The sequence below is a fragment of the Anas platyrhynchos genome, chromosome 8 (genome assembly GCF_047663525.1).
Source record: "Anas platyrhynchos isolate ZD024472 breed Pekin duck chromosome 8, IASCAAS_PekinDuck_T2T, whole genome shotgun sequence".
NCBI classification, from domain to species: domain Eukaryota; kingdom Metazoa; phylum Chordata; class Aves; order Anseriformes; family Anatidae; genus Anas; species Anas platyrhynchos.
The window spans coordinates 1,341,918-1,414,006 of NC_092594.1; the positions used below are offsets into that span (position 1 = coordinate 1,341,918).

Sequence of the window (72,089 nt, forward strand, 5' to 3'; positions counted from 1 at the left end):
TAAAGCAGTTTTACGGCTTCCAATACTGAGGTAGCTTAGACATCTTTGCATGCCACTTCACTGTGCTGCATTGATCATGTTTTGTTGACATATATATGTATCATAGCATAAATCAAATTATCCAAACGCCCACTTGGGTTTTGGATAATGATGACACTGTTTTTCAAGTCAGCCACCCTAGCATTTATGTGTGTCCATTATTTTTTTTTTTTTAATTTTCTGATTCACCTTGTTTATACATCCCAGGACTACATATACATTTGCTGTAATATGAAAAATTAATTTTATTTATTTATTACAAATAGGTTTGTTTTGGTTTGGTTTTCTTTTGTTCCCCCCTTCCCTGCCCAAGTTTCACATGTATATATATATTGTTTTATATTGATTTATATCTCATCATTCCAGATAACCCACTAATAGTTTTCATATATCTTCCCTGTGTTTTAGGGTCTGCCTGGCCCACCAGGTGAAAAAGGTGAAAATGGTGATGTGGGCCCAATGGTAAGACTTTGTCCCCATCGGTCACTCTGGGGGCAATGAGTATCATCTTTATATTATTGTATTTTCTCTGTAGCTCACAATTTGATAATTTACTCCTGAATTTGTTGCCTGAGCATGAAACATTTGTGCATTTTGAACTGCCTCTGGGATTTATTTTGCTTTCCTGCATCCATCTTAACTCTAAGATAAAGATTTATATAACTTCAGAAAATACTCTGAAAAGTAGGTAGCAAAGCAACCAAGTTTGCCTGACAGGATAGTGGCAAGCAGGGTCAGGAAAGAAAGAGAAAAGACACCACTGCACTGAAGAATTTGGAACTGCTTTTCTGAAATAGGAACTTCAGGGCATTGTACCATAGCATCAGGGATCAATGGCACATTTTCCATTGGACTGTAATTGTATGACAAAAGATGGTAAACATTATTTGGTTTTGTTTCTCTGGGTCATCTTGAGACTACATTCTTCAACTGTTTATGCTGTTGTCACAATGCCTTCTGTGCTGGTCTTGACAGAATTGCAAGCTATCTACATTTTGTGTGTGCCTCCAACACCTTATGCCAAGGCTGCCTGCTTTTTTACTGCCCATCTGTAGTCACCATGGTACACTACGGCCATATGGGTGCTACCAGACAGATAAGCTACTCTGAGGTCTTTGTGCAGTGGAAGGGATATGTAGGTAATGCACAGGGAAACAAGTCCTCATGATTCACAATCATTATATCATTTTCAGCTCATGTACTATGTATCTTGGATATTTTTGTGAACTCATGCAGTGGGCTGCAATCTAGCCCTGCTGTTGTTGTAGCACTGTGAAGATTAAAAGTCTCTTACAGATTGAAGATATGATTTATAGTTGGCCAAAGAAGCCCCACTGGACTTTTATTCTATGATTTTAAATATACCAAATTGTCTCTTTGATACAGGGTCCACCTGGTCCTCCAGGTCCAAGAGGTCCCCAAGGTCCTAATGGAGCTGATGTAAGAATTAATCTATTTTTCTCTTTAAATTCCTTTTGAAATTCAGTAATAAGCAATATATTTGGGGTAACTGTACTTGAAATAACATCTTGTATCATTGCAGGGTCCCCAAGGCCCACCAGGCTCAATTGGCTCTGTTGGAGGTGTTGGTGAAAAGGTGAGAATGTTGATTATGTCATACCTAGAAGGAGAAAACGTTGGAATAGGAATATATATTTTGATTCTTCTTTGGTGCTATACAGATATGTTACAGTTCCAAAATATCTTTCATTAATAATTATTAATAGTAATCAACCAATACTTCTAATGGCTGATTTACTATTGTTGTTTGTTTTGTTGTTTGTTTTTTTTTTCTTTCACATTTTACATCACAAAATTATTTAAGTATTAGGCAAGAGCTTTGGGGGAGAAGATGTAGTTTTTGGAATGATTAGTAAGTATAAGGCTATGGTGATTTCCTTGGTTACACAGTTTAAAGTAACATAATTGGCTTCAACAGTATTATTTTATACTGCTGTGGCTTAGAATATCATGTAGCCTTCTACCTGGAAGGTTAAGAATATAAGATACTGTGGTAAACATATCTGTGAGGTGAAGCAAAAGTCACATCAATATGTGTTTGTTCCCCATAGAAATAGATATAGTTCCAATAAAGTTAAAGGTTTGAAGATGATTTAAGCTAGTTGAAAATCTGGAAACAGATTTAGAATCCCAACAATCATCCCACTAAATTTAATTCAACATGACATTCAGATTTGTGTATCCCTAGTTGTCATTTTTATTTCCTCTTGCTTATTTCCTGTGTTGTCTGCATTCATACAGAGAAGCTTCCACATATATTATTTTGGAGGTTTTATTTCTTCTAATTACTTCCTTCCTCCTTCTCGAGTTGTAGCATATGACTGTTTGTTTTCCTAGTTAAGACTCCTTTCCTCTTAATTTCAGTTCCATTTAATGAGTTCTGCAAGCTGAGAAATAATGGAGAGTTGTTTTTGTCAGGAGGAGTTTTGTTTTTATCACATTGTGTTACTGCAATAGGAGGACTGTTCACGCTTTTAAACAAAACCAAAGCCTTTTCCCTTTTCCTCCTCTTCCCACATACTTTTTTCCCCCAATGTATTATTATTATTGTTGTTGTTATTATTTATTATGTCGGCATACTTTGGCCTGTGCCCCCCCTCAGGAGATATATCATACTGTAGATAATATAATGCAGTGCTGATTGGAAAAATATTTTGGCATCCTTCCTGTCATTGTTGAGGAGTAGCAGAAGATCTTTTATCATTAATACAAAGACCCCTTCTGTCAAATTATAAACACTTTTTGACACATTTAGTGCCATGTATTTTTAGCTAGCTTGTTTGTTCACCTGCTGTACACACGAAGGTTTAAATGTTCAAAGAAATCTGAAGCACAAACATGCATGTAGCCTTGCATTATTAATGCCTGTATCCTCCATGGAGCAGTCTAGAAGTTTTGAGACTTACACTCAACCAGAACCACCTAAAACCAGCTTCCGCCCAGCCATTATTCTCTTTGTTCTGCTTATAATTAAGAAAAAGGGGAAAAACAGAATGTACCAGCACACGCTGATCTCTAATTTGATATCAAAAGCCTAACATAAAGATATTCTAAATATCCAGTAAATTGCTCAAAACTTTGCAAAGCTGGGCCTTGGATGTTTACGTCAGTTGAAAGCAAAACTACTGTTCAGAAAATAATAAGGAAATGAAGATTATGAATTTTCTTACAAAGAATACTCAGTGCTTATTGACCTGAAGTATCCATCCACCAGACATATTTTAAAATATGCTTTATCACATAAACAATTTTAAGTACTAAGAGGGATCATTCATTAAGATCACTGTAAAATTAAGTGTGTCTAATTAAACATACCACAGTTTCTAAAGGCAACTTTACCCTTTAGAAGTGTCCTTTCTAAAGGGTATGTTAATATTGCCCCTAAAATTCTGATAATCTGTTAATTACCTTATTCTGGAATTCACCTGGGTAGTCATATCTTATTTCATTTATCTAACTTAATATTTACATTTGGCCAAGTTTTGGTCCTAGTGAGGTCATCACGTTGACGTTAGCTTCTATAAGAAAAAAAAAATGGTATCTACAGTATGAGGTTTGTTTAAATTTCATGTTTTATGATTTATACTTTTCCATTGCATAGAAATGAGAAAGATGCACACTGCATTAATTGAACTGTCACAGGGGCATGCAGGTCATACAGGATATGAAGGATACACAAGTTTAATGAGAAAATGAGGGGAAAAATCCCCTATTAACAACCACAAATTGAAAAAAATCCTCTGGAATAAAAATCTATTTGTTACCGCAGCACTCCATGACAATTGGAAAGCAAGTTCTGTTATCCTTTCACAGATTTGTGTATCTGTGACACTATTAGCTAAACATTCTACTAACAGAGTAGTTTATATAAAGGTTTATTTATCAGTCCACTGAGCTAGAAAATAATCAGTCATAACTAAATTTGAAAATGAACCATGACAAAGAATCTTTTACATGTATAATATTTTGTATTGGCTCAAAAAAAAAAAAAAAAAATTTTATGGCCTGTGGTAAAAGTTTTACTAACGATTATGCTATTACTTTATCCTAATAGATTTTCTTTATGTAATTATTTATTTTAACAGTAGCTTCAGCAATAATGTCTCTACTCAATTGAAATTAATCTCCAAATAGTATTTTCTTATTTGTAGGGACTTACTTCCAGGCAAAAATATATCTTAAAGGGAAAATATACATATATACATAGTCAATATACTTCTTTGGCTTTTTTGTGACTAGAAAAGAAGAAGACAAACAGGAAATTTGTAATGTATGGGATAATAAAAGGGAAGAACTTCCAAAGCCCACAGGGAAAGTTTGTCTTCCTGTCTCACTAAAAGCTTAGTTTGACAGATTCTTTCAAAAATTTCAGATTCCAGTTCTGCAAAAACACATGTAACAACTGCCTTTAGGTAGTCTCAATAAAAGACAGTTCCTATAAGCTGTTAACATGAATAAGCATGCAACAGTATGTAGTAACAGAATAAATTCATAGAAATATTCTACCTGATGACTCATTAATTTATCTTTACACATGTACAGGGTGAACCTGGAGAAGCTGGTAACCCTGGACCTCCTGGAGAATCTGGAACATCCGTGAGTACTTTGATTTTGTCTTACTAACCTGTATCATGGTTAACAAAGGTATCTGGTAGTGCTTGCTTTAGAAAGCATTTAATCAGATTAATTGTGTATGTTGTCTTTAAATTTTCAGTGAAGAACTTGAAATGCAGTTTGTATCCTTATAATTATAGCCACATCTTGTACTAACTGTTGCCGACGGAAGGAAGACCCAGCACATCAATATGAGTGAACAGTGAACTTCAACTTTAATGGATAGCTCAGTCGTCTTTTATCTAGTTTGAACATAATCAACTCATACATATTGCAGAAACTAAGCTCAGGATTGGTTAACACTTCCCGGGCTTTTCAGTCTGGTCCTCCTTCTTTTGGCTACCTGTCCCGCCTTAGGGACTTTCCCGATGGCCCAAGGGCATCGTGTCCTTGAGCCTGATTGGCTCTCAGCCAGCTGCATACGTGCCAAGGCTCATGTGAGTTGAGTTCGGTGCTTCACCAGCCCATTGTCTCCCAACTGCTCAACATTCACATGTCCTTCCTCACTTAACGATTCCTCCACAATTCCCCCGTTTTTATTTTGCAGCAACTATAATCAATATAACTGTAAGTAGAAAACGAAGTTCCTCTTTGACGAAGAAAAAACCATCCACCCATGTTCCCAAAAACAGATTTAAACCAACCTTCAAACCAACTATCTTGTACTACAATTTTTTGCGTATGATCCCTTAACCATTTCAAACATAATCAACTCATCAACAAAAGGATCAGACGCAGAAGCGAGGAATAGGCAAAATGAACTTTGTCTGGTTTAATTTGCCCAAGTGACCCACATATTGGTTTGAGGATCGATTTTGCTTAGGATGGCACTATTACGTCCAACCGTCATTGTCAAAGATAACGCAACCAGAATCCCTTGTGCCGTTAGATCAGCCATGGTTGCTGTTATTCGTACTTGATGACTTTTCTTCAATGGCTGGTTTAACACACCGACTAGGCACCCAGGTTGGCCCTGTAGGGGAAGAGATACACACATAACCTCGCCCCATATAAATCACATCAGCAGGCCCCAGCCATTGTCCCGTTTTCGTATCTCGGTACAGTACTCTCATAATACATTTATTATCATTTTCAGACTTAATGTAGTGACGTGTCACGGGTGGTTCCTCATCATCTCCAAATACACACAAATGATTGAGAACAAATAAGGTTTTATCCACCCTCTCTCTAATATCTGTAATGTCTTTAAACTTTTCCAAATACTGCTTAACTGTTCCATTAGCTCTTTCTACTATAGCTTGACCAGTTGGTGAATGTGGAATACCAGTTATATGCTTAATGTCCCACAGTTCCATAAATCGCTTAAGTGGCCCACTAACATAGGCTGGACCATTATCTGTCTTTATGGTTTGTGGTACTCCCATTACTGCAAAACAACTGGCAAGATGACGTCGTACATCCCGAACTTTTTCCCCAGGCTGCGGTGTAGCCCAAATCATGTGACTAGAAGTGTCTATCGTTACATGCAGATATCTCAATCTGCCAAATGCTGTGACATGAGTGACGTCCATTTGCCACACTTCGTTGGTTTTAATCCCTCTCGGGTTTGTTCTGATTCCGATTCCCACACCCGAATTGTAGTGACTACACGTTGGGCAAGCTTTTACTGTCGCCTGCGCATCAGCTCTAGACAGTTTGTAAGCCCGCGCAAGTCCTTTAGCGTTCTGGTGAAAAATAGCATGAGCCTCCCGAGCTCTGCAAAAGGGTGACAGTGGTGCTTCAGTGGCTGTTGCGGCGACTAGTCGGTCCGCTCGAGCGTTGCCTTCTCCCAGGCCTTCTTCCCACTGATGACTCCTTATGTGTATTACTGCATACAGTTCACTTCTTTGAGCTATGGCGATCTGTAGACTGATTATTAATTCTGACAGCCGTTCATTTTTTAAGTCTCTCAAGGCTGAGTCTTCTATACGATTTGCTATGCCTACTACATATAAGGAATCGGATACCACATTTAACGGAACATCTCTCCATTTTATAAATGCCCATACTACTACAAGAAGTTCTAGTGCCTGTAATGAGTCTTTATCTTGGGCTTGTAAAATTTGATGTTTCCAACCATGCTCATCCTTCCAAGTCACTGCAGCAGTTCCAGAACGTTTTCCTGCGTCAGTGAAAACTGTCACTGCATTCTTAAGTGGGATAGACGATCGTTTTGGCTTAGTTATCCATCTCTGGTTTTCCATCCATGTCAGAGCAGTTGATTGTAACGTTTTTGCTACTATAGTAGCGCCATCCTGTAGTAGTGCAGCTTGTAACTCTTCAGAGTTTTGTATATACCATTCCAAATCGCCTGGCTTCATGGGTAACCAGATAATATTTGGAGGAACCCCATCCACTTGCAATATTCGATTCCTCCCCTTCTTTACTAATTCTGCTAATGTTGCAATTTTTTCTTGAATTGTTCATCGAGGTTGTAACGGAGGAGCTATCCATTCTAATACCACAGTTTCTCCTCCCTTCTCCCCCGTTTTTATTTTTTGCTGTGTTATGGCACCCATCAGGCATTTTGAGCCACATAGAATGGTAAGATCGAGTGGCTTGTCAGATACACGTCGATGCGTGACACTCGTTGTGATCAAAGATGCAATTTGTTGTAGTATTTCTTGTTGTTTTTCTGATAGTGTCACTTTTGAAGCAGGATCAGTTCCTTTTAATAACGGCCGAAGGGGATTTAACAGTTCATTCGGAATCCCGACTACTGGCCTGATCCATTGTAAATCTCCCAGCAGTTTTTGAGCATCATTAAGAGTTTTGATATTTGATTGGATTGTAAGTTTTTGAGGCTGAATGGTGGAATCTGTAATTTTCCAAACCAAAAACTTCCAGGGACTTGTCTCCTGAACCTTTTCCGGTGCAAGTATGAGTCCCATTTGTTTTAAGGTCAGTGTTAAGTCATTTTTCTGTTGTAGACTTGATTCGAATGTAGGCCAATGTGGTGGCCAACTTTGCGCACTGATTATTGTCACATCTGCGCCAGTGTCCAACAATGCCTCAGTTTGCAGTTTCTCATCCTTTAAACATACTGTGATTTTTTGTCGTGGTCTCTGCTGCATGCCAAGCGTTAATAACGCTATTTTTCCTGTGGAGCCAAATGCTCCAAGTCCTCGGTCCTTATTGACCATCGGTGGTAGAGATGCCGCAAGGTGTGGCAACGGAATTAATTGAGCTATCTTTGTATTCCGTGGCACATGCATTGGAGGAAACATTGCAGAAACTATAATCTGTATTTCCCCACAATAGTCTTTATCTATAAGTCCAACCAATATTTGTAATCCATTCAAGGTAGCAGACGATCTTCCGATCAATAAAGCTCCTACAGGATCACCATTGACAGTAACTGGTCCCATAACTCCTGTTCCTACCCTGGTGGGTTTAGAGTCCAATAGCGTTACATCTACTGCTGTTGCCAAATCCAAGCCGAGACTCCCTCTGGTGACTGGTCGGAGGTAAACGGTGTTGTTCCGGCCGCTGTGGTAAAGGCCGCTTTTTGTGTCATCGCGGGGCGGTCCTTCCTGCTGCTCTGGCTGTTTCCCGACGCACCATACCGACAGATGACACCACACTGATCTCGTTTTGCACTCTCATTTCCTATGTCCGGTGATCCCACAGCGAAAACAACGCGGTTGCAGTGAAGACCCTCGGCCAGTAGGACGGCCTCCGGGCGTTTGCAAAGGAGCAAGGGCAGCGAATACTTGATTCTGCGATTGCTGTGCAGTCTGTCTGAATACCTGTGCCTGTTCTTTCATGCTATTCCCTAGTTGTTTTATTACATCTACCAACATAGCCTGCGGACCCACGGGTACCTGAGCCATCCTTTCTAAACCCTCCTCAATTGTCCAAGTTCCCGGTAACGTAGCTAATATACTACGAGTTGAAGGGTTGCAGTTTTGAATTGCACACTGCTTTAGAATAGTGCCCTTTAGATAATCAGGTACCCCAGCCGCTTGTATTGCGTTTGCTACTCGATCAATAAACAACCCAAATGGTTCCTCCCTTCCTTGCTTGATGCCCATATAGGATGGTATCCCCCCTGGCTCTCTAATTTGGTCCAAGGCTCTTCGAGCCAATCTCATTGATTCTTTGGCTTTGTCTGGACCCAGCAACGCTTGTGTCTCTAATCTATAATATGGTCCGAGTCCCATCAATTCCTCCAACGTGACACCATACAACGGATCTCCAGGTGCCCTTATCACAGCTACTGCCTCTTGACAAGCACTTTGCCAATGCACATTAAAAAGAAGCTGTTGATGTTGTGTTAGGATCAGCTTCATTATACCACGTATGTCCCCAGGGAGCAATATATTAGTTCCCCAAATATAATCTAACATTTGCCGAGTAGGTTCCCCCTTTAAACCAGAATCATTTACTGTAGATCGTAATTGAGTTAATAGTTTCCAGTATAAATTTGTCGTATTAATGGTCACATTCCCCTGTGCATCTGGTGGCGAGTATACTACCGGAAAAGCTTGTGTTAACTGTGCTGCCGTTTCATCATTTCCTCCACGCACTGCCTCATTTGCTATTTGCCTCCATCGCTCCTTTTCAAGGCCAATAGGGCCTGGGTCAAAAGGCACGTTCAGGTCAACAGGGGGCGTAACAGCAAAGGCCTTCGATGGCTGCAGACCTTCTCTTCCCTGCTCCCCCGTTGTGAAGGGATTTATATTTGATAGAAATGAGTTAGCACTGGTCCTTTCACTTGCTCCTTCCTCACTTTCTATTGGAGCGGTTGGAGCTGCTGGTAATGAAAGCTCCTCCTCTGTATCAGAGGACATTGTCACAGGCACCTCCAATTTTCCCGAGGCCCCCTGTGCAATAGTAGAAGTTCTAACGGAAGGTGGCAACGGGCAATCTGTTCCTTCCATATTTATTTGCTGTGGATTAACATTATTAACCCTTCTTGGTGGTCCTGACCACTCTGTTGCAGCAGCGGCAACTCTTTGTTCATCTTTATGTGTGGCTAATGCATTAGCCACTATTCTCCATGGCCTCATCAAATCTCCCAGTAAACTTAACATCGTTCCTAACATCATCAAACAATTTATTTCCAAATTTACGCCACTCTGTTTGTTCAAAAAACTGTATCAGGACTTGTAAAACAACCTTTAGCTATCCCATATACTAATAACCCTGGCAAATCTTTTTCTACAATCTGTATCTAAAATGCTCCGCTTTTCTAAAAAGCATTTGAGCAAATAATACGCCGCTTATCTTTTCATACCTTTATATACGTCGATTGCAGCCTTTGCAAAGACCTCGGCGGCGCTTTTCCGGTGGGACCCTAAATAGGCTCATCCCGGGTGCGGGGACTCCCTTCCACCTTCCGACCTGCAGATCTCGGCGACGCGCAACCGGCGGGATCCACTCCCGGGTGCGGGGGACTCCACGTCCTTTTCACCTTCCCGGCGCGGGTGCGGGGATTCTTGTGCTTTTCACCTCCTGGGCTGCGTTGCAGGACCGGCTTCTCCTTTATTCCGTCCAACCGTGGCCCTGGATCACTGCCAGCAGTGTCCAAATCCCGTTCAGAATTGTCCCTGTTCGGGCGCCAATTTGTTGCCGACGGAAGGAAGACCCAGCACATCAATATGAGTGAACAGTGAACTTCAACTCTAATGGATAGCTCAGTCGTCTTTTATCTAGTTTGAACATAATCAACTCATACATATTGCAGAAACTAAGCTCAGGATTGGTTAACACTTCCCGGGCTTTTCAGTCTGGTCCTCCTTCTTTTGGCTACCTGTCCCGCCTTAGGGACTTTCCCGATGGCCCAAGGGCATCGTGTCCTTGAGCCTGATTGGCTCTCAGCCAGCTGCATACGTGCCAAGGCTCATGTGAGTTGAGTTCGGTGCTTCACTAGCCCATTGTCTCCAAACTGCTCAACATCCACATGTCCTGCCTCCAAACTGCTCAACATCCACATGTCCTGCCTCACTTAACGATTCCTCCACAACTAACAATTAGACAATAAAGCTGTGAAGATTTCGTAAAAGAGTACCTATTTGTTCTTCCCAAAGTATTAACTTTTATATACGTATTTATCTCTCTGGAAACAGTTCACTGATGCAGAATAGGTTCAGACTCGCATCTGGGTGCAGATGTTGGCAGTCAGACCTGAGATACACAGGTTTTCCAATCTGAGGCTGAGGGCCTGATTTCCCATTCACATGCAAACCATTTATTGAATAACATTGTCCAGATCTGAAAAACAGTTTTGCCACTAATGTGTTTTTAGGCATTCAATTCCTAGACAATATTTTTTGTGTTCACATGATTTCTACAGGGTCCAAAAGGTGAAAGGGGAGAAAAAGGTGAGGCTGGTCCACCCGGAGCAGCCGGACCACCAGGTGCTAAAGGACCTCCAGGTGATGATGGCCCTAAGGGTAACCCAGTAAGTAAGCTTAATAATTTTAACAGAAAGCATTGTGAAGCACTGCTGAAGTTCTGCTAAATACAGAGCTACAAATTAAATTCTACATTTGAATTAACTTCATTATATTCTTCACAAAACATTTCTATTGACTGCTGTCTGCTTCTCAATGGATGACATATTCCTGTGTGTTTTTTTTTTCCTGACTTATTTAGGGTCCGGTTGGTTTTCCTGGAGATCCTGGTCCCCCTGGGGAACCTGGTCCAGCTGTAAGTATATTTTAAGAACAGTTTTAGGTCCTGGTCTTAGTTTTCACTGAATTCTAGTTACTCTCACCTCTTCTCTGTTTGAGAATGAGGTCTTTCTTGTCAGAGCAGTTGTTCTGGCTGTTCATATATTTCTTAAATCTAACAAAAGGTTTGGAAATCTTTAAAAAGTTTTGAAAATGACTGTCCTTAGAAAAATTCCTTATAGAAAAACTGTATTCTTATCTTGATATATGAAAGTAAATTACTTATTTTGTCTGAATTTTGTCTTTTGTTTATTTTCACATGATTTCTGTAGGGTCAAGATGGTGTTGGTGGAGAGAAGGGTGAAGATGGTGATCCTGGTCAACCTGTGAGTTGTTTCATTCATTTTGTTTTGGCTGCATGTTCTCTCCTACGCTAAGAAAGTACTTTTTGCTGAATCAGTGGTTTCTATAAATTCATGCTCTTAAAAAATATTTTCTAAATGGATTCCTTTTTTTGTATCGTACTGAAAAAATATCTCATTCTTTCCTTGTAGAGATAGAAGTATCTATATAATACACACAATCAAAAGCAAGAGGTCAATTTCTTTTAGAAGTAGAAACAAACGATGTGTTAAGAATTTGTGCTGGAGCTGCTGAGAAGCACTAAAAATAGAGCAACTCTGAGCATAAGAAAGTAATGCTGCAGCAAAATAGTCTTCATTAGCCCACTTGTTGAAATGAAGCAAAATCTAGGAATTTCTGCTGTATTTCATGTTAAAGCTATCTGAGTAATACCCATATTAATCATAAAAGCTCTTACCTTTCTGGAGATTTCTATGTTAAAGCATTATGAATTTCATTTTCTGTTGCAAAAAGCTAGGGCTTCCATTTTGGAAAGTCTCTTAACAGCTCTGGAATTTCTAGTTATCAGGGAAATACAGTACAATACAGTACAGCTTGAAAGAAAAATGTTAGTACATTGGACATATGGTTGCAACTAAGTTATAAACTGGGGTTTAACCTGCAAACTTCAGGATGAGCATCTGTATGTCTTACTCAAGAATAAGTACTTTTAGAGTGTTGTGTTCATGAAGAAAAAAAAACTGTTCAGCAACCCCAAAATATTTAAAAGATTATTACAGGTTAACCTAAATGAAGTAGGCAAATGGCTTATCAGTGCACAAAAGATTTTCAATAGAAGACCACATAGGGGCATTTATTTTACAGATGTTAGTGAAAACTGTAGCAAAAGTAGCAACTTGAGCACCTGAAAACACAAGAAACACTTCTTAATAGAGGTAGGCAGTAGTCTAAGATCATATGCTACTTCTGTGCAGCCACATTCTGGGCTGAAATGATTTGTTTTAAGCAGGAAAAGAAAAGAGTGGTTGCATTTTGTACACTAACAAAACCTTTTAAAATCTCCAAAAACTACCCTAAGAAAGTATTTGCTGATTAAGCAAGTATCATTTCTGTATGTATATTTATGGACTACATAAACTTCAACAGACTTTCTGTCTATTGAAGGGGATCAACATATTGCAGACGTATGTTGAATTTAAGAAGGACTATAACTTTTATCTTTCGTTACCACTAAGCCTACCACTTTCCACTGCAGGGTCCACCAGGTCCTTCAGGTGAAGCCGGCCCACCTGGTCCACCTGGAAAGAGGGTAAGTCATTTCTCATTGTCTCCTGTACATTTCCCTTTCTGAGACATGTTCTAGAGTACTTCAGCTACTTGTTTACTTGTAATATTAAGTAAATTTAAGGTGGTCTAGAAGCATTGTCAGAAGTAAATTTTGTTACATTTAGAGCTGCATTTAGATCATGACAAATCACGAGAGGTATATATCCATCAGCACAAATGCCCTTATTTGCCAACATCAAGCAGAACAAAAACACATGGGGAAGTGTCTATACTTGTCTATAATAACATGTTTTTTTTCACCCAAGTGAATTCAGTGTCTGCAAGGGTAAGAAACTAGCATTTTTCCTGGTTTGCTAATAGGAGTGTGACAATGAGAGTAATATTAGACATCATCTTTAGACATATGACTGCTGGCAGAGAACAGAAAGAAAGTGCCTGTTTTGGTGTCTTTCACTTATGAAATAAAATAATTTGAACACAACTTCTGCACAAATCTATGTCATCCCCTCCACATGCAGAATTAACAAGCAGACATTTCTATAGCTTATGAAGCTATTTCATTATTTCTAAAATCTTTGAAGCTTCACAGGCTTTACAAATACAGTTAATCAAAACCACTAAATAATGTTATACTTACAGAACTGTAGTAGATGTATCAACCTTTAGATCTCTCTCAGGCAGCAATTAGATGCAGTTTTTACACTTTAAAAAAAGATAGGGGGAGCATCATTAAATGTAAGCTGAGAGCTATTTAACAAAATGTGTTAAATTGCTCTATTTAATGGGCTTGAGTGAACTGACATGCCTAATTAGTTTTATCTATTTTACACAATAATCTATTTGCTCCACAAGCTTGCAAAACATTTAAAATATTATAAATTATTTTGGTAGCATTAACAACCTTATCACTAGAACTGCTAATATTCAGTTGAGCCATAATTCAATTAGTATGTTTGTTCTACATCAGATTAGAACTTCCTACTTTATTATATGGAAGGCAGTAGTTCATTCCTAGTAGATAGGATATATTGCTATTTCTAGCTAGGTAAAAAACACTTCAGAAATGCAAATGCATCTGTCACCTGGGCTTTGACACAATTCCAATTTATGAATACTGTGAAGAAAAAAAAGAAAAATGTACGGTAAGATACCTGCTATAGTGGTAGGTGTTCCTGCCCATGGCAGGGGGGTTGGAATTATATGATCTTTGAGGTCTCTTCCAACCCAAACTGTTCTATGATTCCATCTAAATATTGCCAAGTAATCTCACTCCTGTATTCTGAAGAAAATTCTGAAGTTTTTAGAATCACATTCTACATTACTTGACTACCCGAACATTTCAAGCTTGTAGAGAGTCTGTATGGTATTGATGTCATATTAGAGATAAACAGTGAATAACTGAAGGCTTCATACTTTGCTAGCAGAATGAACAGTAAAAAATGTTCTTCATTATTTTTCATCAGTAGTGTAATAAATGGCTAAGTCCCAAATAGGATTGCAATCAAAGTTTACAATTTATTAAATGAATAGAGGTAAGCAAACAGCGCTGGGTGCACCGGGAGTCTCTGCTCCACCAAGACACACACAAGTTACATCAGGCAGCTGGTTTTTATGCTCCTAGGCTACTACATATTCATTATTACTTCTAGAAAAGGCAGGGTTATTATAATTAGTTCCCAGAATCCAAACCCTCCTACTGGTGCATGCGTATCAGTCTCTGGTGGTCCCTCTGGGGGTCTCTTGTGCTGAAGGCTCGTAGTCTTCCTCCCAGGCTTTTTTTCTTGTCCTTCTCCTTTGTCCATCTTGGCCAGATGTCAGAAACTTGTGCAGCGTCCCCTGCAAGCTTTGTCTTTTAGTCATCCTTCAGGTTTCCCCTTCACCTTAATCTCTTGGCCAGATATCATGTTCCATGCAATAGTCATAATAGTTAGCAGTTATTCTGAAACCCCTTTGTTCTCTTATTGACACAAATTGCTGGACTATTCCTTTGCAAGATACAAGAACTGTATACATTAACCACTCTGTTTTGCTTAGACTTGTGGTTATACAAGGGTATGTAAGACAGAAGGTCACATCCAGCATACCTTGTGGCCCTAGCATTGTTCCATATTGACACGAATCAGATGAACTCATTTCACAACAGCATGGTAGAATCAGTTTCAAAAAAAACCTCAGGCAGTGTCCTTTCATCCAGATTTGAAGGACACACCATTTTAATGAAGGTGCTATGACCAAATCAGATAAATACATGTTCAGAAGGTTTTATACATCTAACTAGTTATGGTGCAAGTAACTATAGCAATTGTGCATGCAAATCTACCATGGATTTGTGCACATACTGTTTAGAAAATTAGATCATAAATCCATCAAGGGAAACACTCAACCAAATCGATTTTATCATTAACAACCAAAAGGCCATATTCTCCAGTTCAACAGAAGAGAGGATCAATGCAACAAAATAGTGACAGATTTTAAAATACATTTTAATTTGATCAGACTTTCAGGAACTACTTTAGTATTGACTAAACTCTGATTTTGAATTCAGCGATAAAACTCCCATTAACTGTAATGATAGGAGAATTCCGAAATAGTAATTCTTTTAAGGAGCATCTTGTCAATGAAACAAAAGGCTTTACTCAATATTTTGAATGCACAAGAAAAAAAATATAGCTACATATATACACACCTCGCTTTAACTGGATAGTCAAGACAGGTTTTCTTCTATGTAGGTTCTATCTTGGTTTATAACTTCTAAGAAGAGATAGTTCTAACAATGAAAGTTCAGGAGTAAATGTTGGAAGTATTTGGAGAAAATGTATATTCTTTGGTTTAAAAATGTTGTCTTGTATATATATATATATAACCTCAAAGGATATAGATCTAAAATAAAAGGGATGTACTCAGAAACATTTACTGATCTTTATTAGTTAAAAATAGTCAGCTACTGGAATACCGATTGCAGAATGTGAATGAAAGTAGTGTTGAAGTAAAAGCATGCCATAATTATTATTGAAGTCAGACACACCATCAAATCTCTTAAGTTCTCCACTGATGGAAGTCAGCCTAGATTCTCTAGAAAACTCGAGGCATTTGCATATATGCATATTACCTTCCAAGCTGAACAGACAAGTAGTCTATTATAGGTTTGGTACTAGGAACCCCTTTTCCAACTGTTTTCCGATTATGTGTGTTAAGCATTTGTAGTATTGCTGTCTGAATTTCTCTGTCTGCCAAAAAAAGAAGACTGAAACTTGCCCCACAGAAGGATGGGGTAATTCTGAAAGTGTTGTTAAGTGCTCTGAAGGCAAAAACTGCATTAAAGTTAACTGTGTTCCTGGAGCAATCTGAATCAGCCAAGGAATTCACAAATTGCAGTAAGAGTTCTCTGCTGTATTCTTGTTGCTGATAACAGCATCAGCATTGGCCAACAGCACAATGTATGAAGACTGAATTTCTGGAGAGGTAGAATGTTTTTCAGTTTCTGCTTTCAATGTGGGAGATAAGTGAGTTCTCATCTCTGAAAAGTGGAACATCTGAAAAGGCTTCCGTAGGTCTATATTTCCTGATCCAATGTCTGCTTGTCTAGAAATGTAGACACAAAACCTAAATCACTCTACAGTTAACATGATGCTGTTATTTTTTTTTCTGGAACTTAATTCTTTGCACCTACTCTTCGCACTTTTTTTGTTTTGCTGTAGAGTACTGGGTAACATAGTATGGGTAGCATAGTTTGAATGCTTTGATTTCTATCTGACAAATGACAAAAACAGCATGAGGAAAAGGCACCATAAAACAATATTCATTTTCTTATCCATTCTTACAACAAATAACATACCCAGTTGATAAAAGTCGACACAGGAAGGCTTTGCTTACGTTTCTCTCAGCCTTTCGGTGTGCTAGGCCATTCAGCTGTGTAATTAGCTGCTTGGCCATTTTATTAGACTCAATTATATGTCTAGATCACATACACCTAAGGTTCATATATTACTCTAAGAAGTTAGAATTTAAAGAATTTCAAGTCTTAGATACATCGTTATTCTAATGTGGAGCATGCACTGCCTGCTTTCAATAAAGGAACAGATGTCAATACTGCACCATAACCAACTCCTAAAATTGGAGAACTAGAAACTTATTTGGTTAGTTCCCTTTATGTACTATGTTGAAGAATTTAGAAAAAATAATAAGCATTTCTATGAAGTTCTGCATATATTTGTTCTATAATATCATACTCTCTCAGCAGAATGCACACACCACTTAAAAATTAAGCCATTTTGTGATTGAAAATACATGAAATACCTAAAAATATGGCAGACTAGGTTGCTATCTTAGCAGACTGATGAAATGTGATCATGTTTTTCTGTGTTGGAAATCATGGTTTCGGTTAGAGGACAGATAGCTATAAAAAAAAAAAAAAAAAAAGTTGAAATTATTTTAATGAAAATCATAGATATGGAAGAACAGACAGAAATGTCCAGTAGGTTCAAGTAACAAAAATTGTGAACAGGTTTGTTTTTATATAAATTCTTTTGTCTTCTCAGTTCTGTATAAGGCAATACATCCAAACTAAAGTGTAACAATCACTATGGTAGCTGGGTGGTGAGGTTGGGGAGCCATGCATTGATGTAAATTATTGCTATCGAGATCTTTTGTCACCTTAAATTTACCAGACACTCCAACAACTCAAGTGTAGGAAGGTAAATTAAATAACAATTAGCAGTGTTTCAATGTAGAAGCACCATCTGTGCCATGCCAGCAATCACAGCCTGTTAGAAAGTGCAGTTCATTTAGCTGCTTTGCGCTTGGTGCAGCACTGGCACTGTTTGATAATGAATGTATCCTCTTTGTTTAGCAATCATGATTCATTGTATTCGCAATTTAGTGATCACAGTGTTTTGAACTCTGTTAATTCAAGCTGCAGCTGCGTTTCTAGATTATGTAGAGACGTTTCTTAAGTACAAACTATCACACTTTTTTTTAGTTTCTTAGGCAAGATAGGTTATAACTGATACGTGAACTTGAGTTAAAGGAATTTCCTAGAAGTAAAGACAATGGTCATGTAAATTAATTCATGTAAGAAAGATACACTCTACTTCTAAAATATTCCTGTGTGTTTTTTTTTTATAACCTGATAATCGTTTTTCAAATTATCACGGCAAATTGTGATCCACCCAACCTATCACAACCTACACATCAGAGACTTATTATTGTAACAATGTTGATGCAAATTTTTCTTCTGGAATAACGTATGTAAAAAGAAGAAATATGTGTAGAAAGAAAAACTGGTGGAGTTGTTCAAGGTATGTGGAAATAATAGTGGGCAGTGATTTATAACAGGTTATAAAAGCTTTGGTCTAAATTGAGCCAAAAATAAATAAATAAATAAATAAATAAAGCTATTAGATCAAACTGAGATCCAAAGCCTTGAGTTCACTTTTTTTTTTTTTTTTTGTCTATTATGAAATTAAAAGGACTAAGTAAATGGAAATAGCTGGCTTTCCTTTTTTTCTGTTGCTTAGCTTAGAACATTTTTTTAATATTTCTACATTACAAACTGTTGAATTAATGAATAGATTATTCTTAGAGGGTTAGTTTATAAATTCAGAAAATCACTTTGTGTTTGATTATGGTCCCTTTTCTATCCCTTTGCTTTAAGCTGTTCATTGGATGGCAAGAAATAACTATTTGTAGTAAAAACATTTCCCAGGCTAAAAATTAACCTTGTAGGAAAATATTTGGTCCATAACCTTGAGTGCATCTTTCTAAACTAAGTATATGTAAGAGAGCCATTTTAAGAACAGTACATTAGATTCTAGATACTGCCTCTTTTCGTAATTGAGGCTATGAGTATTAATCCCCCAACCTGAAAATTAAACTGTGATGTTCTGGCAGAAAAAAAAAATGCTTTTTTATTTTTCATTGAAACCTTAAGAAAATTAAAGATGGGTGACATCAGCAATAGGTAGACACAGTGCTGCTGGACTACTGTCCAGCAACTCCTGTCTTATGGCCTTCACCTGAAACTTACATGTAACCCATTATTACATCCTCCTTCAGTACCAAGTTCTACTTTCTTAGTAAAATAGAGCTTTTGTAGAGCAATAGCAGGAAACCTACTACCAGGAACTGCTTGTTTGCTGTGTATTTTATTCATTCCTTACAACCACTAGTCATGTGATTTATTTTTTTCTCTTTCACATTTACTGGATAATATTGAGGCATGTATCAACTTTTGGCTCTCCAAACACATTTAAAAGGCGTATAACTGACTTTGAGAATAAAGAAGTATGTGCCATTCTGGGCATTGTATAATGCAAGATTTTTGAAATCAGTGGATAGATTACAGTGAATAGATATAATACAATGCAAAGCAAATTTGAAACTGTAATTGTATATGTATAAGAAGCATTGTTCTTATACTTTTACTTTTATAACCTGTTTTGATTTTTTTCCGAGATATTTCTTTGTTTTTAACCTTACCTGTCAGAGATATTAGGTGATACATATTCTTTTAGAAAGAAATATAATTTTGTGGGTATTTTTTAGCATTTATTACTCATTAATACAGTGGAAATGGCCCTTTTTCACTGTAGAAATATCTTAGAAAACAGATTATGAGCTCAGTCTTTATCTTTCACAGGGACCTCCTGGAGCAACTGGCGCTGAAGGCAGACAAGGTGAAAAAGGTGCAAAGGTAACACATACATTTTATTTTTTTAGTAGGAGCATGAAAATATAAATTATATATAAATGAAAAGTAAGTTGCTTATCATTCACTGAGTGTGAAACTTATTGAAGTAATAATATGTAAACTGTAAAATCCAAATTAGGATCCAGAATTAGTAGCAGTACATAACAGAGCCCATGGTGGACTCTGACCAGTACAGGCCCAACTTAGCTCACCCCTGTGGAAAAGAAGGATAAGCATGCTTTGCTGAAACCCCCCTGCTTATATGAGGCTATCATAATTTCATTCAGAAAAATGTTTTGGAACACTGTTTTGGAATATCTTTTGAAAAATGGATTGAGGAAACTTTGTTCTCACTTTGCAGCTACTGTGCCAATCTTAGTCCAATTTTCCTTTCTGACCTCTTGCTTATGTTCTTTCTAGGGTGAACCTGGTGCAGAAGGGGCTCCTGGAAAAACGGGTCCAGTTGGTCCTCAGGGACCTGCAGGAAAACCTGGCCCGGAAGGTCTTCGAGGTATTCCTGGCCCTGTGGTGAGTAAACTGAACATATAATAATATTTTAAATGTTGTATTTCTCGTATATTCTCCAGTAACACAAATATTATGTTCTCTCTAGGGAGAGCAAGGTCTACCTGGAGCACCAGGTCAGGATGGCCCTCCTGGGCCTCTGGTGAGTACCTTTCCATTCAGTATCAGAACAGAAAAGGAAACTTTTAAAGGACATCATTAAGATGTCTGTGTATATTACAGAAAAAATAATTTATAAGTCAGTTCTTAGCACAAAGTTTCTATTCTTCTGTCGTGTTAGAAACTGATGCATATGACTTCCTTCATTCTAGTGCTCTACTTCAGTAGGTAGCTATATTGATTTATACCAGCTAAAGAGTGAAATAAGGCAGTATAAAACCAAATTCCTGAAATCCCCGCAGTAGAATTCAGAATAAAACCAGTGAAGCTTACTATCAAAAAAATCTACTTTAGTGTCCACATCAGCAAAGCTTAATATATTAAATCATTTTGTTTCCTTAACAGTGATAAATTCTATACATCCATTGATTTTAACGACTGCCAGTGTATGAAAGCATTATTCCTAGGGAAAAGATTAGATCATATCTATTCTTTAGAGAAAGAAAAAGATTAATTCTGAAGTAAGGCCAAAAAGATACTTCTACCTAAGAAGAAAACATGCTAGTTTTATAAAAATGAACAGCAGCATCCAGTCTGTTTTTCATTGTGGCAGACCCAGGAAATAAAATTCATGAGCAAAGCATTTAAAAGAGTCTGAATGAACCAAGCTCCCGGTTTCTAGAGCATTGGCTAGAGCTGGATACCCCATTTCTCTTGGATTCAACCCCCTTTGCTTACAGCAATGCCAGTAGAATGACATACACTTTGTTGGCCATTCTCGTTTTCTTTATGCTCTCAAGCATTTATATTAATGCTCTTTACATTAACATTGTTTTATAATGTAGCAGAAGGTACTGAGTGGTGCAGCTGTGAGACTCATAAAATATCGTTGCTGATACATAAGCAGTATAGATCAAATAGGAAGATATCAGACAAAATAGTTATCTGCATTGGCTGTTCCTATGAGCAAAATAATGCAACTCCAATTTTAACCATGCTGTTAGATAAAATCAAAGTCACCTTTCATGAGGAATTTTTCTGTTATTTCAGCTAGAATTGAGTTTATATGATTTCTGGTTAATAAATTTGATAGCAACCTGTTAGTCCTAAAAAGCATATTGAGATGTTTTTAGAGAACTGTTTATACTGTAAGGCAAGTTATTGGTAGCTTTGTAAATTACTTCTACGCACTGACCTAATTGCTGTAAAACTTGGACAAAATACCTTCTTGTTAGGTTGCCTTGAACATTGTATGGCAAACTAGCCAAGTATATTTTGCTATGTGTTATTAATATGATTAAAGCAAGGAAAGCTTTTAGATGACATAACATACTATAAAATTATATCATTATTTCTATTTTCACTTGCTATTTTAGTACATTTTTCTACAAAACTAAAAAAAAAAAAAAAAGCACTGTGAGCACAAATTACAAAATATTGATGATATTCAAAAAATATTTTGAATTACAAAATATTGATATCATTATGTGTAGAAATTCAGATCCAAACTATATGGCCAGCATTTTATTTCTTCACAGGTCAAACAAAGGTGATCCAATTTAGTGAAAAGTTCTTATCTCTCTTTCTCTCCAAATTCACTGAAGTAGAATTTACCTATATTATCACAGTTGAATGACACACAGGGAATAAGTAACTTCAAAACAAAACATAAACTGTTAAAGTTAGGTGGAAAAAAAATAAAGTTACGCTCTGAAGACATCTTACAGTCTGCGAGCAGTGCTATCACATTAAATTTTACTAAATTTTAGTAAAATATACTCTTTGTTATTTTGAAGATTAACTATGCTAACATGGATAATAAGATTACCTTAGGATACTAGGTGTTAAGGGCCTATCCTCTATTTCAGATATGATATGATTCTTAAAGGCAAAAGGAAAGGTTGTGTGTATGAAATGTGAAGGAAATCCCATGTTTCTTTTCCTGTATGGCCTTAAGAGGATACAGGTCTTTGGGTAGCAGTAACACTGAAAGTTTTTGCTCTTATGCCATATACACAAACTGAAAATCTTTCCAGAGAGCATTCCCCAGTAAGAAGTTAGAGTCCAATAAAACATTATTCGGCAGTAAGAAACATCCATTTCTCACGTCAGTCACCAAAAGCCTCCAAATACATCATCAAAATCAAAATCTCCCTTTTAACATTCAATTCAAATATGAAGCTGAGCGTATTATCTATCCCAAATGCACTGGCTTCTTGTCAGCTCAGCAAGAACTTTTTTAGATGTACTGCTGTGTTGCCGACGGAAGGAAGACCCAGCACATCAATATGAGTGAACAGTGAACTTCAACTTTAATGGATAGCTCAGTCGTCTTTTATCTAGTTCGAACATAATCAACTCATACATATTGCAGAAACTAAGCTCAGGACTGGCTGACACTTCCCGGGCTTTTCAGTCTGGTCCTCCTTCTTTTGGCTACCTGTCCCACCTTAGGGACTTTCCCCGATGGCCCAAGGGCATCGTGCCCTTGAGCCTGATTGGCTCTCAGCCAGCTGAATACGTGCCAAGGCTCATGTGAGTTGAGTACGGTGCTTCACCAGCCCATTGTCTCCCAACTGCTCAACATTCACATGTCCTGCCTCACTTAACGATTCCTCCACAATTCCCCCGTTTTTATTTTTCAGCAACTATAATCAATATAACTATAAGTAGAAAACGAAGTTCCTCTTTGACGAAGAAAAAACCATCCAACCATGTTCCCAAAAACAGATTTAAACCAAGCTTCAAACCAACTATCTTGTACTACAATTTTTTGCGTATGATCCCTTAACCATTTCAAACATAATCAACTCATCAACAAAAGGATCAGACGCAGCCAGCCGTCATTGTCAAAGATAATGCAACCAAAATCCCTTGTGCCGTTAGATCAGCCATGGTTGCTGTTATTCGTACTTGATGACTTTTCTTCAATGGCTGGTTTAACACACCGACTAGGCACCCAGGTTGGCCCTGTAGGGGAAGAGATACACACATAACCTCGCCCCATATAAATCACATCAGCAGGCCCCAGCCATTGTCCCGTTTTCGTATCTCGGTACAGTACTCTCATAATACATTTATTATCATTTTCAGACTTAATGTAATGACGTGTCGCGGGTGGTTCATCATCATCACCAAATACACACAAATGATTGAGAACAAATAAGGTTTTATCCACCCTCTCTCTAATATCTGTAATGTCTTTATCTTGGGCTTGTAAAATTTGGTGTTTCCAACCATGCTCATCCTTCCAAGTCACTGCAGCAGCTTGAGAACGTTTTCCTGCGTCAGTGAAAACTGTCACTGCATTCTTAAGTGGGATAGACGATCGTTTTGGCTTAGTTATCCATCCCTGGTTCTCCATCCATGTCAGAGAAGTTGATTGTAAGGTTTTTGCTACTATAGTAGCGCCATCCTGTAGTAGTGCAGCTTGTAACTCTTCAGAGTTTTGTATATACCATTCCAAATCGCCTGGCTTCATGGGTAACCAGATAATATTTGGAGGAACCCCGTCCACTTGCAATATTCGATTCCTCCCCTTCTTTACTAATTCTGCTGATGTTGCAATTTTTTCTTGAATTGATCGTCGAGGTTGTAACGGAGGAGCTATCCATTCTAATACCACAGTTTCTTCTTCCTTCTCCCCCGTTTTTATTTTTTGCTGTGTTATGGCACCCATCAAGCATTTTGAGCCACACAGAACGCTAAGATCGAGTGGCTTATCAGATATACATCGATGCGTTACACTCGTGATCAAAGATGCGATTCGTTGTAGTATTTCTTGTTGTTTTTCTGATAGTGTCACTTTTGAAGCAGGATCAGTTCCTTTTAATAACGGCCGAAGGGGATTTAACAGTTCATTCGGAATCCCGACTACTGGCCTTATCCATTGTAAATAATCTGTAGTTTTCCAACCCAAAAACTTCCAGGGACTTGTCTCCTGAACCTTTTCCGGTGCAAGCACGAGTCCCATTTGTTTTACAGTCAGTGTTAAGTCATTTTTCTGTTGTAGAGAAAACGGTTCCTTCTGGGCTAACAAAATATCATCCATGTAACGATAGATTATTGTCTCTAGCCATTTTCGTTGAATCGGTTGCAGAGCTGCGTCAACATAAAGCTGACATAACATAGGTGAATTACGCATTGCCTGGGGTAATACAGTCCATTCAAATCTTTGATCTGGACCTTCATGATTTATTGCCTTTAAACATACTGTGATTTTTTGTCGTGGTCTCTGCTGCATGCCAAGCGTTAATAACGCTATTTTTCCTGTGGAGCCAAATGCTCCGAGTCCTCGGTCCTTATTGACCATCGGTGGTAGAGATGCCGCAAGGTGTGGCAACGGAATTAATTGAGCTATCTTTGTATTCCGTGGCACATGCATTGGAGGAAACATTGCAGAAACTATCATCTGTATTTCCCCACAATAGTCTTTATCTATAAGTCCAACCAATATTTGTAATCCATTCAAGGTAGCAGACAATCTTCCGATCAATAAATCTCCTACAGGATCACCATTGACAGTAACTGGTCCCATAACTCCTGTTCCTACCCTGGTGGGTTTAGAGTCCAATAGCGTTACATCTACTGCTGTTGCCAAATCCAAGCCGAGACTCCCTCTGGTGACTGGTCGGAGGTAAACGGTGTCGTTCCGGCCACTGTGGTAAATGCCGCTTTTTGTGTCGTCGCGGGGCGGTCCTTCCCGCTGCTCTGGCCGTTTCCCGACGCACCATACCGACAGATGACACCACACTGATCTCGTTTTGCACTCTTGTTTCCTATGTCTGGTGATCCCACAGCGAAAACAACGCGGTGGCAGTGAAGTCCCTCGGCCAGTAGGACGGCCTCCGGGCGTTTGCAAAGGAGCAAGGGCAGCGAATACTTGATTCTGCGATTGCTGTGCAGTCTCTCTGAATACCTGTGCCTGTTCTTTCATGCTATTCCCTAGTTGTTTTATTACATCTACCAGCATAGCCTGCGGACCCACGGGTACCTGAGCCATCCTTTCTAAACCCTCCTCAATTGTCCAAGTTCCCGGTAACGTAGCTAATATACTACGAGTTGAAGGGTTGCAGTTTTGAATTGCACACTGCTTTAGAATAGTGCCCTTTAGATCATCAGGTACCCCAGCCGCTTGTATTGCGTTTGCTACTCGATCAATAAACAACCCAAATGGTTCCTCCCTTCCTTGCTTGATGCCCATATAGGATGGTATCCCCCCTGGCTCTCTAATTTGGTCCAAGGCTCTTCGAGCCAATCTCATTGATTCTTTAGCTTTGTCTGGACCCAGCAACGCTTGTGTCTCTAATCTATAATATGGTCCGAGTCCCATCAATTCCTCCAACGTGACACCATACAACGGATCTCCAGGTGCCCTTATCACAGCTACTGCCTCTTGACAAGCACTTTGCCAATGCGCATTAAAAAGAAGCTGTTGATGTTGTGTTAGGATCAGCTTCATTATACCACGTATGTCCCCGGGGAGCAATATATTAGTTCCCCAAATATAATCTAACATTTGCCGAGTAGGTTCCCCCTTTAAACCAGAATCATTTACTGTAGATCGTAATTGAGTTAATAGTTTCCAGTATAAATTTGTCATATTAACGGTCACATTCCCCTGTGCATCTGGTGGCGAGTATACTACCGGAAAAGCTTGTGTTAACTGTGCTGCCGTTTCATAATTTCCTTCACGCAGTGCCTCATTTGCTATTTGCCTCCATCGCTCCTTTTCAAGGCCAATAGGGCCTGGGTCAAAAGGCACGTTCAGGTCAACAGGGGGCGTAACAGCAAAGGCCTTCGATGGCTGCAGACCTTCTCTTCCCTGCACCCCTGTTGTGAAGGGATTTATATTTGATAGAAATGAGTTAGCACTGGTCCTTTCACTTGCTCCTTTCTGACTTTCTATTGGAGCAGTTGGAGCTGTTGGTAGTGAGAGCTCCTCCTCCGCTACAGAGGACATTGTCACAGGCATCCCCGAAATTCCCGAGACCCCCTGTGTAATAGTAAAAGTTCTAACGGAAGGTGGCAACGGGCAATCTGTTCCTTCCATATTTATTTGCTGTGGATTAACATTATTAACCCTTCTTGGTGGTCCTGACCACTCTGTTGCAGCAGCGGCAACTGTTTGTTCATCTTTATGTGTGGCTAATGCATTAGCCACTATTCTCCATAGCCTCATCAAATCTCCCAGTAAACTTAACATCGTTCCTAACATCATCAAACAATTTATTTCCAAATGTACGCCACTCTGTTTGTTCAAAAAACTGTATCAGGACTTGTAAAACAACCTTTAGCTAGCCCATATACTAATAACCCTGGCAAATCTTTTTCTACAATCTGTATCTAAAATGCTCCGTTTTTCTAAAAAGCATTTGAGCAAATAATACGCCGCTTATCTTTTCATACCTTTATATACGTCGATTGCAGCCTTTGCAAAGACCTCGGCGGCGCTTTTCCGGCGGGACCCTAAATAGGCTCATCCCGGGTGCGGGGACTCCCTTTCACCTTCCGAGCTGCAGATCTCGGCGACGCGCGACCGGCGGGATCCTCTCCCGGGTGCGGGGGACTCCACGTCCTTTTCACCTTCCCGGCGCGGGTGCAGGGATTCTTGTCCTTTTCACCTCCTGGGCTGCGTTGCAGGACCGGCTTCTCCTTTATTCCGTCCAACCGTGGCCCTGGATCACTGCCAGCAGTGTCCAAATCCCGTTCAGACTTGTCCCTGTTCGGGCGCCAATTTGTTGCCGACGGAAGGAAGACCCAGCACATCAATATGAGTGAACAGTGAACTTCAACTTTAATGGATAGCTCAGTCGTCTTTTATCTAGTTCGAACATAATCAACTCATACATATTGCAGAAACTAAGCTCAGGACTGGCTGACACTTCCCGGGCTTTTCAGTCTGGTCCTCCTTCTTTTGGCTACCTGTCCCGCCTTAGGGACTTTCCCCGATGGCCCAAGGGCATCGTGCCCTTGAGCCTGATTGGCTCTCAGCCAGCTGAATACGTGCCAAGGCTCATGTGAGTTGAGTGCGGTGCTTCACTAGCCCATTGTCTCCAAACTGCTCAACATTCACATGTCCTGCCTCACTTAACGATTCCTCCACACTGCTGCAACTTAAACTTTTTTTTTTTTTTTAAGTAAGTAAAATTTATAACATAAATGTTGTTGAGATGAGGTCTCCTTCCTCCCCAGCAGTTTGCTATCAGGAGAAGAGCATGAGAGTAGATTTACAGTAGAGCACAATACACTGCAGGTGAGAATGCCTGATTCTGTATTCCAGAGGCTTTAAAATTTCACCTTTTATTCATGAATTATGTATTTGTCTGGGCTTTTGCATCTAATGATATTCTGAAGTAGAGATGGAAAGGATACACACTGAATAATATTTTGTACATGAAGTGTTATGGCACTTTTGAGTTTGTGCCAGGTTGAAAAGGTCACTTATTACTGCTATCCATATCATAACTTCACAGATGTCCACTGCCAGCAGGAGACTAATAGTGATGAGATACTGACTTAGTTTAGCGCTCAGCTCCTAATGCATACATGTTCAGTGTGAGATTAATAGCCTCTGAGAAATGAATATCTTTTTGGTACTTGCATATACGTTGCATAGCCTGAATTTTTCACCTCATTCTGTTCAAATTGTAGAAAGCTATCATTGCTATTCATATGAACCTCAGAAAATATCTTGGAATGGTGTCTGTATAGCAGTAATTCAAGAATATTCAAAATTCAATATTATTGTATCATTTATAAGATCTATAAATATATATATATATAAGTACATGCTTATGACACACTGTCTATCAAATTCTCTTATAATTTTATGTGAATTTTATAAATTTTATAAAATTTTATAATTCTCTTATAATTTTATGTCATCAGTTTTAATTTTTTTCTAGGTATCTTCTAACTTCCAAGGGGTCTAACTTTTTAAAAATTAGAAAATGGTTGTAGCAAAATAGGGCATAATGTTTCTCTTATATTCCACCACATAAAAAGTTTTTAGAATATTGAATTAAAATTCCTAAACAGTGTCAAGGAATTAAAAATCTAACATGGTCATAGGTTGGATTGCTATTAGAGACAGGAAAATATTAAGACCCCTTAAGTTAGCTGAGGCTAAAACGTCAGAAATACTGATTGCAATTCTGAACATCATATTCAAAACATTAATTCAAACTAATGACTGGTAGAAATTCTGAACTTCTGAAAGCCTACTGAAATACTGCTCTGTGAATATTTTATTCATTTCTATCCTTCCAGGATACCCTACAAGTGCATACTATGTAGCCGAATATTCTCATATGATTGGGGAAATAGATGAACTCTACTTAAGCATGTGTTTTAGAAGAGTTTGTAGTCTACAGATCCATTATCATTGATTAATTTAAGTATGTTGATAGTTCCACAGCATGTCTACCTTCTCAGGACCAGTTAAGTCAAAACCCTTGTAAATCTGAAAGAAATAAAACCACCAATGTCAACTGGATTACTCTCACTTTTAATCTTTTTTTTTTTTTTTCCTGTTAATCAGACTCTCAGCCTCTTAAGGTATGATTCCATACCTTAAGTATGGAATCAAACTATGAAGTAGTTCTCCAACAAAAAAAAATATTGAGGAGCAGTTACTATAAACAATCTGATTTTTATTCTGCAATAATATTTTTGAGCTGTAGTAAACTGGTAGAAAACAAGGGATATTTTATACTGTCTTATGATATAAAGGGCTAAAATAAGAAACTGGAGAAGATACATACTACTGTCTGGATAGGTACATCAACTAAGGTGGAAGTAAAAATAAAGCATATCATGTAAACACAAGCAAAATTAAGCTAATCAACAAAAATTCAGTTGAAATGTTTGAATATCATATAGCTTACTGAATGCTTTCAGTGCAGTTCAAAAATTTAATTGACCTTTTCCTTCTTTATAGATTTTTAATTATAGAGAAATTTAAATGCTACAGCAGCATCTTTATGCCTTTTTAAACATACACATCAATATTATCTTGAGCCCTAAATCACAGCCATCAACCACTGAATGCCTCCACAGTTTGAATTACTCTGCCTTTAAAATATTTCAAGAAAACATGATTTGTGCAGTATGTAAAAACTTACTTTTACATTTCTTCCCTTGTTTTATTTAGGGTCCACCTGGCTTACCTGGCCTGAAAGGAGATCCAGGTTCTAAAGGAGAGAAGGTATATGAGAATGTCTATATTTTTATTCATTGTTTGTACCTTTGTTGTTTTGGCCCAGTCTAAAGGACTATAAAATTAGGAGAAAGAAATGCTGTGGTGTTTTGTTTGTTTGTTTGTTGTTTTACTTGTTGTTGTTTTGTATCAGAAAGCAAGACAACCTTAGCTATCTATCAATCAGCTTTCCATAGCTTTCGTGGTAATTGTGAAGTTTTCAGTAACATCTGATATCCTGGAGATATGTAGAAAGAAAAACATTACTGCCTGTATGGTAATCTAATGACCATACAAATTTTTTTCCTTTCAATGAAAACTCCAAAAACTGATGTAAAGAGAACCTTTGGTTTCACAATAAATAAATAAATAAATGGAAATTAAAATTATTAGAGAATTTAATTTTATAACAACAAAATGCAAATATTTTTCAGCTATATTTTCTTTTTGAAATAATGGATCGAGAGATCTGGAATACCATTTTCTAATAGAGTCCCAACAATTTATTGATTGCTTGTTCATCAGGGAAGAACCGTATAGAGAAAAGGATATGAATATATCTTGTGAATTATGATTTTTGTTTATATGGTTAGGTCAGCTGTTTATACAGCTCTATTACCTGTGGAATCCAATGTGCAACTCTGTAATATGCTTATAAGTATCAAAATATAAAAGGTGGTATGTAATCTGTATCTATAGGTATTATTATTTCTGCATCCGTTTCAGAAAGGACTATGGTGCACTTTGATCTCTTTCACTGAATAAGCATTCACAGCTTGCAAATAATCTTAAAAAGCCAACTAACATTTAATATGCTCACAGAGTAATTTTTTCAAGTTAATTGATAACTAGCAACTGTGATGTCATTTGAAAGTTTTAATTTGTGTGTTTGCAAAGCACATCTACTTTATATATATTGAGTTCTCACTCTTTCTTCTATCTTGTTTAGGGACATCCTGGTTTGATTGGCCTGATTGGACCTCCAGGAGAACAGGGTGAAAAGGGTGATAGGGGTCTTCCTGGCCCACAGGGGTCTCCTGGAGCCAAGGGTGACGCAGTAAGTAAAACATGTGCTTTCATTCAAGTTATATGCATGTCTTTTTTGAAAGAGACATATAAAGTTACTATAAACACTTAACACCAGACTTTCCTCCTAGAGGTTAAAGCTTTCCTAGACAATGGACAAACACAGTGAAGCTATACAACTTAAAACCAGGTCATAGAGCATTTCAGGAGGAGGAAACATACACCTAAGTTAGGGATGAGATAACACTAACAGCACCAATCTTGTTATGTACTACCCAGAATAGCCTCTCTTCTCCTAGTTATAAAGTCATGTTTTAAGCCTCTATGTAAAAATTGAGGCTTCAAAGATGATCTGAACGTGAACAGAGTTGTGACTATAAATGTTGGAGCATGAGAACAAATATATGCAACTCAAACTGTCAGATCATATTTCAAAGACTATTTTGGACACTAGCGAATAGCCTAAATTAAAACTCACCAGGGCTGGACACTTACTAGGACTACCTTTTTGATACATATGCATTTCTGAATCCAGTCTACTATGTAAAATGTATTTCTGGACTTATTCTCTTATTCTTTCTTAGGGAATTTCTGGTCCTGCTGGTCCACTTGGACCCCCTGGTCCTCCTGGTTTACCTGTAAGTTACTTCATCCAGTCCTCCTGTTCAAAACACTCACATGTTGTGTGGAAGATACTCCAACTATGTGCCTATGTTCTTCCCCATAGGGTCCTCAAGGTCCAAAAGGTTCCAAAGGATCCAGTGTGAGTAATTCTCCTCCATATTTTCTGTCTTTGTACTTAATTTCCATGTGTTATTTTTTAACATTATGTAATATGGTTAATATTACATTTCTTTCATTCCTTTATAGGGCCCTGCTGGTCAAAAGGGTGACAGTGGTTTACCTGGTCCACCTGGTCCTCCAGTAAGAACTCTTACTTGACATAAAAGCACATTGTACTGACATGACCTGTTTTGACAGGCTTTGAAAACAACACTTGTGAACTTGCAGATAAGGAACATATTAATGATTGTTTGAAAATAAATTTGTCAGGAAACAGAAATCCACCACACATATAAATACATTGTCTGCTCTGAAAAAAATCCATTAGAAATAATAAAAAATGCAATGATGATTTAATGTATCATATGGAAGCACAGAAAACAGAATGATTTCAGTTTCCTGCTGTTAATACTCTCCTGTTTCTACTACTTCTTCTCCATAGCATAAAAATCTAAAATGAAAACAGTCAAAATCTGAATGAATTGTTTCAATTTTCTGAAATGAAGTACTGCTTTATAGACCCCAAGTGGAATTTTAAAATTTTATCATAGGGAACACCCACAGTTTTGTTCGCTATAGGCTATGCCTCTGCTTCAGGTAATTGCTGGGGATGAAAAGGCAATCACAAATGAGTTCTTCACTTGCATGAGGGCAACATACTCTTCCCCAAACAGCAATGGAGTGGGATGAGTTTAGAGCAAAACAATGTTTTGGTCTGCCACGATCTGTTTTGGCATAAATATGAATGAAATAAGTAAAATAAATAAATTGTAGAAGCTCTGTTCAAAGCATCTTCATGTCATGTTCTTTCGTCTTCCTCTGTGTATTTACACATCTGGAAAACCAACAGAAACGGTAAACATATGTTTTCCATTCAGGGTCCTCCAGGTGAGGTAATCCAGCCACTGCCAATCCAGTCACCTAAAAAGACTAGAAGATCTCCTGATTATATGGTGTCTGATGCTGGTGATAACATTCTGGATTATTCCGATGGCATGGAAGAGATATTTGGTTCATTGAATTCACTGAAACAAGACATTGAACACATGAAGTATCCAATGGGCACTCAGAACAACCCAGCCCGAACTTGCAAAGACTTGCAACTCTGCCACCCAGACTTCCCAGACGGTATGTTAATATTGCATGATGAAGGCAAACAAGGCTGAAGTTATGATCTGCTATGATACTTTGGCAGAATTATTAATTATTGATAGATGGTTAATATAGTTGCTCAATAAATACAGTGTCACTAAATCCATTTTTGCAGGTATAAAAGGGTTCTGTTTATAAAATGTGAGTATAGATATGTTCTGTTGGTAACAGCCGTTATTCTTTAAATACAAAACCAGAAAAAAAAAAAAAAAAGATTGTTCAGGAAGGTAGGCCTTGCATTTCCAGAATTATCTAAACGGGAGAGGAATAAAAGATTGATGCCATTTAGATCAATGAAAGTAAAATCACAAATGTCAGCATACTGACATACTGCATAGATTCTAGTTTTTAAAAGAAATGACAATTATTTTAGCAACTGCTTAGTATAATATAGGAAGCAGCACAGATATTATACTCTCAAGAAGTTACTACTCTTTTATCCTTAGAAACAATAATTCAGTCCAGAATGGCCTCTGTTAGTTCCATGTCATTCAGCAAATGGACATTCAAGTTTCTCTAGTACTGTTTAATGCTACTAAGCACTAGCATAAAAAAATGCAGAATAGTGTGAATTCACTGTGCTCTGAAGGACTGTTTTTCATTATATTCTGTTTTCTTTTTTTTATAACTGAATTTACCCCCTTTGGAAAAGTTTTCAATGAAAGCCAACCTTCACACAATTTTCAAGCTTTCATACTTTTTTTCTATTGCAATGGATATTTTTTCCCAGTTCAGAGCAATATTTTTCTGTTTTTAAATGGGAGAAAAAATAGATTTTGACAGCTTAATAATACTCTGTTGTTTTCACTCTAGATAGATAAAAACAGATGGTTGCCTTGAGGAGTAGTTAAGCAGTGTGTGCGCTATATAAAAAGTACATATTTTACAATTCAATACCTCTGTAATAATGAATGGTTTTTATAAAACACGTTTGTCTTCTTCATTTAACAGTATTTGCTTATTGTTTGGAGCTTTCTTCAAATCAAAGGAATTTTATTCTGGTTAAAATAAAAGTAAATGCAGTCATTAAAATACAAAATTCTGCATGGGCAAGGCTTGCATGTAGGAAAGACTGTTTTCAATAAATACAGCCTGAATAAATAGAATTTTAAAAATATGATAAATGATTTTTCTATGCTCTGTATTCAGAATACAGAACCAGTAAAAGGATTTGTCATGCCTCTTCAAAACCTCTACTATTTGCCTGAAAGTCGATTAGAACATTAGTGTCAGAAAATCTTTGCTTTCCTGCTGTGAAACTATCTGGAGATAAGGATCCACATCACAGAAATCATCGTTATAATTAGAATAGTGGATTTTAAAATGTGCTGATTTTAAATGGACCTCAGATTGACTGCACCTCTCTTTCATCCCCAGCCTTTACTTGCCCTAGCATTCTAGGGCCGGAATCCTCAATCATACCAATCTGTTGTGGTTTAACCCTTGCAAGCAGCTATGAACCACACAGCAGATTGCTCACTGCCCCCTTCCACCTGGCTAGATGAGAATTGAAAGGGCAAAAATCAGAAAACCTGTGGCTTGAGACAAAAACAGTTAATAAGAGAGAAGCAGAGAGAGAGAAGGAAAGGGAAAAGAAGGAAGGGAACAGAAGGAATGAAAGGGAAGGAAGGAAACAAAAGGAGTTAGATAAAAGTAGACTTTGATCCTGGTGTTATATTCCATAAACAGCAGCAGCAACAAACCACAAATGTAGGAGGTTCCATCAAAGAATCACGAAGCACTTCTTTCCTGTGATGATGACTGACCAATACTGAAGGTGACTTGCTCAGGAAGATTGTGGAGTGTCCCTCCTTAGAGATATTATAAAGCCACCTGGATGCGTTCCTGGGCAGCCTGCTTGAACAGGGGTTTGGATCAGATGACCTCCAAAGGTCCCTTCGAACTTCAACCATTCTGTGATTCTTTGAAAAGAACAGGTTGCTTTCACATCATTCAGATAACTTCACCATATTCTCTGGAGGGCTATTAGGTAGTAAAATCTGACTACAATCTTCCAAATACCATTTTTATGATCAAAGGCAAATCTTCTCTTTATGTTTTAGGGGAATACTGGATTGATCCTAACCAGGGCTGTTCTGGAGACTCCTTCAAAGTGTACTGCAATTTCACAGCAGGTGGGGAAACTTGCATCTACCCAGATAAGAAATCTGAAGGAGTAAGTACCAATCTGTGTTTTCAGTTGGCTGTTGACATATCCTACTATACTATTGCAATGTTGAACTAAACAGGATAATTACATTGTCACATTTTCATATAACTGTCTTTCTGATTACATTTAAATTTGCATAAATTTGAATGAAGCAGTAAAATGGTACACTGAGTTGACAAACAGCATTTCTACTCTTTTGCTTAAATAGAGCTTTTGTGCACCTGTTTGCTAACCTTCCGCTGCATTACATAATGTAGCCTAGCTGGGTGACAGGTTGAAATGCATAATCTAGAGTTTGTCACATAAAAGTTAAACTCTTACTATGTTTCTTTTGTGAGTTCATTTATATCTATTCATTTATAAGTATATGTAGAACGCTGTATATAAACAGTGTCCTCTGTCATTGGTATAAATTACCCCTGAGTGGTATATGGTATAGAGGAAGGCTTTCTAAAAGCTTATCCAAATGAGATAGATCTATCAGAATCAACACCAGTGAAAACTCTACTGTAGACACTCTTCACAGGAACAATTTACACTAACAATTTACCTGAATCTTATCAGATGACAACAGTGTCTCCTTTAAACAGAATTCTCCCTCTTTATAAGCTATCACCTTGGATTCCATTTAAAGTCACTAATCTGAAGGCATTCTATACCAGAAAAACATCCTATTTTAGTGTTTTTACAGAGGCTGAGAACTCAGAAAGAACCATTCTTTACTATCTTATGTGAAATTTGTCCCAGGTAATTTAAAAACTTATCTGTTAACATATGTTCTAAATATCTATATTTCCACTGTTTTACCACACAGGTTAGAATTTCATCATGGCCAAAGGAGAATCCAGGATCTTGGTTTAGTGAATTTAAGCGGGGCAAACTTGTAAGTGGCCATTACAGCATCCAGTTTTTCACAAATCAAGTATCAAAAATCCTTCAAAATCAATGGCAGGATCAAATATAAACAATAAGAAACTTAATACTTCTCAGCTCCAGCTCTTTTGCCCTAGATATTGTAGCAGTTACATGGCCTCTTGCCACTGGACAGCAGGCACCTGCCACTGTGCAGCAAACACACAACAATCCCGGTACTCACCCACCCAGCTGACAGTGTGATCTGGCTTCTGGCAGACCACACATTACCACTGAACCTAAGTAAAGCAGCTGCAGCACAAATCCCGTGCTTCAGTCTAAATAACTGGAAATATACTGAATATGCAAAAATGAGCCTGCAGGCTGACATAAATTTATAATTAACTAAAAACAGATTCCCAAAGAGATTCTGCTGTTTTTCGCTATATAGGGGTAGTTCTCTGTCTTGCCCATTAGAACAAAGCTAAAATATATAGTTCTTCGTCCTAAATATATTGCTATGACATGAACTACAGAGTCATAGCTTCATTGAACTTAAAAACCCCATAAAATGATATGTGTCGGTTTACTTTTTATTAAGGACAGTTATGTGGTTCTTCTGTCAAAAATAATTTTGTTTTGCATTTTAACAAAGGGAACAAATAAATGTTCATGTGAATTCTTCTATTTTCCAGCTTTCCTATTTGGATGTTGAAGGCAATTCCATTAATATGGTCCAAATGACATTCCTTAAACTACTGAGTGCCTCTGCCAGACAAAACTTCACTTACAATTGTCATCAGTCCGTAGCTTGGCATGATGCATCTTCTGACAGCTATGACAAAGCACTAAGGTTCTTAGGATCAAATGATGAAGAGATGCCTTACGACAACAATCCGTACATCAAAGCGCTTCATGATGGCTGTGCAGTAAGTAGACGTTCAGAATATTCTTTACAAAACCAACCTTTTGATTAAAATAGAAATCAAACATTCATTTATTTTACAGCTTTCCCCTGACAAAAAGCTTTCTAAAGGCTTTATTTTTAATAGACTACCTTTTAGTAGTTTTTAATTGCAGTTCACTTATTCAATTTTTATATATGAACAAAAGTCATTATTATTTTTGTAAGCCAAGCAACAGAAATGGAACAAACCTGGCATGAATACAGGCTGTCAGCACCAATGTGCTGAAACTAGACTATTTGCTAGTATGACCACAATATTAAAAGCAAACTAGCATAACAAGAGGGGGCAGTCCATGAGGAAAATATATTTACGTTATAAATAAAATCCTATGAAAATATAAACTTTACAGTTTGTATCATCTGATGCATGAAAGGTAATCGTTTATTAATTCCACACTACAGAGGTACAGTGTGGAGAGCTACAGCATGTTTACTCCTCTGATATATAACCATTTGCTTTTTTTTTTTTTTTTACTTTTTTTTTTTAACAGTCAAGAAAGGAAAGACCGTGATTGAAATCAACACACCCAAAATAGACCAAGTGCCTATAGTTGATGTGATGATCAATGACTTTGGTGATCAGAACCAAAAGTTTGGATTTGAGGTTGGTCCTGTCTGCTTCCTTGGTTAAACTTAAGACAAAGATCAAATCAACAAAAATGTTGCACTTTGGTGCTACCAACCCACTTCCTGCCACATGCAAGTTTTGAATAAGGATGGCATAGAAAATGTCTTGCTGTATATGTGTGTCTCATCTAGAAAGTTATTGTTGCCCTCGTAGGGCCAGAATCACATGACTTAAACTAACTTTGCAAGAATGCTGTGGCACAGACAGACAACATAGAGCTCACTTTATCAACACCACCCTTTGAATTCTTTTGGTGCTGTAAAAAAAAAAAAAAAAAAAAAAGACATGGTGCTCCTTCGATTACAACAGAGGTGTTATGAAAGTGTTTAATAAACTGTAATTATTCTATGTACAGTACTATACTGTTATTTCTCTGTCCATTTCCAAAACTTGCATGTGTCTCTGAATTGCATCTGGCTCTTATTTTATAATTACAAAACTACATTGTCAATACCGTGTATGTATTCTGAAAAAATAAAGATGTAATTGCCAGTGAAGCCAATTCCATTTTTGATTAATAATAAAATCCCTTTGTATATATTTTTGTTGAAGAGCTTTGTTATTTGAAGTCGCCAAAAAAACTTAAGGTGGCAAAACTGGAAGATCTTGAGCAGCACACTCAAATCCCTTTTCTGCTGATATTACTCCGTGATGATGAATTTCAATAATGAAAGCACTCTCAAAGGTGCTGTGTTCCATGGTGCTATACCTCTGACGTTTTTTTCTTTTCTAATTCCAGAATTTCAGAAGAATCCTGTATATACCTAAAATAAACAAGTTTATATTTTTGGGTAGGGGAAACAAGTAAGAAAAAAAAATAAACAAAAAATTTCTGTTAAAATCTGTATCAATTAAATCATTCATATAGCTTTCTTTTTTTTTTTTTTTTTTTCTTAACGTTTCTCATCTGATTTTGTTTCCATTGTGCTTATTTGGTCTGCATAAGTATTAAAACTGGATTCAAAACAGTTATTTATGGATTTCTTGCAGTGTTTACTTAGATTTTTATGTAAGCAATAATGGATGTTTGCTTCTTGAACTGGATACTAGAAGTTCCACAGAATGGTCCTATACAATATTTGCCTGTCCCATTAATATGAATTATTTTTTCCTGTTATTTCAACTGAGGACCAGGGATGCAATATGTCTAGGTCATGTGATTCTACATAGTTGCTAAGCAACACATAGGGGACTGCTTCCTACAAAGCTGTCTTTGACCCGAACTGCTACCATTAGCTCTTAAATCTCACCCAAAAAGTTGGTTTGGCCTTCCCTCTGAATATTTTATTCAGGTAGCTGTAAGTAGAAATTACATTTTAACTTTGCAACACAAATCCTTTTGTAATTATTTTTCATAATATATGTAAGACTTGAAAATAAATGTTTGTTTCTATTTCTTATAAATTGTTAAATTAAATAGTACTAGCTTCTGCTGGCTCATTTCCAACTGGTTCTTTCTCATGCACGTTTATACATGTAAAAGTGAGATTTCAAAGGTCAACTTCTTGCTGTTCATATTTTCTTTTATTTTTGAACCAAAGTTTGTAACTGTCACCTCAAAGAGGAAAATACAAATTTTATTAATAAAATCAAGTCTTGTCTACCTGGATTGGCCATTCTTTTTCTTTTCATTGTCCAGACCTCACCCACTCTCGTTACTGTAACTTCACTCTGCTTCCAGACCATCCAGCCTCAAAAAAAACAATCTTACTGCATATCCTGCCAGGTACCGAGCAATAGTGCTAGGACAAGAAATGTTACCAGAGGAGATACTGATCCTGCTATTTATTGGCAGTACACAGCAGGGGCTGATCTATCTAACTTCACATTTACTTAATGCTGACCGCTGCAGCTACAAATCCATGCAGTACTATCAAAAGTCTTATGCAAGACCGAATCCTGAACTTCTTTACCCAGACACTGTCTTGCAAGCTACAGTGTCTGAGTGCTTCATCATCTTATTCTTATCCCTATAGGCTCCCACACGGTAGACCAATGACCCTATTTATTGATGGGAAACAGAAGACAAGAACTAGACCATGACCTAGAACATACTGCAACACATCTCCTGTACTTTCTTTTAGCTAGCTCAAGCAGAACTGGTGAGGAGTCCAAGGTAGAGACATGACTTATGTCACCTGGGACTACACAAGTTAAATTCCGTTTTCAAGCAAGCCTATAAGAAAATAAGGATCAATTTTTTTCACACTTCAAGTGAAAAACCTGTTTAATCACAGAAATACATGACAGCTGGACTTTACCTCTAGAAGCTAACTAAACAGAAATTGGATGTTCTGTGATCTTGAGGTTTCATGCTACCGCAGACCAGACTGGAACGTATTGCTTTAGGCTGCTTTGAGCCTCTCTTTAAACAGAGAAAAGCCATAGTGGAGACGGCATACATTTTCCTCACTGCAAACAAGTATGTCACTGTAATGTTGCATGGAAATGCAGCAAGTAGACACACAGCACCCTCAAGCCAACAAACAAAATTACGGACGGGGGCAATGTTCTGTCCAGCATAACATTGACACATGATGGAGATCTAAAAGACAAGCCATGCCTGTAGAAGTATAAACTGTCCTGTATTTAGACGTAAAGCTGCTTCTCTTTCTCTCTCTTTCTTCTTCCTTATCCAGAATAGGAAAATATCAACTCATCATGATCAGCACATCTCCTGTAAAACTTCCTAAAATTCAATTAATCTTTTCACTCTAAACAGGCAGTCATTATGCCTAAGACCAATAATCATCTTGTGAAATAAAAAGCTATAATCTCTCTTAAAAAGCGAGCACAATTATTTACTTAAGACTCCTCCCCCCAGAGACAACCTTGTTAATTACAAAATAGAGCTTCATGTGCTAATGACTAGTAGGAGATGCCATGATAGCAACTGATTTTCTATTATACACACACATTTTCTTGTGAATGAACATCCACTATGATATGAGACACCAAAAATAACTTGAAAATGAAAAAGACAGGATATTGAATGTCATATCTACTATATTTACCCCAAACCATTAATATTTGTGCTCCATTTCTAGGCATATAAATTATCAAAAAGTCTCATTGTTGATTTGGTAAAAAGCAATGCCAAGAATACTGCAAAGAAGTAGGCTGCTCTAAAGCTATACACTCTTTCTTTTTCCTTTTTTTTTTTTTTTTTCAGTAAGGACATCAAAGATTATTACAGTGAAGAAGGCTGCAAACATATAGACATGCAGATGTGCTGCTTTAGCCAAAATTGGGCTTTTTTTTTCTTCTCAGCTATGAGAATGAAGGCTCTGTTCTAATGACAGGATGAAGCCAAAGCCCACAATACTACCATGGACATATTTTGTCTAGGTTCTGTCAAGACTTTTGCCACCAAAGCCCACAATACTACCATGGACATATTTTGTCTAGGTTCTGTCAAGACTTTTGCCAGACCCTGACTTTGTTTCCAGTTTCCCAAAGGTGGAGAGACATTATCCTCATCAAAACACAGCTAACTTCAGTAAGACAGACAGGATTAAGGATTCAGCATCAGGACTGGGATCTAACTGTCTTCACTGATTCCTGGTATGGTCTAAGATTTATTTATTTATTTATTTTAAACAAAAACATCACAATGACATCATAGCTAAATCTTGCTGAAGCATAACAAAACCGAACTAGTCCAGTGATTAAACCACAGATGAAAATTAAAATTTGGTTGATCCAATTTGCCTCAATTACATTATGCACTACTAAAACATAATTTCTATAAATTGCAGATGACCAAGAAATCAAGGACCAGTCAATTGGTTATGATAAAGTATGCAAATAAGCAGTCAATGTATGTTTTCCCTCTCCTGGTTGTGCCATGCCATCATTTATTCATGCCATTTGTTCTGTTCAGACCAGAGCTCATTCTCCAGTAAAAACCTCAATCCTGTTATCAGATTTCCTTTCATCACTTTTTGTTAATTTGCATTATGGTGGATAATGCTGACCACTTCTTTGCCTTTCAACGTCTAATATATATTTCATGAGATATTACAATCTAATAAGGGTAGTAGCTTCCAATTTTCTGATTCTCAGTCCTTATACACCCAAGTGACTAATGTTACCACTTTTTCTCATACTCAGCTCGTATTTTCAGAGCAACTGAAGACTCAGCATGGAGACTCAACCTCCTCCATGATTCTGAAACAAAAAATATCTGCCATAAACACTGTCAACAAGCCCTCAACAGATAACAAGAAAATGGGAAATTAAGCACTCTTCAAATGATACAGTAAACAGAATAGCTGCTGGAACATTTATCATGTCTCCCTCTGCATACATCAAAGATGAAAAATGTAAGTACTCGTCAGAATTATTTTACAGCATGCAAAGCCATCTACTGATTCTGTGTTCGCTATGTGCCTTATGTGATGGTCAGCAAAATTCTTTGCAAGAAGAAAAACATTTTTGCTCTAGTCTCAGTTCTCTAAACTAGATCTTCTGCTGTGTTTTCACTGTAGTGAGGAGGTAACAGATAATTAAAAGAATCTTTCCAAGTCCACAGGGCTGGAACAACAAAGCTGTCCAGAGCCCCAAGGCCATCCCAGTGACAAGGTAAGAACACCAAAGACTCCTGTTCAGTTCCCATCTCACTCTAAAATACTTCATACACAGAGATACTCAAGTCACAGCACAGCAAGTTCTGTAACAGCACTAGGCCCTGATGCTGTGTGCGTGGCTTGCAGGGGCCCAGCCTCCAAACTCTGTACCTCCCAGAGCAAAATAAATATAGAGTAGAGCCACAAACCTGAGTTTTTAACTGGGAAATATTTACTAAACGTTGAGATTGTCAACAGAGCTCAGGATCACAGACACCATTCTAATAGTTACTGTTTCTGAAACCAACATACTGATTTACTATTTGTTACTTTACTCAGAATCTTATACAGAAAGGCAAGTGAAGTCACGCAGATCATTAGCACTGACTTGAATGACTTCTGTAGCAGGCACCATTCATTAAAACAGCTAAGGTAAGTGCATGAAAAGTAGAAAGGTTTAGAATTATTTTTACTGACATAAGAGCTTCCTTCTCTCAAATATTGTCACAAGGGGACAGGAGTACAGTATTGACAGTTAAATAAGGGTCTATATAAAAGGTACAACAAAACCAAGCAAAAATAGTTCTCCATGTACAACAGAATGAATGATGTTAGCAGGACTTGGCTCCCTCCTCTCCTCAAACCTGGGTTACAGGGTGAGAAATCATGGCCCTATCTGGGAGCATCTTATGTGATTTCTGGTGTACAGCAGCGGTCAAGGTTTGCTTCTCGCAGTCATTATGAAGCAGAAAGGTGCACCTGCCACCTAGTTAGGAGGTAGCAGCAAAACTGATACATAACAACCACACCTAAAAGGAGTAGCAACCATCACAGACCTCTGTGGGAAACATGGTGTCACAAATGTCTGCAGGAGCCTGTCTGTCCCTTGCTTTCCTCTCCTTCCCTTTCTAAGTTCACCTCTAGCATTCCCTCAGCTTTTTCCCTCGTCAGAGCTCTTTATTCCCATGGAGCAGCCAATTTTATGGTGTTACTGAAAAGCACAGGGCATCTAAAATGGAGGACGAGAGGCTTAACTTTTAAGGTCAGGTACTTGGAAGAGAGGAAAATAAGGGAGGAAGAGAAGACTTGGAAATCTACGCAGAGCGACATTAACGTGCTACCAGACACATAAAGCATAAAACTAATCTGAGTAATCCACATATCTACATTAGGAACAGAAATTAAGCAGCCTTTTTCATTGCCTGTGTTTTACCAGAGATGCAGGTGGGTCAGGCAGGGCTACTCTATCTGAGAACTGTCTCTGCAACAAAGTCAGATGAAAACAACAGGGTTCATGCTGATGACTGTGAAACCTCCTCCTAAAAGTTGGTCCATTTAACCACATGGAACCACATCAGCTTCAAAACAAAGCCGTAATATCTTGAGGAACCACATTTGATCTAGTGTCGCATCTTTGTGTGAAAATTTCCCTGGAGAAAGCAGTAAATTATAATTAAAAAAAAAAAAAAAAAAAAGAAAAAGTACACATGAACCTGAAAAATTTCCCGATTAAATGATTCTTTACTATTTCAAATCATTATGAGTTCTGCATGTGTGCATTCATTTCTCATGTTTTGCATAATCTTTCTGATGACTGTATGCACAAGCGTACCATGGAGAAACAGCAGCTAGCCACTGTGATTACTCATTAAATTTAATGAGTAAGTTAGAATTATCTACTATAAAAGTAAAATGAAAGCAAAATCACAAATCTGAAAGCCAAGCTGAAGGCTGAAACATACACATGCAGTTAGTTAAAACCTTCTTAATATGCACAACGATAAATACTTCATATAGATATACAGCAAATTTGGATACACAGTACCCAAGCAGAACTCAGCTGCGATGGTATCTGAAATGATACGTTTAACCCTAACGAGACACACAACTCTGAGGAAGCAAAGACACCGAGGTACTTTTGCAAAGCCTGTTCACAGCAAGGCTTCGGTAACTCGGATAGAACTCCTAAAAAATTCACTTTACGTGGAGGTAAAAACCGCGGGACCGTTGGGACCGTTAGGACCGTTAGCCGGGGCCGTTAGGGCCGTTAGCCGCCGCCAGAGGGCGCCTACCGGCTCCTCGTCTGCACCGCTTCACGGCAAGGGGCTGGGCTCGCCTCAGGGGCGACAGCTTTAAGGCTTGTGAGGTAATTTCTGAGCCCCCGCGCGTGCAGGGGTGTGTGAGTAAAAGAGATGCACCCCAATTCCCTCTTACCCGTGATCCTGATGTTATTTCGCAGGGTTCTTTTCCTCCCTTCAAGTCTTACTTTGCTGCCCATGGCACACAGAGGTCAGTGGCACCTCTCACACTTGTGTTTTCTCCCCTATCACGTCAAACAAATGACATGCAGCCCATGAGTTATCATCTATCTGTGGCTTGTCTATGAACACAAGAAACCTTTTTTAAAAGTAAAGGTGGAAAAAAAAAAAAAAAAAAAAAAGGAGTAATTAGTAATTTTAAGATTAATCCTTTACCTAGGTCTTTCTGTGGTAGAAAAGGCTGCACACTTCTGCAAAGCCTCCGTAGCTGTGTGACCTCTGACAGCAGGTATGCAAATACTAACAAGTATTTAAACAACTCTGCATAAACTCAACAGGAAGTTGTGTCATTAGTTTTGAAACAGTTTAAAGACGTTTCCACTGAAAAGTCCTCCATGGAGACATGAATCAGATTAATCAGTTTTGTGGTGAATGTGGTAGCTCCTGTTTCATGTAATCTCTTCCTCTGAAAGCTTTGATTGAAAACTAAGCTACATTCAGGGTTTTGTGATAGCCTGGGAGCTTCCTTCAGTAAACTCAACCCCAAAATTAATTGCTGCTGGAGCTCATAACCCATTATAATGCTTCCAGAATCCTTCCCCTATTATCTTGACCTGTCGTGTTAAATTCATCTTTTTGACATGACACCATTAAACAGTGTGAAATAGAAGTACAGAATTCATTACTCAAACGGAAGAAAAAGCACACAGTCCAGTTATTGTTCACAGGTCTGCTTTTGCACTTCTGAAATCAAATGACATTTCATCACAGCTTTTAAGAGAGATGTTTGAGAATAAGCAATCATCTGTCCACCGTCCCTCAACTTTAAGGATCATGACAAGGATTCTTCTAAATTCACACTTTTAGGACATTTCGGTGTAACACATACAACAAAGTAAGAGATCTGCACCAGTTCTACCCATAGACAAGCAATAAATTAATGGATATGGTATGCTCTGGACTCTCATTTCCCTTAGCTATGAATTGTCTTAGGTGAAGGTTATCCTGAAGAGAGACACGAAATGATAATTCTTGCTTAAAGTATCTGGCTGCCAGAAAGGCAGGTAGGGATTGTAAATTAAAACATGACAGAGCAGGAGAGGACTCCAGACCATGCATAATTTACATTAACACATTTGTAAAACATGAATTCCTGTTACGTGTTACATATTACAACTGTTCTTACATGAACTGCAGAAAAAAAAAAATCTTACTCTTAATGAACTAGAATCTAGTTATTCAGAAAATGCAAGCACACATTTTAAGCACCTAGGAAGGAAAGAAGAAAAAAGTTAAGATAGCTTTGAGCTGTATCCCTCCTAAAAATGCAAAATCTACATTGGTTAGGTGCTTTCAGAATTACTGAAAAAAATATGCAAGAAGGAGGAAAAAACAAACAAACAAAAACACAATTCTCTAGTATGCTCTCATGAAAACATTATTGAATTGAAAATATTGCTTGTGTTATAAATATAAAGCTTGGTGTATATTTCTCCAAAACTTTCAATGTAAATCTAAAGAAACTACTTCAGCAAGCTTAGGTTTCCTACACAATGATGTAATACATTTCATTTTTTTCAGCTTATTAAAAGATTTTAGTTGATGTTTGGAAAACATAGTTAGTAACTCATCATAAATACATACCGGTGTAAAACATATAAAAGATACTTTTATAGGAGTGATTCACAAGGAGTACATACAAGAATAAAAGTATATTCACTCTTCACTGTACTGATATCAGCTACTTATAAAGATAAAGAAATCTGGTCTAATATCACATTATTTCCATGTTTTATGATAATATTAAACCAAGACTTCAGAGAACTGCTGAAGGCTGATGCCAAGGTAAGTGAAAGGGGAATCAGAGACATTCTGCTTATTTCAAATGCCATTACAGTAATGCGATCCATACCTTGACAGATGCTAAGAAGAATCATTTTGCTGATTGACTTTTCTTCAAACGTAAGTCTGTGGGCAATCAAAGAAAATATGAACATCTGGCTGAGCTTTTGATTGCCATGCTCAGTGATACAGCTTACCCAAATAAGCAACAATTAGTCAGTACAGCTTGTGTCAAAAGACCCATCAAGTTAATTCAAATTAACTCAGAATAAATTGAATCCAACTGGCATTCATACAAATTTGTATGCATAGTTTAAATAAACTTCTTTTGTGCTATACTATCCTTTATTTACAAGCAAAACACATGCAAAGCTTTCTGGTTTAAGTAAATATCTTTAAACTTTTTGACTTCTTAAAGGCAAACTTCTGGGAAAACTTTGATCCTTTTCTTCAGAAATGCATTTCTAGACTCATAAAAATTTGTCAGCTTTTTCATGTTAACATTTTTCACTTGCCAAGAAATATCACAAATTTGTAGAAGTTATTCATCAGCGTTTTTTCAGTAGCAGTTACAATAGGTGACTAGCATTTGAGTAAACTTAATAGCTAGAAGGTGGTCAAGATAACTACCAGATTGTATTAGGAAAGGAAAGTTCTAAAACTCAAAACTGTTTTCTGATGTTTTCACTTGATTCTCATTATAGAACCCTGGGAATGCTTTCTTTAATCAGTCTGTGATTATCAACTTGGCATGCTGTGTCATCAGCTGCCACAGGTGCCACAAGTAAAGGAGCTTTTCTTTTTGTTGGGAGTCCACTCTCTTTTAGAGCCAGGAATTAGGTTTTTCCTATTCAGAGACTCTTGTGAATACAAGGAATCCAGCACCCTTCGGAACAATCAGATCAATTAATTAGGAAACTGTCACTGTGCTTCCTTAACAAATCAGAGGATTAATTTATGATCCATAACTTCAAACAGCCTTTTAGCAGCTGTTTCTTGGAGTTTTTTTCCATTAAAATACTAACCCCTCGCACATATTTCTTCTGATTCAGAGGTTAAGAGTTCTCCTATTAGCATTACCTTTGGAAATATATTTGATGAAAAGTCCCTTGGATAGTCTAATGATACGGTCCAGTTGCTGTCAGGTGCACAGGCCCTTTGCAAATTCTACTGAAAAATCAATACCAATCCTTCAGTGCTTTCAAGGGATGTGGGATTAGTGTCATAATAACAGTGACTGTCTCCAGCAAATGACTGTTCAGTGATCATTTTGCAGTGGCCTGGAAGTCCAAATCCCCCTCAATAACTTTCAAAATCGACACTTGCTGGAAACAGTGTAATCATCCCTAGCATAAAGACCAGTAGCTGCACTTACTGGCTAGTCAAGTACCTGCTTATTTACTCCACTACTTGCTCATTACTGGCCTAAGGTTTTGGAGAAGAAAATCTGCTAAAAATGTACATTCCCAAACAGCAGTTCAGCGTTTCAGATGTGTTCAGCAAACAAAGGAATGCTATGTACCAAGGAGAATCAGCAAGCAGCTCTCTACATCACCTGTTTTATTTAGAGATTTAAAGGTAGACTAAGGAGAATAAATTTTCAAAGACTGTGGTCCCGGAGGGGGGAAGGGGGAATAAAAATCACTTCAAATGATAAACAGCAGAACAGCATTGGGTAGTTAAGGTCTCTGATATTTATTCTCTGGGTAAAGCAGCCTGCTTGCTCAGAATCATTAGCAGGAACAGGGGGATATTTAGCAAAATTTGAAATAGCGTGGCAGTTACTTTATGAATAGGTCTCTGAATGTAGTATGTTACATGGACCATTTTTAAAATGAATTCACAGTAGCATCTGATGCATAAACACAACAAAAATATCAAAATTTATTTAAATTTTTTACAAAGCTCACCCTTATTTTCACTATGACACAAACCACAGGAGTTGTATAGAGATTTCCCATTCTCAAATCTACATCAATTAGAGGAATAATTTGAATGTAACTGGCAATCTTCTGTTTATTAAGACATTTATGAACACCATTCTTTATACTTCCTATCTTGCTACTATTGATTTTCTTTTGCATCAGTTTATCAAGGAGTTGCAGAATAGAAACTGTTAGCCATGAACTGAAATACAACCATTTATTGTTTCTGATTAAAAGCAACAAATATTTCATAAGAAAATTTCCTCATTAGTGGCTGACACTTTCCCACTGGATCAGGGTCAGTAAAAATTAGAACACAACTCTATAGAAATGTTAAACATAGAGGGTTGGAATTAGATGATCTTTAAGGTCCCTTCCAACCCAAACCATTCTATGATTCTGTAATAATCATCATAAATTGTTGCTAATATAAATTATTTTGAGTTATGACCTGCCAGGAAAACTTGTGAAGGTTTCCAGAGCTTCTGATCTGACTAGCATTATGATTGATTTTATAGAAAAATAAAATAAAATAAAATAAAATAAAATAAAATAAAATAAAATAAAATAAAAATAAAATAGTGAGTTCTGTTTTTTTTTTTTTTAAGGAAAAATCATCTATACAAGCTTATGTTTCTCATTTTTATGGAAAAAAGCATAGGTGATACCTCAAAATCAGGGGATAACAGGGGAATGGGAATGGGGAACCTGAAGAAATTAACTTCAGAGAGGGTCAGAAATAAAGACAGGCCAAGTCCAAAGTCTCTCTGAAGAGGCAGGTGGGACTGAATTTTGGGGCATAGAAATGCTGTTTTTAGAGACTTTCCTCTCCCTGAGCAGATCCATTTTGGCATGCAGGGGCCCTTCTTTTCTCCCTCTTTCCACACATTTAATGGGTCCTGCCTGATTGCAAAAGGGACACATTTGGGCATGAGCAAAGAGTGTTAATGGGGAGATAGTTGAGTGGGAAAGCAAAGATTCTCTAAATACCTTTTTAACAGAAATTTGCAGGGTAGGAATTTATGTCATTAAATTGCAGACCTGTGCTGACAGAATGGACAGAGAATTGCCTGCTTCCTGGCATCTCTACATTTAATCAGAGATTTTTCTTCTCATCCTAAGGCAGGAGCTGACACGCTGCCAGCCTGTGTGCAGACACAGCGTGTGCTACAGCAGTGAAAAACTTGCTGGGGTGGGAACACGAGCTCATTTCCAACTGCCTCCATGAAGTTTGTTGTCCATGTTGTGCAGCAGAGTGACAATTGTTGTGAAGTCCTTGTTGTCCCTGAGCTTGTCATGCTCATCTGTTATTCACAGTCTGAGCAGTGTTCACTCAGTACTGTCTGTATCTGTGGTTGTTTTTCTGTCAACATGTCAGATTTAGGTGATTTCTACTAGGATTGAGACCTGTATTTATTTATTTATTTATTTTTGCAATGGAAATTAACATAATAGTTTAATTTATGTAATTTATGTAAGTATTTTTAAAGATTTGCTTGCACCATACTCAAAAACATTTGTGTCTATTACTTTGGGTTCTTCTGAGGTTTGAATATCTACCAATGTTTAAGTGATTTCCTTATAGGAAATGTTCCTGATCTTGTTACGTTTCTCTTTATTTTTTTTCTGGTTATCTCTTCAGTTAATCCACACCTCTTTTTGAAGAAAAAAAAAAAAAAAAAAAAAAAAAAAAAAAAAAAAAAAAGGAGGTGCTAGAATTAGAGAATTAGACAGCTGAAATCTCAGCTGTAACAACAGAGAATAATTATATCATAGGATTTATATACGACAACCTCTTTCTTGAAACAGCCTCTCATTCCGAGCCAATATTGAGTTTATGACTCATTTTAAGTGCTGATCTTTTTCTGCCTTGCTAACGCACAGACAATGAGACTATCTGTATTGCACAGGGAATGTCTTCTTCCAGGAGTAGGACTTCACTTATTGTTGAATTCTGTTTTACAGCCTTCACGCCAAACCCACCCCACTGTCTAAAGTATCAACAGCAACAACAACAAAAGGTTCTTTTCTGCTTCTGGTCTGCTTTTCCCCTGTTAAATAAAACGAAAAACTGAACTTCATAATTCACTTTTATATGGAATGACATAAAAATGCATGAGTCTACTCCCTGTTATCTGCTACTCCTCCCATTCTCTGTTCAGCATCAGATTTATATTTTCTTTTTTCCTCTTTCTTTTTTAATGGAATTATTAAGAAATTCTCATTGTCCTTAAGTTCCAGATGCAATTAAACTTGTGACTTCATATTTCCTGGGTCTGTTGCACATATTTATGCCATTCCTCTCTGCTCCTTCTCAAGCGCGCTTCTACTTTTTATACAATGTCTTTATTTTCAGATCAATCAAGAGTTTCTTGTTCAGTACTATCAATCCCTTACTGCACTTCTCTTTTTAGTGTGTTGTCTCTTTGCATATAACATAGCACACACAAGCTGCTTTGGACCAATAGGGTCTTATAACCACTAGTCACAGATAACCTGAACTCTAGTAGTGTGTATACACTTCATCGTGCTACACTACCATAGCAATCCTAGAAAGTAATGTTGTGACTGAGCTGAACATGAGTAGATGTTCCACCTTTAACACCATTTGTTTTAAATTACTGACATTCTCAGCATCTGAATGTGAATCAGTTCCCTGTTCACTTTCAAACTGACAGGAAGTTCCAGTAGTGGGGTCTTAAAATTTCTGGTATTTGCACTTATACATGATACAAGAATCCATTTAATCTAATAGCAAGTACAGTCAATGTGTGTGTGCCATAGGAAGTCATCCAACTAGACTTTGTTGCCTAAAGTGATTTGCCCATCCTGAAAGATATACAAAGAGATTTTCAGTATATCTTCTTTCTGTTAACACAAAACTAAACAAACTGTTTTGTTGTTGTTTTGCTTTGTTTTGTTTTTTAAGTCTGCTTCTTGGTTGTATCAATCCTTGGCCAACACATACAAGTTGTCAAAAATGAGTCACAGCAATGATATCCTGTGTTGCCATTGAATTCTTGGAAAATATGTGGCCCAACTTTCTTAAGAAAGTTCTTGAGGCACAGAATAAAAACACTTGATACATTAATGCTACACCTCTCTCGAGTCTTCTGTGTAAAAATGTTGGATGAAATTGTCCATGTAGACAGTGATATCACTTGCTAAACACACAACATAGTAATAATATAATAAGGAAAATATATTTGAAAATATAAAGTCAGTGATGCTTTTGTATTTTAGCAGAAGTATAAAATAAATATTTGAGAATTCCCACCTTTTTTAATGCTGCCTTGGATTTAAAGTATTTTTTCCAACCATCTCTCAAGCATTAAATTTATTTGCTACTAGTATTCCTTCCAAATCATCACCTGTCTTAGTAACTTAAAAAAAAAAACTCTGTACAGAAATGCTGAACAATCATGCTGAAATCTATAGCTCCATTAACCATGATAAAATCATTATCATTCTTTTTTTCTTTGTGTGTAATATAGTGTTTGTATAAATGCTTGTTGCAACTGGAAAGTGTATTGTGCTATCTAGCAGATGACATTTTAAGTTATGCAACACATAAATATTAGACTAGAGAAAATCTTATTGTGATTTCACAGCCAGTTTCACTGTAAACAATTCTCTGAACTGCCCACTTTCTATGTTCTATGTTTCTATGTCTATCTGTTCTCGTAGGATGCGCTGGTAGGTTTTTTTTATTTATTTCAAAGTTTTGAAGGGACAAATGTTATGCCTAAATATGTTCTCTACAATAAACAAGTACCTTTAGCAAGCTATTGGCTGAATCAATCAAATCCATCTCAATGATATGTTAGTGAAAACATCTTATCCTCACAAGTTGATTTCAGGCCATTAAGACAGACCTTTTGCTTTGCAGTGTAGATATTCGTTACATTTCCCTCTGGTCATTTGTCTTCATTCAGAGCAGCACTCAACCATCTCTGGTCCTTATTACTGTTAACAAGACTGTGGTCTACCTTAATATAGTGTCAAATGAAATCAGAAAGAGTCATGTGGATGATAACAAGAGAAAATGCATCAGTGTGTGCAACATTATCATTAACATTATGTAGATGAGAAATATAAATGAGGGATGAAATGCAATTTAAGGGAACACTCAGATGGAAAACAAATGTGCCATTGCAGACAAACAATTTCTGAAGCAGCTGCATAGTAATCAAAAGAAAGAGGAAAAAAAAAAAATAACACATGAGAAACATGTCATTTCACTTGTAATTCTTGTTACAGGATTGAAAATCAGAAGAAATCTGAGTTATTAAGCAATCAGAAAATATCAGATATTCTCAGTAAAAGTGGTTCTGTTATAATGAAATCCTTATATTTCTCTGACAAGACCAGCATCATATAACATACTGTGTTAACTGCATGAGCATCAGAAAAGGTTCTGTTTTAAAACTGTTAATTTGCTAAAGAGACTAGTAGGCCTAAAAGCTTTCTAGATCATTTTGACACCTTCTGTTTTTCTCATTAATACTGGCACTGGTATTCAGTGATTATTGTAGAAGTTGACCATATTTACAAAACATAGATTCTTTTTTGAGACCACATTTGAATTGTATCTGAATATCTCATAGATGTTCAAGATATTCTGTTCTTGGAAAGATGCAACAAAACATCTAAACACTAGGCCACTGGAAGCAACTTTAAAATGTCTAGCCACTGTGATCAAAGAGGAAAACTTTTCTTGAAGATACTGTCTCACAGAAGTACCAGCCGCTGTTTTTATACTCTGAAGCAGCTCGTGTCAGTCATTGAGGAGTCAGGATCCTAGACTAACCTAATCCCCTTCAGCATTATAAAGTCCATATATTAAATTTGTCCCCAATACTGATTATAGTGAACATATCCATTGCTTCTTTTGGCATTACAGCATTTTTTACTATGAATACTTGGCTTCCAACCTTTCATAATGGAAGATAACGTAACTACTGAGGCCTAAGGGTATGAATGGAAGAAGATAGTTTTGCTTTTTACAGAACTGAACTTCATAAATTCAAAAATGCACACCTAAGGAAATATGCTAATTTGACTAAATATTCCTCCCTTCAGTAAAGAACCAACTTTTATCAGTATCTCAGATTTGCTTCTCAGCTCACGTATATAAGAACTCATGCGGTCTGTGCATAGCTAAAAAGTGCTTCGTCACCATGCAGCAGCAGATGGACTTGAGGAATCGAAGGACTTGCTGAGATCAGACCAGATGTGGGCATGTTTTAGAAACATTTGTCATTTTCATTTTTCACTGAAATACATTTAAGATTAAAAATGTCCACATAACAAGAAACATCTTCATTGAAGATGGATGCCTATATGCACTCCTTCCTTTCTGTATACCTTACTCTCTTCTGCATTAGCCACAGAGGAGTTAATACAATGCTCAAAGTGAACTCTGCAACAAAATGCATAAGGAACTAGTAGCCTAGAAATTATTAATTTCTTATTGGCATAGTAGTCACATATCTGTACAGGGAGACAACCACAGACATAGAACTGGAAATAACAGTTGATGTTACCCAGACTCAGAATACCTCAATCCACCATCTGGATCAAATTACAAATAGCACCCAACTAGCACCCAACTAGTTCTAGCCACAACCACCACAAACTGAGCTTTTGTGAGTAAGCAACATTGTCCAGTGGATGATATACCTGTATCTATTTCCTTGAAAACCTGTACCTATTTTCCATGAAAACCTGGTTTTATCCAGAAAAACATCCAGACACCATTTTGGAGACCTTCTCCAAAAGAAGCTCTCAAAATAAAATAAAATAAAATAAAATAAAATAAAATAAAATAAAATAAAATAAATCTAGACACCATTTTGGAGAGCTTCCCCCCTACACACACCCTTCTGAAGAAATATATTCCCAGGTTAACTATTTATACTTACAGTTCTGAACCCAAAATGAAAATACATAAATCAGACCTAATCTCCTACACTGCTAACTGCTAAATTAATCTGCTTCTTCTATATACATACATGCTATTTTAGATTCCTTGAACAATTAATTTTATTGATGACTCATTCCAGTTTTGGCATTGAATCTACATGCCTTGACTATCTTGGCCTATTCCATTCTCGGTGGAGAGAATAAAAGCATCAACCAGATATAGTGAGATTTCTATCCCACTACCCTTGTAATCTCTCCAAACCAGGGACAAGCTCATGTAGGACAGCATGCTCTGATTCTGTCAGCATTTACACTGAAGGCAAAAATGGAGCTGGCTCTGATGACTTTGATCAAAAATGGTGCAAGGACACTAATATATAAAACATTGTTTCTATCACTTAAAACAAACAAACAAACAAAAACACATACTTATTTTAAAACCTTTAAGTTATAACCAGAAATCTGAAAACCCTTTTTCTTTCCAAATTAGATTACAGACTTTATAGTAATAATAGTAATTTTATAGATGAAAAAACACATATGACTGACCTTCATATCAGCCTTCAGCCTGACAAACTAGATGAATGTATTATCCAGACCTGTATTTCTCATTCTGTTTCACCAGTCAAATAGAATTTGCTTGTTATTATAAATAAGAACCCTCAGATAACAACAAAAAATAAATACATGCAACTAGTTTCCAATGTACCTGTTCTCAAAATTCTCTTTTTGAAAGAACTGCAAGTTTACAAGCTGTTTGCATGAGTAATAATTTCATTGCTCAAAGGTACACTACAGTATTCATAATAAAGTCACATTTGTTATTAGACAGGGAGCTGATTTTTTTTTAAATATCAGTCACTAAATCATTTAAACAGTTATTTGGATTTACAGGCTTCATATGTAGAAATCATCTGTTTATCATGTTTCGTTGAATGTTCAGAGTTGACATTAGTTACAGATTGACCGTTAGGTTCTCTGTGGGGGAAACTCACAGGAGATTTCAGATTATATGGGGGTCTCAGCTTCAAGAAAACGAAACCAGTGACAGAAACTCCTGGCCAGAGACTTAACTCAGCTGCAAAACAAGCACCTGAGTGACTTGCCACCATTTGGTGAAGCTCATCTTGGTTCTAATGTGTTAAAAGATTTGAGTCTTGAGTAGAAGGTTCTCTTGATTTGTCTTTATGGATATAAAATGATTGAGAATTTGTAAAACGAAATTATCTTAAACTCCATGTTGAGATGGTAGGGATTCTAACATATGAAATTAATTTAAACCCAGAGTACTACAAAGCCATAAATATCATTGAGATTAGGTTGTTGTGAAGACAGGTAAGGGGGGGGGGGGAGGGTCTCTGAAGTCATTCAGATGCCTTAATACACTTGCATTCATTGTCATGAAAAAACTCGGGTAGCTACAGTCCTTTGTTGAAGTACTTAAGTTTGGGGAGAGAACACATACTGCAAGCAGGAGTCCTTAGGCCACCAGTAATCAGTTCCCATAAGAACACTGTACCCATGGGATACAGCTAGGATTAGTTTATACATTGCTCTTTGAAGATGTAAAAAGATTCCAAAGAGCTAATTGGTACTAGATTATAGGACTTCTGTATTACTATTTTCAGCTATTTCACTCTAAATATAAAGTGATAAACAGATATTCATACCAATTTGGAAGTTTTTTGTTTGTTTGTTTTGTTTTTCTTAACAACTATTTAATTATCTCATCTATTACTTGAAAACATAAAATAAAAGATTTGATCAAGAATGTCTCTTGCATATAAGGAAACAAAAGCTTGTTTTCAATGTTTAAAGGATCCCGAAAATCTGTTCATTTTCCTCTCCCCAACCCCCAAACCTCACTTTATTTATTCCCTAAATAAATAAATAAATAAATAAATAAATAAATAAATAAATAATGTTTGAGGTCTGTATAAAATAACAGAGTTATTACGAATAATGTTTTCTTCCTTGATTATATTGTGATATTCACTGAAAGAAAACCAAACCAAAACAATATTTTGTTGGCTTTTTGGTAGCAGATCAACAGAATTGAAATTTAAGCAGCAAGAATTTTTCCCCTTCAAAAGCTCAAGCTTAACATGAGATTGAAAGCAGAAAAACAAGCTGGAGAACAGTTACTTGGAAATTTTTTTCTAGGCAGGTAATGCCACACAGGGACAGGTTGCTCACCTGGAGGTATTCTCAGCAACACAAAGCAGGGTTAACCTGACCAACCTAGTAATAGTTCTACCATCCTACCTCAAGGAGGGGCCTGGACTTGATGATTCCCAGAGGTTCCTTACAAGTCTGTGATTCAGTGACCCCCTACTGCACTGCTGAAATTAAGCAAGAATCATCCAACCAAATAGATTATAGGGTGCTGATAAAAAGGTGTAAATAATGCACAGCCCCCAAAATACAGGATAAAACAAAACAAACAAACAAAAACGGAAAAAAAACGGGGGGGGGGGGGGGGGGTGGATTCAAGTAAGAAAACATATGCAATCCTCAACCTTCTTTACAATTTCAGCATTTCCATTGAATTATACATACTTAATGGAAAAAAAGGAGACCCATACCTTTTTTTCCTTACAAGTCACCTTAAAAGAAGTGGGATATATTTACTTTATCACAGCAAAACTCTGCGCAAAGGTTGAGTATTTCAAAAAGGCTCCCTGCATCAACTGTAATTTCCTTTTCAAAAATAATAATGTAATTTTATAATCTGTGTGGTAATTTGATGTAATACAATTCTTTTAAAGATATTATCCTTTGGGGATTTTCCTCCCTAGAATTTCAACTTCAATCCTTTAAATTATAACAAGAACATTTCTTTTACTTCTCTCATTACAGCACCCTTTATATTAAGACATTGTATTAAAATTTTTAAGCTGACAGGGTTTGTAACTGGTTGGACAGCCCGTCTGTTCTGCAAGTAAAATTTTAATAGTTATTAAATTCTTCTCTAATAGTTGTGTCAATGTTGTACTGCCAGCGGCCAAGAAACTGATACTTAATTCTGTCTACCTGAGAGCACACCTTAATGCAGACTTGGTAGAGAGAACCCTTGCATGAAATTCAGCTTTCTTCCCTCATAGGCACATGTGCAACCAGCTTAGAAGAATGCTCTACCTCTTTAATGAATAAATAAATCATGAGTCCACTGCAGTTTCAACTACAGCAAAAGACTCATTTTTGGTGTGAGAAGAATTGGCTCAGGCTGTAATGGTTCATATTTCTAAAATCTGGAGATTTATGGTTCCGCTTGTCTAACTGGTTAATATCAAAGGCACCACATATGTAGCAATAATCCTTTCCTTGCATTGGGATTTTCCCATGTTTGTTGACTGGAATCTCAGAAAGAATACTTGAATTGTGGCAATTTCACTATAAAACAAGAAAACAGGATCTGTATTAACCAGACTCAGAATTCAATGACCATATCCATTCCCTATGTGCACAAACGTGTCCATAAGCAATACTATTATCTCATGTTATTTCTGTGCCTATTTCTTCCATGTTGCCTTTAAATCCTTTCTCCTTATACACATATCTCCTCCTTATCCACATATTTTTAATTTATGTCTTCCAGTTACTGCTTGGCTGCCCATCTCATCAACATATGGTAGCTCTGCTGGCTGGTGGCACAGACCTCGTATCTGGGGACTGATTAATGTACCATTTTGTAACTGGCACAGTTAATTACATGCCTTAGAAGCAATTACAAAATATCACCACCTCAGAATATTCTCAACAATGAATTATCCAGATCTACTTAGTACATTTGGTCTTAAATTTATTTACTGTGTAGTAGATTATATTTTCAAAATTTAAAGTAAAGCTCAATGATCTGTCTGGCATCATCATTCTAATCATCCCATTCTAACCTTGAATTTGCCATATGATTTGGAAATTTCTCTTATATTCAAAAACATTTTTTTTCTTTATTATTCATAAACAAAATAATTATGTTTCTGTTTTTGTTTTTGTTTTCAAAAAGAGGAGGAAAGGTACATTTCTACTCTTTATTTGGAATACTAGGCTCCTTATTTCAGATGCACAGTTAGAAAAGTGCCCAGAATGACTGTTCTCTTCTAAGAACAAAATCTAAGGATGTTTGTAATCTTGGAGGATATTCCTTGCTGAAATTTGTGTCTCTAGTGATAGTCTCACAGCTGTTCAATAATGATGCTGTGTTTTTTACATAAATGTGTAAAGTCCTTCATGCATCTAAGCCAAGAAACAATGCAGACTGTGCACCTGAGCTTTTCTAACTGTTCTTTCTCCTGCACCTTAGGACTTCTTGCAGATGGGTTTGTCAGAATACCTTGTCGTTTTTGTGTTTTTGTTGTTGTGGTTGTTGTTTTTAATAACAATTGCAAACCCTGGAGAAAAATAAAGCTGCAGTGAATACAGATGCAATGTTAATTAAAATACACTCTAAACTCTAAATATGAATACTTTTAAAAAAAATGTATCGACATGTCAAGCAGCCAGGCATTACTTTGAAAATCAAGTTTTATTTCCCTGAAAATTCAAATCTGCATTAGGATATATTGAGCTGAAATGCTACACATTGAATTAATTCAAGGCTTTTGTGTGTGCAGCTATGCATTATGGCTCTGGTACCCAGCTGCACTTTGGGTAGATTACAGAATTTGTATAACTATATAATCTAATGGGTGATTTCTAGTCTCTAAAATAGTACAATACAAAGTATTAGTAGCAGTCTTGTGAAAGAGATTTCCTAATTGGGCAGTCAAGTTAATTATTAAAGATGTGCTAGCTTTTATGCTGCTATCTGTCTCATGTCTGTAAGCAAACCAAACGAAACAATGTCAACAGTAGATATGCTTTGTTATGTTAAGTTCCTTCAAAGAATTCCAAAGCACCTGTATACAAGAACTGGTTAGAGAAACTTATGTGAGCTTCCCTGTAGGAAAAATAAATAAATAAATAAATAAAAAGTTAATAAAAACATAGTTTTATTATGATTTCAGTAAATAAATGAAAATAACTAGTTCTACTACTATATTTAGCCCTGGAGACATCTGTGATTGTTGTCATCAAGCAAATAGCACTGCTAAGCTGTAATGTTTAAATTAATCCTGTCACAGAGGTGAGGTCTGGAGATAGATACAGAGATTTTATTAATCTTCCCCTAGAACTGATTTTACTATGCTAATATTTGCTCTTTTTTTCTCCATATCATGCTGTCTCTACCTAAAATAAATACTGTCTAAAACGGAAGCAATGATAGAGATGATGGGTTTGGTTCATTTTTATGTAGTTAATTACTTTTCCAGCCTGCATTGTGTTTCCCCTTTTCCTTTACAAATTCCCAGACCAAGAAAATAAAGTGTTATCGCCAAAGGAAAAGGAGAAACAGAAAAGGAAGCCATGACAAGAGAGACGGGGGAAAGAGTCTTCATTCATCTGCATCTCACTGTCTCTCTTAACTTCTGCTTTGCTTTGGGACAATTTCAGTGCTAAAAAACAAGTGCCTTGTTAATAGATAGTACTAACCTTTTAACTCTGTATAGCATTTTGTCCCAAAGAAAAGCAAAAGATCATGCAAAGCTACAATAACATTATCAAACTTTGGGGATCATTTCACCAAAGCAATGGATTTTACCTCACCACTGTAGCCACCTCTGTTTAGAAACATATCAGCTGTTTAGTAGCGCACTAGTACAACATGATGAGTTATTATCTCAACATTTCCTAGGAACATGCTTTCAGTCTTACACTAGAAGACAGGTAAAACCCACATGTACACCTGAGTTACAAAAAAATCAGTTTTTTTGTAACTCAGTTCATATGATCTCCAGTATACCTACAAGAAATGTAGTATAAAAAGAAGGGAACCCAGCTGAAGATTTCATAGTTTTAAGATAATTAAATAACTGAAGTTTGACTGTGAACCCTAGAATGCACAGGTACCTGGAATGCCACATCTTACTTTCACTATGTACCAGAAGAGACAGCATTATCTGTTGATGTTGATGCCTTTCAGACACTATTTCTGTACTAGTTATTAGCAAATAATTTTGGCTTTTTCCAAAAGTGATGAAAAATCTAGAATTGCAATTACCTCTCAGCAAGCAACTCAGCAATTTTCTTCTCACCATGTTGCTGGTTTTGGGAAGTTATATAAAGATCACACATGAATGGAATTAGCCTTTCCTTTCAACCACTTTATTCCCTCTTATGTAGGTTATCTGTCTTGTATTCCCATGATCAAATATTCAGATTTTGCTTTAAGGCTTACATTTCCTGAGAAACTGTAATGCCAGGTACTAGAAATTTTGTCATAAGAATGGGTTCTGGCAGGGCAATGCAGCAAGGGAAATTCATTCCAGCAAACATGCTACATAGAAAAGCGTAAAAATGTGTAATATACCCAGCTGGACAATACTGGAGCCCCAACTGCTGAGTAGCAGCTGCCATTCTGATTGGAGCGCTCATTAAAAGCTGCCAGCTTTCATGTAATAAGCCAGACATGGCTGGCTCTAGCGACATAATAGAACAGAAATTGCCAAATAATAAGGATTCGAAGCCCAGACTGCCAACGATACTTTAAAACTCCTACATCTCACACAGATCTGTTTTGAACTGCATTGCATTTGAAGTATGTTAGCCTATGAGCCTGCCTAACTTCCCTTGCTGTGTCAGTGGAGAAAGCTCTAATAACATGCAGGTGTGAAACACAGAATTTCACCTACTTGTAACCAATCAGTCAGAATTTTGAATAGGTTTGCAAATGTTGAAATAGATTCCTGGATCCCAACATCTCAGGCCAGTTAGGTACATTTTGGCAAATAAGTCTGACTAGAAGCACTCAGTGACTGTACAGATGACAGCACTTCTCTGAATATGAACTGTCGCTGGTTTTGGCAACGATGATAGCCTGAGGTTTTATTTTTCCCCTCTAAATCAAGACTCTCCTAAAAAGCATAAATCACAATGTAATTAAATCTTTATCTGATATGTATGAGAAAGCGAAAACATGGAAATGCCTTTGGTAAAGAAAAGGTTTCTAGCACAGCCAATGTAATGTGAAATAATATTTGAGAGTGTGAGCATCCTTACGGAAGATTATTTTTTTTTTTTTAGTTTTTTAGTTGTGATGCAGCTGTTTTTCAGAGGGCAATTTTTGAAGGACTTTTTTTTTTTTTTTCCAACCTTGTAATGTAATACCACCTTCACCACCTTCAGAGATTAAAAAAATTTCATCCTCTTTCTTGAAAAATCAGAAAATTATACTGATACATAGGGTAGGTACCTAGTGTTAAAAAAGGAAATTAGCAAAAATGATTTTATTTTTTTCTGATGATAACAGGTTTTCATACACTGGCTGATTTCTTGTATATATAGAACATACTTCAGAAATGATAATAATGTGGTCATTCTTTTAATCAGAAATCTTAATTTGTAAAAAAGTAGGACAAACTAGTGACATACTCACTGAAAGCATTGGTTATGTCTCTGTAAAACACTTCAGCTACCATCTTATTTTAGACAGTCAGAAGAGTCCAATTGACTTTGATCTAAGAAGTTGTCATTAAAGAGATCTGAAAGCATGATGAAGTACAGAGAAATCAATTTTTGAAATCTCGCCAAACTTCACCTTTAGTACTCGGGACACACAGCAGAATAATTTATTGGCATAAAGGAAAGAGAGAAGATAAATTATCTTAATCCCTCTAGATATGATAGGATTTTTCTCATTATTTGTTCTGTTACCCAGTTTGAAAACATGAATATTTTGCTCACTGTACTTTTATTTTGTTCTTTCCAGTAAATAGATAAAATGAGCTCAGCATCTCCACCATTGCAATATCACTTTTCCCCATTTACACACATTGTATTTACAAAATAATTGCTTCATTATGATGTTGCACCTTCCCTCATTTTATGCATTATTTTTCCCATGAAACAACTTTTCTGATACCCTATCTGCCTTTGAGATACAGATTATCAGGAAATATATACTGAATATATATATTGATTATAAGGAAACATACACTGAAGCATCCTTAAGCATAAGTTTCTTTCACAAAGAGAATGATATCTTTCCAAGGAAAAAGAAGCAATTAAGTGCCATCTTCGTAAAGAAAACATTGCTAAAATTCCATTTTTGCTTCTAAATGGTTCACCTATGGTATTGAAATGTATTTCAAGTGTCTAACTTCTGCTGAAAGTCAGTAGACTCTTCAAAAAAAAAAAATAAAAAAAATTTACTTCACCTGTTTTATGGAAAATACAGTCCAAAGGGCCCAAATCACTTCTGGGACTGAGAATCAACATTGTTGTCTCATGTTTTCCCATTGGCTGCTGCTTAATTATTGTGTTGTTTTGGTGCCAATGTCTTTAAGTGATTTACATAGGTTTTAAAATGTAACCTGAGTTCTCCTATCTACAGCTCAGCTCCAAAGAATTCTCTGTCTTCACATGTAACGTTTTATTTATCCCATGACCTCCAGATCAGTTAACAAAACCCACAGCTGCATTGAAACTAATGGATTTCTCATTTTTGTTTCAAGTCCCCTCAAAGAATATTACAAAGGGTGCCCTTACATATAACATTTTGCAATTTCTTAGGGTTGGGTTATAAAAATTACCAGATTTCAATTACCAGCAATAGCACTGCAGGACCTCCATAATTTCTGTATTACCATTTCCAAATATTTCACTCTAGATATAAAGAGATAAATAGATGTTCATGCCAATTTGGAAGTTATTTTTGACAACTATCTGTTCATTGAGTGTGAACTAATCTTTATTGTTTTTTCTCTTGTTTCTTCACTCTTTGAAAAAACAAAAAAGTATTATAATATTTTTATTATCTTGCTAGATTATTTTTAGGAGAAAAACATTTATGATAAAGCTACTTTGTGATGATAAAATAGAGTAGTAATACATTACTATTTTTCCATCTTTGCAGTTTTTTAATGTTCTGTCCTACCTTGCTATGTACGAGATACTCTGCACCTTTTACATACTTAATTTTATCATTTTTAACTATTCCTATATTTCTTTCTAGCCACATCAGATAAAATTTTTATCCTTATTTTTATTGAAATAAATGTGATTTCTTTTCTCCCTATTTCATAAGCATCTCTAACATTCCACAATAAACAGCAGGTTGTTCTAATCAGTCTCTTCCATCCATTCCTTCAAAGTTTGTCTTTTAAACATTCAATATTTTTGGTGCTATATACTTCATAATATCCTCATGTAATTTTCATAGCTAATGATACCATTATGACAAGATACCAGATGTTCAGTACTTCTCTCTCAATGATCATACTTAGCGTTTATGTCTCAGGACTAATTGAGATAATCTGTGATCTGGGTATTTTCTTCCAACACTATGAAGACACAATACTATGCTACCTCAAGATACTCTCAAGTAGTATTTCATAGTTGCTGATAAGATCAATTTGAATGTCTGAGCCCCAAAGAGAAGCCTGTAATAGTTGCTTTTCCCATACATTTCTCAATCTCCTAGAGTCCATAGGTTTTCTAAGAAAATTTCAGAACAATGTTTTTAAACTGTAGAAAGCAAATTTTTGTCAGGGAGGAAAAATATACAGACAGGAAGTATTTAGCAGTTCTGAATGATATATTCTTTTAAATATTGATTCTTCTCTCCTACTATCTCACAGCCGTTAGCAGGAATTACAGAATTTGTGAACTGAAATTCCTGTGAAGGAATAACTTGCCTGTTCTCTCTCTCTCTCTCTCCCTCTCTGTATATATATATTGTTATTATATATATATATAATATATATATATATATATATATATATATATATATATATATTGTTATTATTTTTTCTCAAAAGTAAATAGAAAGGAAATGGGGAAATGAAATCTGTTGTGGAGGCACTGGATATTTGTTACCATCATGTTATTTGCAGCCTGATTTGACAAGTCCATGATGTTCATATCACACAATAAACAGAAAATCTTTCCAAAAGGTATTGATAGTATCTATCATGATAGCCTGGGAAATAAATATTTAACAAGACCCCAGTCGAGTCTACAGCTCAAAGTCTCTTACAATGATTGCTTTCTCTTCCAAGAGGTGCAGAGAATTTTGAGACCAGCACTCCACAGCAGTGTTAATGTTACTATTCAACTGTGGCTATATGAGACCTAGATCTGTTTGCAGTTTGTATGATCTCACCAGATCATTCACATACAAGTTCTTCAAGAGCTTAAACTCGAAGTGTCAAGGTTTCTAGTCTTGCAACACGAACCATTCTACTATCTGCTACACAACTGTATTTTAAGTATTTATATCTTATTTGATAAGTTATTCAGAAACAATTATTCTTTGCTGTACGAATACACCAGTATCATTCAGTTTTTCTCCTTATATGTGAAGGCATCAAAACTGTTCTCCTGGGATGAGGCTTTTGTTCATAATTTTCAACTAACTAAAATTATTGGTTTGGCATAAAGTACTGATGAGATAGACAGATGATAGTGGTTCTCTAAGAACTCCCTCACAAGCCCTGTGTAAAGGAATATGCCTGAGATGAGACAGAATGGGACAGTTTTTCAAAAACAAGACCGTAGCAGGTAGCTCTACAGAGATCTGGGCAGTGGTGCTGGCCTGTAGGCAGAGACAGAGTGCACTAATTTATAAAGCTCCTAGGGGTGTTCAGAACTATCCCAAGGGCCACTCCATGGGTGTGAGTAATGAGCTGCATCTCTGAAAAAACATCACTGAATTTCATCCTAATGTATAAGCTCTGCAGCCTGGCATATACATGTATCATGTTGATGGGGTCACTTCTTTCACAACAGAACTCTGTTCAAGTGAATTCAGAGTCTATTCAGGTTAGCATATGGGTCTAGTCCCTAATTTTCTGAATTCAGCAGGTATATCTAATACACTTCAGATCAAGCTCTAATTCAGATTTCTATCCTTTTATGTCTTATACTTTCTTCTGTGTTTATGTTTCAAACACATGGTAAATTACCTTTATTAAAGAAAAATTCTACTGACAGATTTATTACTTAGCTTGCACAAATAACACTCAATTCTAGTAGGCCAGATCATGAACAAGCCTCAGCAGGCTAAAAAAAGATGAGAAAGGCATCTTCTTTCCCTGACACGTTACACCAGCCTCCTTCTGCGAGTTTTAGCATTTCATTTCTTCCCTTTTCAAGTTTTAGTTTTTTACTCCCTCATTTCATTTCTTCTCTTTTCTTGCATAACAATCGAATACTCACAGTTTGGCTTTCATACTGAATGATATTGTGGTCACATTTTCCATCGATCCATTGCCATTGGGATAAGTGATAGTGATTTCTAGTACTAGTGCATGTTACTATTAAAATCAGAAAACATAAAATTATGAACCCAAGGAACAAACAAGTTACTATCAGATTAGATTTCTGATTTCTGTATAAGACCTTCTGATCCAGAATATTCCTTCATGTTGTAATTAATCCAGGTGGCACCCAAGTCATTAAAAAAATTCAACCACATATTACTTCTACAAATAACCTTTTATTAAGGATGGAGATATTACAGTTTAATACAAGTACAATAGTCAAAGGACAGAAGAGAGAGACTGAAAGGCATTTTGGACAACAGTAACCAAAATTCACCAAAATATCACCAACATTTTGCAGAATTTTAACTTTGTGTAGCTGACTCCAATTCCCTAAAAAATTTTGGTCTGTATCTACCATCCCCCTGCCCTTTATATCTACTTGTATCTACCAGTTCCTACAAAAAAGTCCATACTTGTATTCCTAGTGTTAAGGAGTCTAAAGAATTTGTGCATCCAGGAAGCAAGACTGACTGTACAAAGAGATCTTTTGTAACTCTCACCACTGCTTGTCAGCTACAGCTAGAAAAAAGACGAACAGTCTCTAATTTATCGTTGTCCTTCAAAATGACTAATTTTCCCTTCTAATTTTAAAAGTTTCATGGGGCTTTGAGAAAGAAAAGCCATATGTTGAGTTCTCATGTCCTCCACAGAAACTGAAAATTAGGCCTGAAACCCAGACTCTTACTGTCCCAGGATCATGGTTTGTGGAACATATTATAAGACAGATTCACTATTTCTCAGTTTCTTTTCTCACCTTTTGCTTAATTTCACATGGTACTTTGCTAGGCTTTCAGTAAGCATTTTCCCCCTTCTCTTACAATTTGGGAAAAGGGGGTAAAGTTAATTGAGAAAATATTCAGTTACCATGATTTATTCTATTAAAGTTTAGATAGGCAATTTGCAACTACTGCTACTGTTAGGAATTTTATTCTGCTTTACCTCTTACTGAACTATTCTAATTATTTCAGTGTATAAACCAGCTTTTAGATTTTGTTCATTTGGTTTAGTATTATATATTACCTGGTTACTGTGGATGTTTTTAACTGCTCAATTTTTTGCTACCAAAAGCATAGTCTGAAAAATCACCCCTTCCAAGAAATGAGTTTATGATCCAGTTAATGTAACTGGTTCTTACCAAAAAAAAAAAAAAAAAAAAAAAAATCATCAAAATAATAATAATTCATTGAAATTAAAACTTTAGAAATATCCTCAAAAGTCTGTCCTTTCTAAGTTCAAAACAGTAAAAATACAGCTAAGTATACAAAGTCTATTAAAACAGACATTTCTCCTGAAAAACTGCTGTTTTATTCCTTCTGTCTATTTGCTGTATATAACAACTAAAATCAGAGGTAGGTCTAGAGCAAAACCACTTTGATTGTACTTTAATACTCCTCAGAGAGATTTTATCAAACAAAACTTTTTATTCAGTTTTATCTTCTTTCCTTACAAATCAATAATAGAGTTGACAATATCCAAAGTACAGGATTGGAAATTATCTTATTTGGCAAAAATACGCCTCTGAATCAGCCCTCAACATTTCTTTCAAGCCATTGCTCTTTCAATTCAAGTACTGTATTCCTCCACTTCCAGGGCTGTGGCTTCCTACTCAATCCATCTCTTGCCATAGAATGTATTTTTCTACATCTTCATTTGAATAAGATTTCTGTTCATGTTATAGAATAATTAATGTCATTATGAATATAGAGCTATCTTTTCTGACAATTAGTGACTGGTAGACTACATGTTGAGCCTAATGATTTTTGATGTCTTCATTTTCCTGTAAGAGTCTGATTCTCAGTTTCAGACTGGTTGTGTAAAGCTTATTGAAGAAACTCTAAAACGGTAGGCAAGCTGAGCTGAACCTCTCACTCTTCACTCATCACCAATTCACCCTAGGATGCTGTTAAATAGCTGTATGGATTGTGTTATTTATCTAAGTAACTGGAAATGGTAATCTATAGTTTAGACATAAATGAATATTTGCATTTCTAATTTAAAATTAGAAATTAGTCTCTATTCTTTCAGCCTTCAAATACATTTATCTTCATTTTGGCAGTCTGTTATACTTCTCATGTATTTCTTCATTTAGCAACTGTCCTTCCATTACTTCATTGGTTTGAATTCACTAGCCTGTTTTTTATCTGCAGCAAGCAAATATAAGAGTGTTTTGCATGCTGATCCTGACAAAATCTGCCATTACTTCTTTTTGCTGTTTATTAGAAATGGCTAGTGGGATTTCAAAGATCTCACCTTGGAGTAAAAGGAGCTTATATCCTTGTTCCCCCATTCGTTTCTCTTTCCAATCCATACAAGTTAAAAATAGGCCTTTAAAATTAACTGCAAGCAAGGCACAAAAAATAGCACTTCCAGAATGAGTAATACATTAAAAGAAAAGTAAATCTAGGAAGGCTCCAAAGAGATGAAGCACATGAAATGACGTGCCAGGATGCATAAATAAGTTTGCTATATCTTTCCCTAAATTGTCTAGTTTGTATGCATTTTATTGTCCTATTTATGGGGTGCAGTTAAATCTCAGTATGCCCTATAGCATGCTGACTGCAAAACAAGATCCAAACCTACATAAACAGGATTCTTTCACAATAAAAGAAAAGGCATCAGAAACCCTATTCTTCTTACTTAGTCTACATAAGTTGCTAGCAGAATGGGATGATGCTCAGGCAGAAGGCAATATTTTCAAATACAAAGAGGTGAACCTAATCAAACAGTGAGAATTACTCTATCCCACTTCTACAAAACCCTGCTCTACAAAACCAATCAAAAACTATCTAGCACCTCACTGTAATTTCTCTGGAGAAATCATTTGTCCACAGCTGACTCCCTGTTAGCCTGAAAATCTCTGTCCCAAGAGCAGATAACTGTAGGTATTGCTTCTTGTCACCAACTTCTTCCATGACCTTCTAATGACAGTTGATACACCTGTAACATGAAAGGCAAAAGTTTAATTAAAGCAGAGGAAGCAGAGATACATCTTTGATAATATTAATCTGTGACTTGATCAAACCAAGCTCACAGAAATTTCACCCTTTACCCTGAATAAAGGGAAAAGTTCACCTCTAAATCACATTTTGACCCTTCACAAGCCACTCGAGTTAACATCAAGGGATTTAATATACTTGTCCAGGAGACAATAAACTTGAATCTTCTCAAAAACAAACAAAAAAAATCCTTAAACATTCTTATTCCACTCTTCTCTTTTTTCTTTTCCTTTTCAGCTTCTTTCCACTTTTCCTGACACAGATTGAACAGTCTAATTCTTTCTTATATCCGCTGAGACTCAAGTAGGTAATTGAATTAAGTATATTTCCAACATAGTAGATATCCCCGTTTGTCCATTGTCTTGGACATTGTGTTTGTTTCCAGAGACCTTCCTTACCCCAGCTCCCAGTAAAGGTTGTAGTGAAGCTGTAGAGGGAACTCAGTGGAAAGTTGCTGTAGGTGGTCTGGCATATACAAGCCTTTTGCAGGCGAAAGCTCTCTGCATTTCTCCTGTGGACCCTGCAAGCCCTGCTAACCCCAAGAAAAGGAAACCTAGACATACCTGGGTTTAGAAACAGGTAAGTGGTGCTTTTTTCACCCAGTTGCAGCAAAGTACCACTTTCACTGCGTGCCCAGAGATGCATGTATAGGAACTTGAGTAACTGTAAGATCTTAATGGCTACTGGGCTAACAGTTTTGATGAACTAAATCAGTTGCCTATAGCCCAACTTGACTTAAGACCAGCCCAAATGTTCCACTTTTTTGAGTTGCATGTACCAGCAGCTTAAGCAGGACTGAGCCATTAATTTCTACTTCAGTCTCCCTACACAGATGTTTCAGTGGTAGAGTAAATCTCTCTCATAATAAACCTACAGATTTACATTAATAATTACTCATTCTCATATATCTTTAATCAGTGGATAGTCATTCTTTTATTAACTAGTATTGCTAAAAGTTATGTACTGAATGTATACACTGTTAAAAAGATGGAAAAATCTCCCCTTCGTGTTTGTTTGGAAGTACATTGCCCAGTTTCAAAATATTGTCTTTTCCCATTCAACCCTGAAGGAAGTTAGAAATTGTTGGTAGTCATGGCAATAAAAGCACTTGAGTGGTAGGAAAAAGAAAGTAGTAGATTCCATCTGAAATTACTGTGTTAGGATATGTTCCCAGGAAGATCTATATATCAGGTAAAGATTGATAGTACTTAGTTTTGGCATAGTTGAATGTTTCGAAAAATCAGTCAGTATGATAAATGTCAGTTTCTTATTATCTGATATTATGTTACTTAGATGTCTGTGTGCCAGAATACTCCAGTGATTGATTGACTAAATGTCTTTTTTAAAGTTAGTCTGGTAAAATACATAAGAAACTAAACATGATTTTTTTTTCCTTTGAGGGTATAGTAGAAAAGTATATCAATATGAAAATAGTAATCAATGGCTAATTTTTTATGGCATTTGTTTTGCATTACTCTACATGTAATTAAGAGTAAAGTTGCTTTTAAAAGCAAAAAGGAATAAAATTGTTAATTCAGAAAGTCCTATAGGCTTTTAATAAAGCCACCTTTGAGCTATACAAAGAGGGACCGCTTGCATCACAATGTATGCAACTGTCCTGCTTTATTGTGAGTACATTTAATTTAAAAGAATTCACATGCGATCAGACACCCATAGCCATTTTCTGGCTTGGAACATATCCATGAAGTTTTAGAAATGTTACTGTGTCATTTTTCATTTTCACTGATCTAAAACAATTAATGTGTGCATGAGAATATGCAGACAAGAAACATGTTGCTCTTTCCAAGTGCAGACTTCCTTTGGCGGATCCAATCCTATAGCTCCTTTTAAATGAAATCCTAGTAACAGAGATGGCTCAGAAAAAAAAAAAAAAAAAAAAAAAAAAAAAAAAAAAAAAAAAAAAAAAAAAAAAGAGAGAGAAAGAGAGAGAGAGAGAGAGAAAGAGAGAGAGAGAGAGAAAGAGAAAGAAAAAGAGAAAAAGAAAAAGAAAAAGAAAAAGAAAAAGAAAAAGAAAAAGAAAAAGAAAAAGAAAAAGAAAAAGAAAAAATAAGAAAAAGAAACTCATGTACCAGCTACACCTAAACAATTCCTTACAGATTCCCTTCTTCCCTAGTGTACTCTTAAGTATCCTATGTATATGATGGAGATGATACAGCCTTCCCAGAAACATCTGCTTCAATACTTAACAATCCTTATGGTTGGAACGGAGATTCTTTTCAGAATGTCTAACCATTTTTTCATGCTGTAGTTGAAGCCCTTTCCTGTTTTCCCACACATAACAATGAATATGGAGATTAACATATTCTCTGCAGAAACCTTTGTCTGAAAACTTACTGTCTCTTCACAAGGTGCATCCACTGAACAAAAAAAATACTAAATTTATCTCAGGTAATGTGTTTATCCCACCCATCTGCTCACCTGGTATAACTCCCCTGTTCTTTGCCCTCTGTAGATGTGAAGGAAAGTACATGAAGCCATTTTAAGCCACATACATTGGGTCCCCACAAAGAAGACTTCAGATAGATATTTTGTATTACAAGCTGGGCAGGTGTAAGTGCAATCTCATGATTTTCAAGAGGCAGCTGACAGGAAATAGTTCTATTGGCTGCAGTACAGCAGCTGTATTTTTTTTTTAACAAAACAACCTAGGGTTTTTAATCTTTTCTCCAAGATCTTGTTTTTTAATCTACCCTTTTCCTCTAATTTCTTCTTTCCTTGCTCCAACTTTAAAAATTTATTTTCTTTATCGCAGTCTAGTACCCACACCTGAAGATAACACTGAAACTTCTGTAAAGATTGTACGAAAGAGTATATAACTATATTAACTACTAGACGATACCCATTATAGTTTGCTTTTTTCTTCCTTTTTACAACAGAATGACAGATGATCAAAGGTCTGGAGCACCTCTCCTATGGATTGACAGGGTTGTTCAGCCTGGAGAAGAGAAAGCTCCAGGGAGTTTCAATACTTCTGTGGCCACTTTTATGGCCTTTCAGTACTTAAGGGGAGCTTATGAAAAAGATGGAGAGTGACTTTTTACATGGGCAGATTATGATAGCACAAGGGGAAACAGTTTTAAACTAAAAGAGGGGATATTTAGATTAGACACTAGGAGGAAATTCTTCACACAGAGGGAAGCACTGGAACAAGTTGCCCTGAGAAGCTGTGGATGCCCCATCCCTGGAAGTGTTTGAGGTCAGACTGGATGGGGCTTTGGGCAACCGGGTCTAGTGGGTGGCATCCTTGCCCATGGCAGGGGGGTTGGAACCAGGTGGTCTTTAAGGTCCCTGCCAACCCAAGCCATTCTATGATTCTACAAAACTATTGCCAAGCCAGGTATGCCCCATCTTCTACTTGTGCAGTCAATTATTCCAATCTTAAAAAGCATGATGTTTTGCGCTTGTTTTCATTGAATTACCTTCAGTATTTTTCAGATTTGTTTTCCTACTTGTCCAGATCATTATGAATTCAACTCTAGTCTTCCAATTTGCTTGCAGCCCCTCCCAGTTTGGAGTCAAGCAGTGAATGCTCTTTAGAGTGCTCAGCAATTACATATCCCACGCAGTGCTCAGTTCTGCATATTTGGCACAACAGGGTTTGCAGACTCATCTTGCTGCTATTAGATATGGTCCTAATTATATTATGGAGCAGATAGAATGAAAAGCCAAAAAAATATAATAATCATGAAAATAACACTACCTTCTAATTCCAAGGAATGGTAGCATGGTCACACTTGAAAATAGGCTTCATATTGAAAAAACAGTTGTGTGCATTTTTGCCTTGAAACAGGAGATTTAAATCTCTGACTTTCACGAGAGGGACCAGCAATGGCATGTTGTGAAATATTTGGCTCTGTTTTAATGTATTTGCTCTTATTTCCGGCCTGGTATTACCTTAAAAATGGTGACTGTTGCATTTGTATCGTTGGAAAAAATGCATTTTTGATCTAAGAATTTTGCATCATACTTTTAGAACAGTGTGTGGGGGTGAGGGGTACCACACACAAAACATAGTCATTGTAATGTCTTCAGAGACATTAATAAATAAATAAATAAAAATAAAAAGAGGAAAAGACACAGGGAAAGTTCTGAACACAAGTGATGAAAGTGATAAAACTGTTGATCTCTACTAGTTCTTCTCACTCACCTATTACATGGAGG

General features: G+C 36.8%; 1 protein-coding gene across 1 annotated transcript; it reads left to right on the forward strand.

Moving 5' to 3' along the window:
* The first annotated feature begins 441 nt into the window (after positions 1-441).
* LOC140003085 (uncharacterized) lies at positions 442-43,734 on the forward strand. The gene is made up of 22 exons (XM_072041884.1): positions 442-501; positions 1,426-1,479; positions 1,583-1,636; positions 4,603-4,656; positions 10,973-11,080; positions 11,275-11,328; positions 11,624-11,677; positions 12,910-12,963; positions 19,579-19,632; positions 20,050-20,157; positions 20,243-20,296; positions 29,408-29,461; positions 30,402-30,509; positions 31,063-31,116; positions 31,206-31,241; positions 31,349-31,402; positions 32,140-32,389; positions 34,477-34,589; positions 35,398-35,466; positions 36,131-36,368; positions 36,894-37,006; positions 43,396-43,734. The coding sequence occupies exons 1-22, from the start codon at positions 499-501 to the stop codon at positions 43,732-43,734; spliced, it is 2,079 nt and encodes a 692-aa protein (XP_071897985.1). The 5' UTR covers positions 442-498.
* Positions 43,735-72,089: the final 28,355 nt, after the last annotated feature.

Bases quoted from the DNA above. Each gene is read 5' to 3' on its own strand.
- LOC140003085 (XM_072041884.1), top strand. The intron at 4,657-10,972 runs GTGAGTACTTTG...TGATTTCTACAG, and splicing joins CTGGAGAATCTGGAACATCC to GGTCCAAAAGGTGAAAGGGG. The intron at 11,678-12,909 runs GTGAGTTGTTTC...TTTCCACTGCAG, and splicing joins ATGGTGATCCTGGTCAACCT to GGTCCACCAGGTCCTTCAGG.